Source organism: Cibotium barometz, chromosome 12 (genome assembly GCF_041138505.1).
Source record: "Cibotium barometz isolate CiBa-2024 chromosome 12, ASM4113850v1, whole genome shotgun sequence".
Classification (NCBI taxonomy): Eukaryota; Viridiplantae; Streptophyta; class Polypodiopsida; order Cyatheales; family Cibotiaceae; genus Cibotium; species Cibotium barometz.
This window is the reverse complement of record NC_141057.1, coordinates 30,403,037-30,475,125: the sequence shown is the minus strand read 5'-3', so window position 1 is coordinate 30,475,125 and position 72,089 is coordinate 30,403,037. Positions and strand designations below refer to the sequence as shown.

Below are 72,089 nucleotides of genomic sequence, written 5' to 3'. Positions count from 1 at the left end.
TTAGAAGGAAGCCCCCAACCAATCAATTGGTTTAGTATGTTGAGAAGAAAGCTCCAAGGATTATTGAAAAGAGAGAGAAGCTGCAATCTCTCCAAAAGTAGAGGATAGAAAATATAAGTATTTCAATGTAATACTGGCATGGTATAGTTCACATATGAGAATACAAAAGAATGAGGGTCTATTTATAGGTGAGAGAGGCCACTAACTGAGTCCAACTAAGTTCTAGAATTTTTTAGCTTCACTTTGGCTGAATTTGGACAAGATTTGGACCAGTTTAGCTCCCATTTTGATCTAGTTTGATCCAGGAGAGAGGAGAGATAAAAATATCTTAATATTTTTGAATTAAAAACCCTCCCACACATGTGAAGGAGGCGCCTACCTCAAAGGTTCCCCTCTCCTTATCAAGGTGTCAAAAATTCATCATTCCTCCAAAATATCTCATTTTTTTAGTAATATCTCTTAATTTTTAACTAATAATCCCTGTACTCAGTCAACTCTTCATCTTATGTGAGTATTTACTCATTTTTGGGTATTTTCTTTTATTCATTGAATTTATCTCATCCCAACACTTAGATTAATCATATTGGCCCATTGGAACCTTAATTGGACCATAATCCAAAAATTTCTGAAAATCTTAATCCTTAGGCTAAGGTCTTTTATATCATTTTTAAATGATTCTTAATGCACCTTGGAGAATTTATTTTGAACTTCTGTTTCAGGAAAATATATTTTTGATATTTAAATTTTTATATCCAAAAATATTTCAATATTGAATTACCTCTCTCTAGAATTTTTCCTCTCTAGATAAAAACAAAGAAAAATAATATTTTCTTGTATTCAGAAATAGAGAATGATTACAAGGAATTGAGGTAAAAGCTTATTCATTATTCAGGCTGAGGAGAAATCTTACAATGTTTATTTTCAACTCTTTTTCTTTAATACTAGTCTTGTGATTGAGCCACAAAATTTATAGTAAAGTGGCTCAAGGTTAAGTAATGAATTTTGAAGAAATAAAAAAGGCCAGTAAACTTATAATAATTACATGGGAAAAAAATTTCATGTATCTAGTAAATGTATAATTTTTAAAATGACCAAAATAGCAATAAAGAAAAAAATATGTATTTGCCTTATCTTTAGGAGACATATAAAATGTGTCTTTAGTTAATAGAAGTTACACATGGCCAATGACATAAATACATATAGAATATTTTTTTATGTATGATTGAATGTATTTTTAATGTAAAGAAAAAAATGTTTCTAAAAAATGATTGAATGTATTTTTAATGTAAAGTAAAAAAAATGTTTCTAAAAAAAGTGCCTAGATTATGACTATGAAGACTATGCCTTTTGCGGCACATTATATTAAAAAAAAACTTGTATTATGTGTTAGTAAGAGGACTTTCTTTGAGACAATATACTTTTTAAAAGAAATGATTTTTTTAAAATAAAATTCTCTAAAAGCCACAACAGTGGCTTTTCTTCTACAGACTGGTGTTTAAAAAAACTCAGTTATGAAAAAACTAGTGTTTACAAGCTACTGTTTTTCTGTACAAGACTCGTGCTTAAAAAAACTTATAGTTATGAAAAAACTCATGCATGTATGTGTGTGTGCACACTAGTTATGATGAAGTATGCAAATTGCTCAAGAGGTCAAGCATGATTTCGTTGTTGAGTGTGAAGATCAAGGTTTGTGCATAGCTTTTGTCTATTGTTGTGGGGGCCAGTGGCTTCTATGTCTTCCAAGGGGAACCCATAGTTCTATGCTAAACCCCCTAGTCTAGGCAATGGGTTTGTGTCTACCCAGGAGCTTTAAGCTTCAAAGATGAGAGAGAAATGAAATGATATATTAACATCTCTAAGAGGCCATAATGGCCTATGAGACCAAAATTGAGAGTACATCTGAAGTTGGTGTCTCATCAAAGAGAACAACCAAATGAAACTGAAAAGTACAATAAACTGACTGTCTTACAATTATAAGAACTGTAAGTAAGACTCCTAGATGATATTAAGTAGAAAATACTAGAAAATGTATATCAAGTAGGTCCATGTATGCTGATCAGTGGAAGTGATGCCCTCTCCTCAGATCAAATATCTCCGCCATGGGGCTGTCTAGAGAATGGAGAGGTTGTAGATACGAGGGAGGCGCCTTCGATGCTGCCGCCGAGAAATAATAGCTCTGATTGGTGATGGTGGTGAGGATGTCATGGTCGGGATCCTGGTAAGCATGGCCGATGAGCATGACATAAGACGACTACTCTATCAGTGTGGTGACTCCCTGGGAGCATGGCTGGTGCCCTGATGACCTGATGCAGGAGGTATCAGGAGGTGTGTTGTGGTAGCTGAGCTGCTAGTGCTGGTGTTGGCGCTGGTACCGAAGAAATCTGTCAGGATCCTCTATCTAGGTACATCATGGCTCGGTCTCTTGTCTACCAAGAGGGTCTCATTGTGTCTCCTGAGCTCAAGTAGGAACAATCCTAGGCATCTCTGATCCTCAAACTCCATGACCCTGCGTAACGACCCAAAACCCTCTTGGAAGAGGCAGTGATATCTCCCTCGGATCTCATAATAGACTGTACATCGACAAATGTAGTGCTCCTCTGTCTCTGCCTCCTGGTAGCATAGATGACAAATGTGGTCATCCGAGATCTGATGCACATATCGCCATGTCTCAATCCACAATTGGTGTGATGAGGTCCGGATCTGTCCAATGGCACAACGTATCTCATGTGATAGCTGTACACCCATGTACATCGGGCGAGTGATAAAATCATCTGGTGAGAGGTGTAGAAAATGACTCTTGTAATGAGCCATTTTCCTGCCTAAGGACTCGAGGGGACTAGTCCATGTCCTCTTTGTGTCCACTCTAACGATATCCATCCTAATCACATGGTTTTGCTCTGAGAAGGTGAGATCCAAAAATGGACAATCCAGGCTATACTAAAAGGGTGGTAGTGCCTCTATCCACAAACCATGTAGGTCAAACCATGTAGGTCAAACCATGATCTCATATGAGCATACCAGCAATGAGTATCTCCATCTTCTGCCAACTATATGGATGAGGTCAATGCCAATCAGGAGAGTACCTCTGCTGAGGGAGCTCCCATAGCTGATGTAAAAAGATAACTGCCTAGAATACGACCTCAGTCACTACTAGTGTGGCACCCAGCTCAGCCCGAACAATTTCATGTGGTACCAATGATTTGCTCCGAATATTGTGGGCAATCACATCATAATCAGTGATCTCTCCATTTGCCTCCATCCCTCATCCGTCCCTCTCTGAGATTTGTGATGTATGCTGGGGCCCCAAATTGGAGCTCTGTACAGGAGGGTCGGTGTGACAAGTGTATCAAATAGCCACAATTTGGTGCGCGGCTCCTGAAACTGTATGTGTACACACTTCCTCTCAACAAGTGCCCCCAAGGCTACATACCCTCGAGCTAATCTAGCTGTTGTGCTGCCTCCTTTAGGGAGAAACGCAATCCTATGAAAGTAACTCCCAAGTAGACATATGACGTGACGTACTCAACCGACTCCCCTTGGAAAGTGAACTGAGGCTCTGATCTCGTCACCCATGCATGTGCGATGTTAAACACCATAACCTTGGTTTTCCCAAGGTTTGCTGTGAGATCTCTATCTGCACAGAATGCCTGTAATGCATCCAGATGTCTCTGTAATCCCTCCGGAGAGTCTGAGATGTTTAGAACAATATCATCCGCATATAACAAGATGGGTATCAACACCCCTGCCAAATGGGTATCAACACCCTGCCAGGCATGCCCCTGGGCCTCCCAATCTGTCTACATAATCGGAGACCACATCAAGGTACAATCCAAAGAGGGTGGGTGATAGCGGGCATCCCTGCTTAACCCCTATCATGTTGGTCACCATATCGGATAGTCCGCCGCCTGGAGCTCTGACTTTGCCTATCATAGACTTATACAAAACATATATCCCCCACTGGATATCCTCAGATACCTCAATGTCATGCAAATTGTGCATAAGCCTGAAACGTTGTACAATATCGAAGGCTTTGCAGAAGTCCACAAAGCAATAATATATTCTTCCTTCTGTGCCCTATGCTCTTCAATAAGTGCCGGAAGTGTCAGTATGTGACCCAAGGTAGTAAATCCTCTCCTGAAGTTGGTATGTCCTTGTGCTCGATGACCAAGCCTCTCTGCCCAGCGGCTCAGCGCTCTGACTCTAATATAGAGCCATATAGTTTGGCCAAGTAATGACCAATCATGATCGTCCTATAGTTGCCCACCGGTACCATGGGGTCCCCACTCTTAAAGAGTTGTACAATGATATGCTCTATCTAGCTCGCCGAGAAACCCTCACAAATGGCACGATTAAACAAATGTACGATCAGCGGAGCCAAAGTATCACATGCACATGTGAAGTTCTCTCCAACTAGCCCATCATGATCATTTGCCTTTCCATTCTATAACCTGTCTATCGCATCTAGCACCATCCACCGCATAGTAAAAAAGGTGCTGCTAGTTGGTCTAGCTCCCACTAGAGGGGTGGTGGGGGGTTGTCCTGGTGCATCATACAGCTCTCTAGCATAAGCATGCCATGCCTCAGGTGTAGTAATCAGAGTACCAAGCTATCTCTCCTGTAACATCTTCCATGCCCTCTTGCTGTCCTTCCCTAAGAAGAGTTGGTAGATCTCCTCCTTTAACTTAGCCAGGTAGGCTCATTTCTTCCTCCGCACAAGGTACCGAAAGATCATCCTAGCCTGTCTATGCATGTGAATCCTAATGGCAATCTCATGCTGTAGTAGCTGTGCCTATGTCTCACGACACTCATCATCATACCAACTATTATGTGGTGCAGGGAAATGCATATGAGGCGGATACATGTAGTACACTTGCCAATCCTCTCGTAATGTTATCCAGAGAGAGGGCTATGCGGGTCTAAAGCAAACAAGCCATTAGATACTGCATCTCGGTAAACCCCAGCTATCTCACATGTAAACTTATATCTCGAGTACCTAGGTAGATGAGTGGCTGGCCCATTTCTCAGGGGTTTACCTACTAGTGTGAAACTCAAGTATGCATGATCAGCTTCTATGCCAATGGGCCGACTAGAAATTGTGAAACCCCACACATTAGGTATCAATGAAGGAGATCCCATCCAGTAGTCCACTGTGCTTGCCCCCCCCTTTAGAGTTCTAGTGTGTTAGAGCATCTGATCCCAGCCATCTCGATAGGCCATTGTATATGACCAACCCATGTGCACTCCCGAATGTGAGAAAATGCCTGCCATAATCTATAATCTCCCCCTCATCCTGTGCTGGTCTCTGCAACCCTACATCCTCTGCCGTGATCTCCCGATACATAGCCTCCTGAGTATCATACAGCTCTGTATGCTCTGTGCCTGTACGTGAATTAAAGTCTCCCAATAGTAATATGTCTCCCATGCTGGCAAAGGGTAAAATCCCCCTTGAATGCTATTTGACCTTTTCTATCCCTCAACATGTGCCTTTTAATGCACTGGTGGGTATTATTAGAGAAAAGTCATCCTTTGATGTATTTTTCACCACTCACTTTGGAGAAACCAATTGATATTAAAGTTGACCTTGAAATTAACTCTGAAGATTTTGAGAATTTTAGCCATAAATTAACCAATTCATGTGTAGTTTTTTGAAGGAGAAGAAAATTTGATGTAAAAATCTCTTTATTTTGACAGGTTTAAAAAATATGTTTTTCTAACACTGGTACTACTAGGTGTGCTTTCATATACACAAAAACTTGGTGTCCATCTCTAAGAAAAAAAAATAAAGGTACCTTTTAGAGATACTATTTTAAATATTTTACTGTTTGTTTTGCATGCATTAGAACCTTGTAGTGGACTAAATGCTCTATAACGATCATAACGATCTCATATATGAGATTTAATTCAATGTATTCACTTTAATATTTACTTTTCTTGATAAGTGGATATCACATGGTTCCCTTACAAATAATGTTGACACATTTTTTCATCACAGTAATGATCTCGTATATGAGATTTAATTCAATGTATATCACATGTGATTCCCTTACAAATAATACTGAAACATTTGTGACATGACAATCTCCTTCTTTAGTATCATGTGTATATCTTCATTTTGTGACATGACTATCAAAGGATTCATACATATCGTTCCTTGGTTTATTCATTCTATGTTAGAAAAATGATGAGTAAAATGTAACATATATACCCTTGATATGGATATAATTGGGTAATGCTTATAAAGCTTGAATTTTATACATATCATTCCTTGGTTTATTCATTCTATGTTAGAAAAATGATGAGTAAAATGTAACATATATACCCTTGATATGGATATAATTGGGTAATGCTTATAAAGCTTGAATTTTTATTTTTTATAATTTGATGGGCTGATGCACATGTAGATAAGGTGTTGCTATAGGTAATCTTACTTAAAATTTGTTGATCTTAATAATACACATGGCAAGGTATGGTATGGATATTTTCTATATCAATATATTTTTTACAAAGTACTTATTTGGATCTATAGTACGACCATAAAACTTGTTATGTCCCAAAATTTTGAATTCTAAACTATAATGTAGTTTAGTTGAATGGTTGTAATGTGTGTATATATACATACATACATACATATATATATCATGTAGCAATGTGTGGAATATTTTTGCTCAACTTCACACATATTTGTGTGTGTGTGTGTGTGTGTGTGTGCACGTGATTGTGCGCGTGTGCGCACGCACATTGGTTGTGATGAAGTATGCGAACTCCCCTAAGGAGGTTAAGCATGCTTGCGTTGTTGATGAGGATCAAGTTTTGTGCATAGTTTTTATCTTATTGCTGTGGGGGCCAAGGGTTGGTTCCATCTTCCAAGGGGAACCATAGTTCTATGCTTAACCCCCTAGTCTAGGAAATGGGGCTACGTCTAGCTTAGAGCTTAGAGAGAGAGAGAGAGAGAGAGAGAGAGAGAGAGAGAGAGAGAGAGAGAGACCAAGAGAGAGAGACCATATTCAAAGTTTCATTGAGTAGTCCCATGAACTAATAAGGTTTAGATTAAAGACCAATGAGTGTGTAGCCTAGTGGTGTGGGCTTGTGACATGTGGGGAGGGGGGGGCACATGCCAAGTCCAAATCCTTGAAGGCCTTGTTGGTATTATGGCCGCTTTTCAAGACCACAAGTTGTAATGCCTTCAGGCATGAAAAAGGCACCAAATTACGACTATGAAGAATTATGCATAGAAAAAGAAAAAGAGAACTTATAGGATACTGGATGTGAGATTTGTCTTATTATGCATAGAAAAAAAAGGAGAACTTATAATATAGTGGATGTGAAATTGTCTTGTTTAAGAAAACTTTGAATAAGAATTTATTTGTAAAAAATGTATTTTAACTTAATATGACGACCTTATGCTCTTCCCAATTTTCGAGACCAACTGTCAAAATTATTTACCCAAAGTTTTTGAATTTGTGCTTAAAATAGGTGATGATAAGATTTGTGAGTGACCTCGTGAGAGAGAGAGAGAGAGAGAGAGAGAGAGAGAGAGAGAAGAGAAGAAGAAGAACAACAACAATAACTGAGGTTTATTTTTTAAGGTTGTTGAGCTCTTCTATAGGTATTTTCAACTTGACACACGTGGGAGAGAAATAGAACCTTTTTTCAGAGGAGCATGCAAAAAACTTTTCTCTTCATAACAATCAAATCTTCACATGAAGGGGGGCACTTGTATGATTTTCTTAAAAAAATACACTAGTATTATCTTCATGAAGATATCTTTTCATAACATGTATTCTTTTTTTAATGTTTCATGATTTTAGGCATTCTTTGATATATAATCATTATTTCTATTTTGAGATCTATGGAGCCTACTCCTTTTTTTTTCTATTGCTCTGTGTTTACTATAGATCACTAATCACATTCATCAACATCATTATCATAATAGTCACTCCATTTAACCAGAGTGGCAACGCTAAAGAGGAGGATCATTAACGCCAGAGATTTAAGTGAATCAAGGTAAGCCAAGCACACTTAACATGGTGATTTAGTACTAACAGTACATGTTTAATGACAAAAGCAAAAACTAGTTTAAAGATTAAGAGGATAATCAAGGCAAAACATTGAAGTGAAGACCTTAAGGCAGTCAGCCAGACCCAAATTTACAAGGGATTGAATGCATGTATGCCTGTGTCAAAATACAATGTACACATATTACCATATTTACTGTTAATGTGAAGCCAACACCAACTCAAATAGCAAGTTGATAGGGCAGGGGGACATGCCAAGGAGTGTGCTTAGGTAGTGGTCTTTTGTAAGACAAAATTTGAAGCTAAGGGTTGGTTGGCAACAATATAAAATATGATGAGAATTGAAGATTACACAAGTCCTATCTAACCATGCATATATATAACCATGTAAGAGGCTTCAAAAGTTGTGAACCATAGTAGAACAAGAGGAAGTTGCTATTTGTATGTAAAATTTTCCCGCTTCCATAGGTTTTTCAAGAAGGTGCATCATTGGAGTATATCAAGAGGAAGTTGCTATTTGTGTGTAAAAGCTTCCCTCTTCTATGGATTTTTCAAGAAGGTGCATCATTGGAGTACAGGAAGAGAGGTGCATTTGTATCCTCTTATAACCGCGTTGATCCCATTAGCCAGCTCTTGATTTTTAGTGATGACCATTAATTTATGGGTTTGGTCTTTATCATCAATGTATGATGATAAGCATGAGTTAGTATAGTAGAAAGATGTAGCTTTAGTGATCATACACTATAGGTAGTGATGATAAGCATGACCTAGTATAGTGGAAAGATGTAGCTCTAGTGATCATACACTAAAGGTGGTGATGGAGATTTGAGAAACCTCACTACCTGTGAGCTCTTGGGTATGGTGACTTGCAAATCTTTTCCATCATATGTATGATTCACACTATTGACCTACCATTATATGCTATTGTAGGAGAGTACTTTCCCTTATAGTATATACTCTTATCTTTTAGTTATATGGTTATAGAGAAGAGAAGAATATAGAAAAAAGTTTAGTCATCCATCTCTCTGTTGTGTCTTGCTCTCTCTTTTGTGTGTATGTGTTTTCTTGTAAACAACTCAAGCTCTCCCTCTCCCCCACACTCTCTTTATCTCTCTCTCTCTCTCGCATGCCTCATAGACAAGAAAGACAGCAAGGAGATAAGACTAGACTCAATTGGCACAAAGGGGGATTATGTCGTCTTACATTATGAGAACAATCTAAGTTATACAATTGGCCCTTATTCACACTTGGGCAACCAAAACTTAATGAAAGATGAAGTAAATATTTCCAAATTACATGGTTTTGTTGCATAGCCAGATATTCTCATAATTACAACATTTAGAGTGTCGTTTCATGACACTTATTGTGCTCTCTCTCATATGTAATGGAGAGATGCTAAGTTTATTCCAAAATGGGGTTTAACTTGTTGTGGGGTACTTGCGGATCTCTAAGCTTGTATCTCAGGGGATTCCACGCCTTGCTAGTGGTAGCTAGCACCACTCTCTTACCTCCTCCTCAAGCTGTCACCATGAGCTTGCCATTCTCTGTACATGGGCACTCACTCTTCTCAACTCTCACACTCCATAGACAAGCATGGAAGAAACATGTACCAAGAATGTAACTCTCTCCTCTCAACTCCTCAAAGTTGGAAACTCAATTGACGCACATGCATAGATGAAGGAGAGAAAGAGAGAAAGAAAGGTGGAGAGGAGGGGGGCAGGGGGTAGTTCAATGCTTATAGGAAGGGGTAAAGTCTCCCTCCTCTACAGCAAGAGAAAATGTTTCTTGTACAACATAGCTAGATGAACTTACCCATAGGAGAAGGGATCTATTTCTTGTACAACATAGCTAGATGAACTTACCCATAGGAGAAGGATCTATTTGACCAAACCACAAAAAGAATCTTGTTATTTAGAACAATCCAAAGCCTAACTACAATGCTACTTAACCCTTAAACATACCAAAATGCCTTGTATAGAGTGTTTGTTTTCTTTTTGCTTATCTTCTATTGTAGGATCATTTTTCTCTTAGCTCAATGAAACCATATAGCATACATCTTCCAACTTCACACTCAAAAACCAAACAAACGTAAGCCTTCAAACGACAACATGACAAAGAATCAATATACAAACTCTTATGACACGATACATTTTCAACCGGATTGTATGTCTTCTCATAGTCAATGCCATATGCCTACGCATAATCCTTGGCAAACCAGTCTTGCCTTTTACCTATTCACAGATTCATTTGAGTTATACTTGACCTTGTCCAGCCACTTACATCCCTTACACTCTTTCTTTTATTGAATCCTTGCATAGATTGATGGTGCTTGAAGGGATACTTGCAGGGATAGGATCGACTATAGTCTTCTTCTCTCATGAGCTTCTATTCTATCCACCTCTCATGATATTGAACCAATAGAGCTCTCCCTCCACACCCATATCCATGGAAGCATCTGGTGGGACAATAGAGTGAGGATGCAAAGGACGACGGGCTAGCACACCTACATTGGGAACTTACATTTTGTGGCTCTACAACAAAGCTTCCAATGACACGTTTCGGAATAAGTAAGGTAAGCTCTTGACTTGAAGATATTTCTTGCTACCCACGTGGACTAGCTTAAGGGCCTAGCTCTAATATCCATCCATCCTAGCTATTGGGTTTATCGCCGCCCGGTGTTGACAAGGAGGTTATACTCTTAAAAACACACGGCTTTGTAAGCTTGGAAGTGTTGGATATGTTGTTTATAATCTTGTTTTTTATTCTTGTTATGCAATAGGTTAGTTAGGAAATTCTATTTATAGGTTTTAAAAAAACATTCTTAAACCTACCTAGAGTTAGGTTCCATGGAACTATATATATGTGTCTGTACATACATACATGTATTTACATGTATATACATATACATGTATTTATATGTGTATGATTCCATGGAACTATATATATGTGTGTACATACATATACATATATATGTGTATGATTCCTTGGAAAAAGTATCCCAATAAGTGAGTCTTATGCCCCCTCCACCAACCAAGCAAGCCCACACGAATTAGCATGTTAGTATAGCATTTAGCTAACACTATAAGGCACTTCCTGTGCAATTCCAATCCTTTGTATAGTGCGTCGTCTCGTTGATGATTGGACGATGATGATGTCCTTGGTGTTATTCTTAGAAGTTAATAGCTCTTATTACACAGCCGAAAGAGAACCACAACCTAGACACACATGATAAACTTGAAGCTTCTATTTCAAAAACCTTGGTATACATCTATATAAGATACATGAACCTTGTTGGGTAACCTAAACCACATACAAGAAGAGTAATTTGAAGTGCTTAGATGTGTAGTGCTTACATACATAACCATCTCTCCATTCCTAACATAATGTCAACACACACATGGAGAGAAAAAGCTTCAATTGAAATCTACAACACACAAAGCATAGTTGATGAGTTACATGAGAAGGACATGGTAGGACCCTTCATAAATTTGGGGATAAAAATGAATACAGTGTAATTTTAAATGCAAAATAACCTTGTGTGTGCTATCAAAGAGCAGCGCATCACCGCTATGTAGGACATTGTTTTTAAGCCCATCTTAACATGCAGTCAAACATGAGATCATTATGAACTTACCAAACACATTAACAGAATAACAAGAAAAAATAGAGATCACATGTAATTGTCTTTATAATCTCCCTTGTTATGGACATGTGTCTTTATAAACTCCCTTGTTATGGGCAAGGGGACGTGAGAATCCCTGCCATGCTCTACCATTTTCGGCAAAAATCATCTAATTTTATCAAAACTAGCAAGTCAAGATACTAGGCTGATCATTAGGAAAAGGAAAGATTACCAAACCATGCAAAGTTAGCAATCACTGGCTGAAACTCCATATATCAGCCATAACTACCAACCTTTTAAATCATTGAGCCACAATTGATTTCCTTCTCTTAGACAAATATGATGACCAAATATAATATGAGAGGGAATGTTATGAATGTAGTAATAGATTTTGGTCCAGCATATACAAAAACAATGACCTCCATGCAGGGATGAATACACAACAATGATGAATATTCAATGCTTAGGGAACGAGTACACTCTCAAAAAATATGACATTCATACCTTTTCAATTGCAGCAGTAACAACAAGAAACTGTAACTCTGAAATTGCATGAGAAATATGAACTACAATCAAGAGATTTCTCTTGTAGGTGGCAATGTCCAGTCAATCAAAAACATGATCACACTTAGCACTTGGAAGGTATTCTTTGCAAATACTTTTTCCAACCAATTCCAATAGGAGATAGGGGTGCGTCAAGAGACAATCCTTGCAATATCCTCTTCCTACTAGCACATGAAATTTAAGCTCACCAAACAATTTGAATCTATTACAGTACCTTCAACAAGAATCAAACATGTTCAACAAATCATAAATGAGCACATCTTACATGCAGCCATAGGAAACACTCAACATGCCAACCCCACTTGATTTTCCAGGAAGAAAAGTCAAAATTCTATCTTAAAATACCCTTCCTTCCCCGAGGACCCCAGAAAACACGCTTCGTGATTTCTCGAAGTCCACTCCCTCCTGGAGTTTGCAGAGAGAAAATTAGCTTTTGGGCTGGAATGGGTAGAGATCAAAAGCACAACCAAAAGGGAGCTTGCAAGGATGAGCTTCCCTAACATCCCTTGGTAACCTCATTTAAGGCCCACAAATCAGGGTCATTTTCAACAAAACATACTCACCAACCCCATTAAATATCGATCCCCAGCTTTCTTAACACAAGCCGCGGGAAGTTTATCCAACCCAGAACATCTAGAAGAAAAAGAATTTTAGCTTTGCTTCTTGGAAAATCAAGTGGCGTTGGCATGTTGTTTCCTATTGCTGCATGTAAGATGTGCTTATTGTCTTATGATTTGTTGGTTTGTGTTGTGTAGATTCTTGTTCAAAAGGTATGTAAAAGAGAGGTGGTAGGTTGAAATTGTTTGGTGGTGATTTGTCTCATTTGTTATGTGAGCTCGACACAAACAACTTTAATTTGCATGCAAGAAACAAAGCCCAAAAAACCCCCCCAAAAAAAAAAAAGTTAAAATTATAAACAATATTTGGGAGTTTTATTTGTTCTTTGCGTTTACTGTCTAGCAAGACACCTATACTCCTTTGTTTATTTGTTTTTGATTGATGATTTGAAGGCTGAATTCTTCATTCCACTTCTTACATGGAGTCTTACATTCCTCATCATACCATCTATAAAAAGGGATGGTGTCTCTTTGGGCTTTTTTTGTGGACTCGGGGAAAGTTTCGATTGGTTGCGGTGTGTGTGGAGTACATGGTTTCGAAGGGAGGCTCTCTACAAATGTGGATATGGTGTTGATTGGAGCAGGCAGGGTAGGCATATTGAGGTTCTAGAGTGGATCTTGTTCTGAGAAAAGTAGTGATAGTAATTGACAAATCGAGTAGGGATTAGTAGCACGTATAAGAGCCCAAATAGCAATTGGCCTTCACAAGACTCTTCACCGTGCGCCAGAATGCTCATCAAGCTTTATGGTGGAAATCTGGACATCGTCCAAAGTCTTGTAACATATTCAAGCAATTGAACATACTACATACAACCAACAATATGGATAAGTTTTCTACAATGAAGGTTGGCACACATCAAGATGTTTGACAAAATCAAACAACACCCATCCACCAGATCTCTAAAGATTTCCAAGTTACCAAAAATACCTATGATCACAAGAAACAATTCCCAGCCTGCAACAAGGTTCACTATTCAAAGATCCCACCGTCTAACAAGGGAGCATCTAGCACTGAATCCAGTTAGCATCAACAAGCATGAACTTCTCTTTATTCCACTATCTCATATCAAAGATCCAAATGAATCATACTCGCTCAATGACATTTCGATTGAGCATATCAAAGTGACCACAAAGTCCCACTCCAGGCAAAATGCCAACAACAAGTAAAAGAACCATGGGTATGCATTATCAAGGAATTGAACACACTCAATCCCAACCACTTCACTGTTACAAGCTTACACATTGCTTCACTCAAACAGCATTGTACTAACATTGATGCAAACAAGTTACAAATATTGACATTCTATGCTTGCCAGAAACTCAATAAAAAATAACAGAGTATCCCCTTCAGAACGACAAGCATGTCAACAATTTCAACAACTATGACACATCTTTTTTAGTGTAAGAGCAAGCCAACAATATCAAATCCCTTCAAACTTTACAACCATAAAGAATAAGTTTGAAGAATAATATGGATAATTATATGCTTTGCAGATTTCAATAGGCTTAATCTTACCTCATAGAGTTAGTAATCTTTCTAGGGTTGCTCAAAAAAACTACTGGCACTTACCGTATATAGTTCTCCTCTTGAAAGCATTCATGAGAGCTTACGCTCTCACATAAACAGTACTTTAAACGATCCAAAATATGTATATAAATCATTATAATGATAACTCAACTAAATATAGCATCCCAATACATGTCACATTAGTCGGCCTACAAACTCACATCGAGGATACTTCTCTTGTAATTGAGTCCATTGAACATAAATCTTGTCAGCAAGCTTGAGTTTGTATAAAATAAGCCCTGAAAGAGAGAGACGTCTCACCCTTGCTATGCTCTCCACATACACAATTACAACCCAATTAACACCCACGACCTGCAAGGTTACAAATAATACAAGGGTTAACATCTACGGTCTTCACACAATTGTCCGTGGATTGCGGACACAGACTATGAACGAGCTTGATTGTTCCCCGTCCATGAGCAACCACCATCCGCCATCCATTGTCAGAGGGCCTTTATTAATCAGTTTCATCCATACGCAACATTTATAATGCACCTTGATTAGAAAAAGTTGTGTATGTAAAAATCAAACCTTTAAAAGAAACCCTGCCAAGCATATAGGTATACATGTACCCGGCCCATTGCACAAGATCTGTAAAGAAAAACACTACTGATCAAACCACAAGCTTCTGGCATTAGAGAAACCTGTCATAGATAAGAAAATACCCCCTTGTGGACACTTCCAAAACCAGTAGAATACCAAATCGTGACTTCAGTATATTCTTGACAAACATATAATGGCAGAGCCTCTCCAGACCAAAGATGATTCTGGATCGGACAATTGAACTGCTCCTGCATAGCCCCATGACCTAACCCCAGCCCTTCGCCCTCTCTCGTCCCCCTTAGGTGCAGCCATCCCCTCCACCTCCTTCCCTCTGTGCCACATCCCCTGCAACCCCCCCGCGGCAACAACTACCTCTTCTTCGCTCCCTTCCCTCCTTTCTGGGTCTCTTCCCCCCCTTTCCCACCTGCTGTTTTTATCTTCTGCCTTCTTCTCTTCACCTCTCCCTCCTGTAACCGACCTGCTCCCAGGCTTCGTTGATTCCTCATTTGGTTGTGGTGGACTCTTTCTGGTTCTTCCCCTCGGAACTCCATGGCAGCCCCTCCATCTTCTCTTTGAGAGACTGCCCTCCAGGCTCCATTGCCAACTTATCCACAGCAGATCTCCAGCTCTTATCAACCCATGTTGCCTCTTTGCAAGCCTACTCCCTGGTCTGCAAGCTCATCAGTAGCCGACTGGCCAGGGGCTCAATTCGGGACCTCCAGCAAGCCGCGTTAACTGGCAAGCAGGAACAGATTTCCGACATACAGTTCCTGCGAAAAGGCTACATTCAGGTGGAGTTTGACTCTGCTGCCTTGCTGGACCGTGTCAAGCCCCATCGCGTTACACATTGCTCAGGCATATTTTTCTTGATGGCACCACTGCTTCTCGCCCAACTGATCCCCCGTTGCTGCCCCCCACCTCGCATCTTCACTCCCACCAGTCTCCCACAGCACCCAATCCTTCGCTCTCATGTCTGATCCAACGACTAGTCCAGCGCTACTATGACCTGGTTGACATAATCATTGCTGCTTTGCCGATAGCAACCCTCGCACCGGGCCCCCCTCAGATCATGGGGCACCTGGTGGACTACTGCTAGTGCCTTCTGGTTGAGTAGAGCTCCTTCTCTGAGATGGTGGCCCCTCTCCATATTTGTGTGATGGTTCACCACTCTTGCCCCACCTTCTCTGAGATGGTGGCCCCTCTCCATATTTGTGATGGTTCACCACTCTGGCCCCACCTTCTCGGATGTGGGAGCCGTGGTCTTGTCATTCCCATTGAGTGTCACCCCTGGCCGCGACTGTGATTGGGACTGTGACTCAGATGCCTCGGCCATCCAAGATCAGGCCATCGATTTGTCTCACCATTTCGGCGACCTTCGTCTGACTAGCACCATTAGCCAATGCTGGCTGCTGGCTAAGATGGAGCTAGACGGCTCTGGCCACAAGTTGGAGGACAGATCCTTTGAGGCAGAATGGGTTGAGGCACATCTCTCTATCTTCTGCCACGTCAGCTTTTCCGTGACTCAGGATTACAAGTACGTACACTGTGAGGAGGTGCACCCCCAATCCTCTCAGCTGGGCCAGGGCAGACTCCAGAGCGGGCCTATCTGGATGGTCAGATTCACGCCCACTTGGAGCCACTGTGCTCTTGGCCCTCCAGCAGAGTCCATCAGCAGCATTTAAACAAACATTATCCACACCCTGCGAGGACATTGGGATCAATTGGCAGGTGACTCAAATTGCATGATGCCACAACACTGCACGGCCTTCCGTCCTTGCCAGCAGATGGTGACATCACTTGGCACTATAAGCCCCCAATGCGGCTTTTCGCCCTCCCCCAAGATGTAGTCTCTCTCCGAGACCAGCCAGCCATGGAGGGAGCACCCCCTTCTTTTCTTTGAGCACTTTATCTCTACAGAGAGTTGTAGTCCCCACGTGTGGACATATATTTCTAACTAATAGAAGGAATTTTTTCTGGAAGGAAAAAAAACATACGATGGCAGATCAAAAAGGAACCATCACAAAGGCTCGCTCTCATGATATACACGTAACTTACAATGTCAGGCCTGATGCCGAAAACAAGCCACAACCCATGAATGGTTGCAAGGATAGTTGTCACCACAGATGTTATGTAGGATTGCCCTACTTCTCGACTTCTATATATTTGTACATAGCGGATACCATCCTGCAGCATTAGTAAGAAGATTTCAACCTCATATCTGCAGTAGTTTTAGCAAGCAAGAATGTTTAAGTCTCTTTACAGACAAGATGAGCACCCAGGCTTGGGGCGCCATCCTGACAGATGTCAGAAGCTTTGGACAGGGAATCCACCCCGTCCAAGCCCCTGCACCATCCAACAGGAAGGGGTTTGTCTGTAAAGAGACTAAGCAACACCTACCTCTGAAGAAGAGGAATATAACAAGACAAAGAGGTACTGGACCCAATTCCTACCTTATGAACCAAAGAGCTTTTTTTCGTAACTGTTTCTTCCATTGATCTAGCTCTGGAGAGGCTCATAGTATCGGTACGAGCAGCAATGTATACTCGAGGGTAAAACCTTTGCTTGTCTAGGACAGTAATAACATTGAGCATCTCTGCAGTATGTCCACCTGAAGTAAAACCAATGATTAAGAGCCTTGAATGCACAATTCACAGAATTCAACTATGTGCCCTATTTATGACCAAACATATTCATACTTAGACACCTAGCATTAAACAACAAGCATTGTAGCTCTTATCCACCCATTCCTAATCCAAGGTTCTATAAACCGACATGGGTGTAATTCATGGAAGAAAAGAGGTCAACTCTGGAGCTCTCCACCCGGTCCTACATCTCCGTCACGTGCATCCCACACTTGGATGCCACACGGACATATCTAATACCAAGGTGCAAGACCTGGAGTGGAAATTGGTCCCATGTGAGCCCAGTCTCGGACGAGTCAGCTAGAGTTCCACTCTAAACATCCAAGGTCGAGTGTACAAGTCCCGTACATGGTCTTGGTCAAGTGTGCATTGTCCTACACATGAAGCAGTGCCACTCCGTACTGAGAGTCTCCCTCTAGAATGATGATAGGTGTCTTGAGTGTTTGGTTTGCAAACAGATGTCAGGCATATGTCTAGAAGCATGTAGGTTCCATGTAGAAAGGGGGCAGCCCTTAGGGCTACCCCAGGAAGGGGTGCTGCATCCCTTGAATGGGCAAGGGGTAGGCCTTATGCCACCCCAAGCGGCCCAAGATGGCCCATAGCCTTGCCCACCAGCCAAGAGAGGCTGTGGCCCTGTCAGCCAGCCCATTGAAGCGCTTGGCAGGCTGTTGGCCAGCCAGCCGACACGCCTTAAAGGCCAGCCCAGCCAGGCGGCCAGGGCTTAGGGGCTGCCCAGCAGCCATGCGCAGGCCTAGATGTGGCCTGGAAAGCAAGCGCAAAGGGCCAGCCAAACAAAGGTGTGAAAAGCGTTGAATAAAGGGACATCTGGTTGTGGGATTTTCAGAACAGGCCGATCCCTGTACGAGCCAGCCGACCAGCACCTTTGGGGGCTATAAATAGCCAAGCCTAGATTCCATTCAAGCATCTCATAATTCACAAAGGGTTTCTGTGTTCCAAGGGCCAGGACAGCCAAGGGGAGCTCTCAGCCAAGGTGAAGAGTGCAGGTCAAGAACCAGATTTTTATTTGCAGAATTTGCATCATTCTAAAAAAGCAAATACACCATTCGTGGTGGGGACCCTACACAAGGTATTCGGGACCCAATACTGTGTCTAACTCCCTCTCTCTCTATGTTGTGTGTTATCTTTGTTCCTAAATTCTGAACTTGAAGTTACCGATTCTATCCACCAAGCTTCCGCATGTTACATTGGTATCAGAGCCTTCTTGAAGTGTGAAGATTCAGCCAAAAAACCAGAAAAAAAGAGAAAAAAAAATTCGCCTATGTGGTTGGTTTCTAGACTACGGAGGACCACCCCTTCGATGTGACTCCTGTCCCTAGAAGGACAGTTGGTTTTTAGCCTCCAAAAAACCTCCCACACTCATAGTGGATGGTTTTATTGTGTTTCGGAAAGGAAGTGCATATTCCCACTATGGCGAGCTTTGACGAAGAGAGAACAAAGAGCTTCGGAACAAGGAGCACCAGGCAATCCTTCGAGGGCGGTAGACATGAGTGTGCATGGCATGTTCTAGCCGATGATGCGAGCAATCGCAAACCAAAGCACCAAATTGGAAGAACAGAAGGCGCAGATCTTAGCCCTAGAAGAAAGAACCTGTGTTCCAGCCCCTTTTTCTACATCTCCTCCTCTCTCTCCTTCTCTTTCCCACATCCCAATAGCAAATCCTCTTTCTGACAACCCTTTTGAAGGGATACTACCGCAACCGAGTTCGACACTCGAGTTACAAATACGAGCATTGGAGATTCAATTGATGGAAGACCATGCGGTAGCATTCTGTGCTACTTCACAAGAAGATGCCAAGCAACGCGTGGAGCACGAAAGATTTCCTACGGCTTTAGATGCAAGAGCGAAACCAGCTACTTTCTCGAGTCGTCCTCCCGAGAGGATGAACTTCAATAAGTATAATGGTAAACTTGACCCCACAATCCTTTATTCATGGTTGCATCAATTTGAAGCTTATTTTGCTGCTGTAAGGAAAAATGATGCTGACAGAGTGATCTTGGCTAGTTGGTATTTGGAAGGTGAGGCTATTCCATGGTGGAACAAGTGGGCTCATGCCCACACAAAATTAGGTATGGTAGCTTATGTCTGGGACTAGTTTGTCCTCGATCTTAAGCGGCGATTTCTACCACCCCATTACCTTGAGACGAGTTCAGGGAGGCGTATCAAAACGCCCAACTAGTCCTGCAATTGGCCAATAAAATTTTGAGCTTATGTTTGCAATTAGGCATTTCTGACAAGGACAAGAAAGGGCAGTTTTTTTATAGCCTTGACACACAAATCCAGTGGGAAGTGCGTATGTTTCAACCAGCCACCTTCGAGAATGCACTCTCACTTGCGCAAAGCGCTAAAATGAAGTAAAATGGCAGAAAGCCCAAGACTTCCTAGCTTTCCACTCAAGACACCCGCCTTGGGAGGGAAAGGCCAGAACCAGACGGGGTCTTCCCCATGACAAAGCACGAGAGCCTTTCGCTCCAAGAACTCGACAAATGCACCCAAGCTTACTCCAGACCAGAAAGCTCAAGCAAGCAAGACTAGTGGGAAACTCAGTCAAGAAGAGACAGCTCAGTACAAGGAGGGTAGGTGTTTCTTTTGTCACACAAAAAGAACACACTCACCCGAGCCTCCATGGCTTCCGTGGTGAGCCCCGCTCCCACACAAACCCCAGCGGTTGTCCCTAGTTCTTCGGACCCTAGTTGTTCACTTGGTGCAATCGTTACCCGGGAGCTCGAAGATAAGGAGAAGGGCGCCCAAGACCAAGAGTATGAGCGCAATAAATTGCTCAAGGCCTTTGGCTACATAGGTGGCCAGAGAGTTGATGTCTTGTTTGACAGTGGCAACACGAAGGATGTGGTCACGGAACAGGCCATTCGGCGTGTCCAATTCCTGCTGACTTCGGTAGACAAGAAGGTGAAGGGTTTTAGCACAGGCATGATGACGAACATCAAGTTTGAAGCTCAAGATGCCAAGCTAGCGATTCAAGGCATAGAGTTTGTGCGAGACTTTATGGCTGCCCCTCTTGTAGGAGAAGACATAATTTTTGGAATTCGATGCTTTCACAAGTTCCAGCCAGACATTAATTGGGACAGGAACACTTTTAGGATTATCCAAAATGTGTTCAAAGCTCCACTGACCATTAAGTGTGAGCCAGGAATCCTGAACTTTCCTCTCATAAGCCACTTCCAGGCTAAACGAGAAATATTGAAAGGCACACAATATGCAATGATTTATATGCAAACTACCCAAGCGATGGCCAGTGCTTCCGAGAGGTACTAGGCTCTCCATGATAAGTTCCAAAAGATATTTCTTCGGGAAAATCTCCCTCCCCATCGCCCCACCACACCCCCCCTCCCCCAACACCCCCGTCTAGACCAGAGGACCACAAGATAGACCTCCTCCCAGGCTCGGATCCGTTGAGCAAGTTTCCATATCGCCTATCCAGGGCATTGGAATCGGAGTTGGACCGCCAACTCCAAGAACTGTTGCAATCTGGCTTCATATGTCCTAGTGTGTCGCCATTTGCAGCCTCGATCCTGTTCGTCAAGATAAAAGATGGTTTTTCCCGATTGTGTCGATTATGGTGCACTCAATAAGCTGACTATCAAGAGTAAGTTCCCGATGCCTCGAATAGATTACATTCTTGAAAGGCTAAATGGAGCCAAGGTGTTCTTGAAACTGGATTTGAAGAGTGGGCACCACCAGGTTAGGATTGTTGAGGGAGACATCCCCAAGACAACCTTCTGTACGGAACGGGCTCACTATGAATTTGTGGTCATGCGGATATTCAAGGACTTGATTGGCAAGTGTGTGTTCATATTTTTCGACAAGGTATTTTTGAGGAGACAATGGCTCCCATTCGTATGTGTGGTTTTACATCACTCTAGGCCCTCCACCCTAGAGAGCGGCATGATGAGCTTCTCCTTTCCCCTAAGTGCAGCACCAGGGATGGATTGGAGCATGGAGTCGGTATCTACCGCTATTCACAAGCAGGCCATAGAGCTCTCACACCATTTACATGAGCTATGTATCACCGACATACTCACTCACTTCTCGCCATTGGCACGGACGGAGTTGGGTGGCTCTGGCTACAGAGATCCGGAAGGGGAGATGGTGTCCTCCAGCCTCAAGGTGCTCCTTTTGTGTTTCAGTGGAAGTACCCCTTTCTCCTACAAATACCTACATTGTAACAGGTGGAGCCTAGGGTATGCATATTCCAAGGCTTGGATAGATAGGCTGCATATGGAGGGCAAGATTCGTGCCCATCTTCGCCCCAGGACAAACAGTGACTCCTCTCCATTCAAACCCACAACTCTTCCAATGGAGGATAGTTCCACCAGTTCCACCTCCCACATATCTTAGTTATGCGGATTGTCTCATGGAACAATCAAGGTTTGGGAGGACCAAAGTGCTTTGAGAGGTGTGGGGTCCTTAGAGAGGAGCTTCATAGAGCAATAGTCGGTGGGCGCATCGACATTCTCCTCCTCTAGGAGTAACATCTTTCGGAGGGGCATACCGGCTGCTATGGGAAGATCCTGCAGGGCAAGAGTCACACCTTTTGGTCCAACGCATTTGGCCCCTCCGGGACACAAGGTGGGGTATGCATTTTCGTCAGTGAGCAACTATTACCTATAGTGGTCAACTCAAGCACCATTGTCACTAGGAGAGCTCAGTGGGTGACCATCAGTATTGGAGAGGATAGAGTGGGCTTTCGAAATGTATATGTGCCAAATGCCACAGTAGACAAAGCCACTTTCTGGAGTACAATTCGCCTTCCGCTCCACCACACCGTTCTCTGAAGGAGTACCTGTGTTGGCAAACTCCCGTTGAATGCCATGTAGCTCACAATCCTGGTTAAACCGGCGAGAAGTAAACTCGCCTCCTTTGTCGGCTCGTAATGTCAAGACAGAGTGTCCCGACTGTTTCTCCACCAAGGCTCTCCATGTTTGGAATCTGTCGAAAGTTTCATCTTTGGATTTGAGAAAATAGGCCCAGGTATACCGGCTAAAATCATCAACCGAAAGAAAAACATAACCGGCAGAACCAGGAGACAGTGCGCATTAGGCCACACAAATCCGCATGAACCAACTCCAGAGGTGCTGTAGCTCGCCATATAGCCTTCTTTGGAAAGGCCTCTCGATGTTATTTCCCTTTGAGACAAGAGTGACAAGGGCCCAACATTTGGCAATCCATCCACCAGTTTCTCCCGAAAAGCCTTCCGCAAGGCCTCCAAATGAAGATGTCCAAATCTAGCACGCCAAAGATTGTCTATGTGAGTACTAGTAAAGAGCCGTGAGTTTGTAGAGGCCATGGTCCTCGATGCCTTGCCAAAGGATCTTGTCAATGAGAGGGTCTCGAATGATAACAGAGTCCTCCATAAATTTCATCTTAGTGCCCAATTTGCAAATCTCATGTATAGAAAGGAGATGAAATCCTAAATCTGGCACTCTTGAGGTGTACTTCTCTCCATTGCCATCCGGAATGAGTGGCATTGTCCCTTCGCCAAGAATGGGGACAATATTTGCAATAACTCCAGTTTGTTGATGTGATCCCACATGGAAGTAGAATCAGTGTGGTGAAAACTTCAACATTTGAAGCCCCAGGCAAACTCTCTTCATGGGTGTCTACCAGTCGTAGATGTCGGAGAGTCTATTGCAAGCAACATGTGCATGGGTATCCCGTTTTATGTGAGCGATGACTGAGGGTTGAGAGTTGAGAAGAAATGAATGATCGAGCACGGGCATTAAGCCGATCCCATAGAGCAACTTCATGCGTAAGAGCCCTAGTATCCTCATCCTCTGCGGTGTCCAAGTTGGGCCGGAGGACTGGTCGAGTGATGAACTCCAAAAGATCATATGTCTCCAAGACTACTTCCACCATGACTTTCCACATGTCATAGTTTGTGCCATCCAACTCGGCATCTGAAGGAAAAGTCGGAAGAGTGGGTATCTAAACCGCCTGAGGTTGGATGAGTGCCATGATGTACCTCCTCTAAAAAACACAGCCACCAAAACAGCCCAAGAGCTACTCTCTGCAATCATAGGGAGGTTTGGCGGGATAGAAAGAGAGTAGAGAGGAGAAAAAAACGCAAAAAATGTAGATCTTCCCCTCCGGAGAAGAAAATGCAGGTATGAACAACTACAGACAGCCACCGAGTTTGCATGAAAACGCAGAAAATCAGCACCAATCAGCCTCCAATCAGCAATTCCAGGTCTAGACATCTCTAGGCTCTAATACCATGTCCACCAAAGTGATCAAGAATGATCAAGGAACGATGGAAAGCGAGGAGGAGGGCAGCACATATATATACTACTATATGAGCTGGGGCTGACTGCCTCCTAGTCCCTCACACAACAGGTAAAATCTCCATAAAAGGGTAGGCAACCCACATCAAAGGCTCACGGAAAAATATGGGAAAATATGGGGAATGCCTGAGCATAGAAATGGCCCCTGTAAACACCAGAAAAGCCACCAACGGGAGATGATATATGCTAACATGGGAGTGTTCACCAGGCATGACATACCTCTCGCAGTCCATGGCGCAAATGAGAGCTTCGCCTTACTTGCACCTTGCAGAGGGTGAGGGTGACTGGTTTCCATGCACATGAATGCCACATAGACCCTCCACCGGCAAGGTAGCCAGAGAGATTCTAGCGTTTGTGGATTTGGGAGGGCCGTTCTCTCATGCGCCTTCGATGGGACCCGGGGGAGTGGACATGGCATAATCCAGATGACAAGGAGGAGACTCCTAGTACCGCCTGCCTACACCGCACGGCTGCACCATAAGATCCAGATGCCAGAGGTTGAGACAATCCAGCAACACCAGGACATTGGCAGTCCCAAGGCTCTCTCCTTAGTTTCTCTCAAATTTCTGAAAGAGGTTGTGGGATAGTTTTCGTCCGCAAAAGATCACTCCCTTTCTACGGCAGTTGGCACATCAAAGCTTGGCAATTGGCAGTTGGCTGGCCATTGGAGGTAGGCCAACAATCTATTCGAGGTATGGTCATTCCCAAGAGTCCCAACATCATTGTCTCTGGGATTGCTTGAAGGCTTAACACGTGTGGCAGCGGATTCTCCTGTCACATGCAGAAGCTTTGGGAGTCTTCTTTCAACCCTAAACACCATCCTGGAACACACTGATGCAAAACGCATGCAGAAGATAGAGAGAAGAGAGAGAGATAGCTGAGTTTCAATATATTCATATGGTACAAAAAGATATACAAATCATGGCTAGCCAATTGGCTGCCCCATCAAAAGGTGGAAAACGTAATCTTATTCCTATTCTATGACTCAGCTTGTGGGAGGGCTGAATGATCTACACTTTTCCTTGGCATAGCCTTTTATAGGCTCTCTTGGTACAAGAGACTTGGCCGACCTGTTGTCGGCCAGCAGAATATTCCACTTGACCTGAATATCATGTCAGCCAGCTCTGTAGCTGTAGCCGACAAGCTCCTATTCCACTCCGGGGTTCTCCTGCTCACCAAAACCTATCTTTTTTCTCCTGCCTATCAGAGCTCAGCTCCTGGAATGAGCATGGACATGACATCCCCCCAGAATTTCATCTTCTCTTCTTGGATGACTGTCATCATCCCATTGTCTATTCACGGAGTCCCAAGCCTATCATCCTTCCCTTCTTGGCAACCTTATTCACTGAAAACCCGGCCCATTCTCCAAATCCAACTCCAAATCTGCTGAAGATCCATGCATCTGTTCCATCCTGTCTCCTATTCCTTCATGCCCTATCCCTGAACACTTTCTCTAGTCTTCTTTTCCTAAGTATTGAGTCTGGCACTCTCATTCCACCCCTTGGAGGATCATCCTCCCTTGGAATCGTTGCCTGAAAGCCTTTCCCGGTGTGCCCCAAGTGGCACTCGACTCATAGGACTACCATTCCCCTTGGGTCTAGTGGAACACCACCAACTAACCTCCTCATAACTTCTTCCATGTCTTGTGTTCCTTTCCTTGGACTGTGCACCGTCGTCTGGGACTGCATCAGTGTTAAGCCTTGCTGAGCCTGATGCTCTGATACCAATGTCACATGCAGAAGCTCTGGGAGTCTTCTTTCAACCCTAAACACCATCCTAAAACATGCTGATGCAAAACGCATACAGAAGAGCGAGAGAAGAGAGAAAGAGAGAGAGAGAGAGAGAGAGAGAGAGAGAGAGAGCTGAGTTTCAGTATACTCATTTAGTACAAAAAGGTGTACAAATCATGGCTAGCCAATTGGCTGCCCCATCAAAAGGTGGAAAACCTAATCTAATTCCTATTGTATGACTCAACCAGTGGGAGGGCTGAATGATCTACGCTTTTCCTTGGCATAGTCTTTTATAGGCTCTCTTGGTACAAGAGACTTGGCCAACTTGGTGTCGGCCAACAGAATATTCCACCCGACTTGAATATCATGTCAACCAGCTCTATAGCTGCAACCAACAGGCTCCTATTCAACTCCAAGGTTCTCTTGCACAACAAAGCGACTGGCTCATGCCCAAAACCTGTCTTTTTCCTACTGCCTATCAGAGTTCAGCTCCTGGAATGAGCATCCACATGTCTTGCACATGACATCTCCTGGAATATGCAGTGGAAGTCTTCGTATTGGAGGATCCTGTCACACAAATGCTTACACCGTCTTCTGTATCCTGAGTTTCGTGAGTTTAGCAATCTACTTTAATACTTCAAACTTTAAAGAGATATGAGAGAGAGATATGAGAACTGTACACCAGATTGGGTCCCAAATTACCCACTGAAGGGCCCCCTATCCCGTTACCGAGATAGTATTTGCTTTATTACTTTAGAGAGAATGTCTGTGGACTGCAGATAAGCCAAACGCAAGATCTCGGAGGATCGGAAGCGGCAAGCCTGGCTGAACTGTACACGGCTGTAGAAACACCACAATGAACTAATTTCGAGCCTATGCACTCTTCCCAAGGGTATGAGGAAGGGCTGCACACCTGAGGCTGAGAAGGGACTAAAGTGGACTGTTCTAAGCTATGAAAGTATGCTGAAAATGCTTATGAATGCTGTGTTACCTTCACCACATGGCTGGAGCATGTGTGGATGATGCATAGAAGGATGTAGACTGCTGTAGGACTGCTGTAGGACTGAAAACGCAGAGCTGTAGTGAACTGTACACAGGCCGGCTGTGATATATGCAGAGAACGCAGAGGTGTTTGCTGATTTGGGGCCTGTGGAGGTACTGAATGGCTGCGCCTGATGGCTGTAGGGACTGTACTGCTGTAGGGCACTGCTGAACTGCTGCGTTGGAGAAACTAGGGCTGGCTGAAGCAAAACGCAAGTGCTCCAAGGGCAGGACGAGACTATGGCTGCAGGGCTGAGGATATGAGGCGCCTGGATTCTGATGGCTGAATGGGCTTCTAAGCACAATGCATAGGCATTTATACTAGTTGGGAATTGGTCAAGTTGGCTGGCTGGTCATAAATTTAATAAACTTTATGTTTATAAAATGGCATTAAATGCTAATAATACTATAAAATATTGGAAAAATACTAGATAAATCCTAGTAAATTTCCTAAGGCTTCTGTGAAGTTCTAAATGATACACAGGCATATGAATGCATGTTATGCAAAATGCAGAGTGCTTTCTGATGCAAACCCTAAGGCTTCTATTGACTCTACATGCATGAATGATTCTCTCCAAGTGGGTTAAGGGACTTGCCTGATTGAGTGACCCGCTAAGGCTGAGGAATGACCTACGTAGCTCGTGCCTGGCTTATCCTGGACTGAGGATATACAATGGGGTCACGGCATACGACAAATATCATCCTACTGGGTTCTAATAATGTACAGATGTTGCACTGCTGATGATGAGCCATCTTGTCACCATGCACTGAGCGCAGAGTGCATGTGGCATTCCCTCCTGCTTACCTTGGCGGCAGGTTCATGGCTTCCAAGTAGTCCATCAACTGGAGGTACTCCTGGAAGAACTCCTCGTCTAGCCATATGGCTTCGTGGGTACCTCGATCTCAGAATTTCGTATAGAACTGACGTATCCGTCGACCGAAACCATGCTTCCAACGATGAAGAAGGATCTGCTTGGGCTCGATGACTTCTACTTCGTCTACCACGTCTGGCTGCTGTTCATCTGAAACTTCGTAACTATTGGAAAAGGGCCAAAACTACGGAATGAAAGCTGGGGACAATGTTTGCCCACTTGTTTCAATCTTTGTTTCATGATGCACTGATAGACCCAATCCCCTTCCTGGAAGTGGATATCTCGTCTAAACTTACTTGCCTATTTGTGAACCAGGGTTGCAGCCGTACGTACGTACGGATCGATCCGTACCGTACGGATCGTACTGTACGGATCCGTACGCGTACGGATCGATCCGTACGTTTATTTTTTTTAAAAACCCCTTTTTGACCTTCAACGTGCGAATTTGGCCTTATTTTGGAATTTCGCCTGTTTCGCCTACAGTGCTCTGTTTCGCTCCGTCTCTGCACACTGTGCACATTGCAACCAGGTAATTCTCACGCTCTCTCGCTCATGGCCTTGGTCCCTCATGATGCATCTCTGTCTCGTACTGTACTCTCTCTCTCTCTCTCAACCGCGAGCGGCCAATGTACTACATGATTAATCTCGTCTCTCTCTCACTCCCTCCCGAGTCCGGGGTCCCTCTCCCTCTCTCTCTCTCTCTCTTTCCTCCTTTGGAGTATGCTCTAAGCTCTCCCTCTCTCTCTCTCTCTCTCTTTCTTCCTTTGGAGTATGTACTATGCTCTAAGCTCTCTCTCTCTCTTTGTTTGTGTCACAGAGCTTCCAGGATCCAATATGCTGAAGCCATGCAACCCCTACTGGCAGGAGCACACCAATGTCATCCGTGTTATTAATACGCCGATCCAAGCTGGTTCTGGCACGCGTAGATGGCAGTGCAAGTATTGCAACTTCGAGCTCACGAGCACAATTTCTCATGTCGTGATACACTTGACAGGTATTGGCACCACCGGCAATTGTGGTGGGTGCAAGCAGGTGCCACAGGATATCAGAGACAAGCTCATTGCTGAGAATTCATCAACAGCAAAGGGTTCAAAGAAGGTAAGGGGCAGCCAGCACACTCAAGATGCACTTCATGATGCGCTTGTGGGGGAGATGGGTGATTCTTCCACACAGGATAGCCAGTCTACAGGGGGCAGAAAGAGGGCCCGTGTCATGCAGGAGGGTGATGAGGATGATGATGCACATGTGCTGAGACAGAGTACTTTGCCTTCACATGTGTCATCTCTTTCGTGGGTGAAAGAGAGACAAAAAGTGGCTGAGATGGAGATTGCTTGCACTCTTGTGGAGTGCAACATCTCCTTCAATGTACTGAGGACTGATCAATGGAAGAGAATGGTGAGGGCCATAGCAAAGGTTGGCCACACAGACTCGTGGTCCGGGGTGGAGTATAACAAAATGCGTACCACGATGCTTGAAGAGCAAAAAGCCTTGATAGACAAGGCATTGGTACCTGTCAAGGCAGGATGGCAGTCTTTTGGGTGCACCATCATATCTGATGGCTGGAGTGATATGCGTAGACGACACATTATCAATATTTTGGTGTCCTCATGTCTTGGCACATACTTCTTGCGGGCTGTGGATGCAGGAAAGGCAGGAGAATCCATCAGTGCTGAGTTTATTTATCACCACATCAGACAGGCAATTTTGGATGTTGGGCCAGAGAATGTGGTCCAAGTGGTGACAGACAATGCTTCAAATTGCAAGCGTATGGGTGAATTGGTCGAGGCAGAGTTTCCTCGCATTGCTTGGACTCCTTGTGCTGCACATTGCTTGGACCTGCTGATGGAGGATATTGGAAAGTTGCCATGGGTGCAACCTAATGTTGCAGATGCCATGAAGATTACTACATTTTTCCGAAAAAAACATCAGGCTTTGGCCATCTTCAGGAGCCATAGTGCACTTGATATGGTGCAACCCTCGAAGACCAGGTTTTCTTATATGTTCCTGGTCTTGCAGAGGCTTTTTAGATTGCGGGACCCACTACTACAGACTGTGGTGGACCCGAAATGGAGGTTTATGCACCATGCACAGACAGAGGCCACTAGATACATTCAGCGGAAAGTGCCTGACGAGGCCTTTTGGACAGAGGTACAGAGCTTGACGGTGGCATTGCAGCCTATCCATGTCCTCCTCCGAATCACAGATATGGAGGGCTCTACCCTTGGACTGGTCTATCATCTCTTCATGGAGATGAAGCGCCATATTGCCACCTGTACGACATTGACGGAGTCTCAGTGAGTGTACACTTGGATATTGTTCTTGGTTGATTATATTAATATTAAATAATATGCACATTGCAACAATATGTTTAAAGTTATATTATATAATGACTGTTGGAATGTTGGCTTGTCAATTTGTAGCCGTGGTGACATCCTGGCTATTGTAGAGCGGCGATGGACATTTATGAGCCGTCCCATTCATGGGATGGCTGCATTGCTTCATCCCTTCTACAAGAAGCCAGAGCTGTTTAGTGAGAGCACTCTGCTCACGCAGAAAGACCAGTACATCAACATAATGTACGACGAGGATGAGCAACTTGAGGTTGATGCAGAGATGGTGAGTTTTATGAACAATCTAGGACCATCCTTTGCTAGAGCGGTGGTTTTGAGAGAGGAGGCGACGACGAAATTTCCTCACGTGGTGGCAGAGCTATGGAAGACAAGGTCTTCCAAAGCTGACTCATCTTGCTCTCCGAATCCTCTCGCAGGTACTCTTGACTCTTTCACAATTGCATCCATCTTTAAAGTTTGATTCATTAAGGGTTTTGACTCCGAAATCGTATCGTGATTCGTGATCGTAGGATTGTTCTGCTGGTGCTTGTGAGCGCAATTGGAGTGCCTACTCCTTGGTTCACACGAAGATCCGCAATCGACTTAGTACCGCTCAGCTGGAGCGATTAGTGTATTGCCGAGCTAACATGAAGCTCGTGCGAGATTATCATGCTTTGGGGGCACCCAAGCAGGTATATTTAACTTTCGTACGTCTTTTGACACATTTCAATATAAGTCATTTCTTGTGGTTCTGACTTGTCGGATTTTGCTTTTCCACAGGCAGATCCGACCCGTGTGAAGATAGTGCCAACCTCTACTGAGGGCGACGTGGAGCAGCGTGTCAGAGACGAGCAGGCAGATATTATACGACTCCTTCATAGAGAGTTGGAGAGCATCGATCGTCGTGTCACAAGGTCACGCGCACGGGCTTTGGCGATACCTTTGCGTGAGGAGGCTGCAGATTCAGAGAGCGCTAGACGGAGGAGCATTCGTCGGGGGAAGCTGCCTGTTCGTACGCAACGGACTCGGGCGAATGAGGCTGTCACTCTCATTCATACTCAGAGTGAGCCAGGAGATGATGATGTAGCACATGGATCTCATGATACATCTTTCACATCATCACATGTGCCCGTGATGGCAGAGCCTGAGTATGACGACGAGGGCAATGTCTTGACAGATGGGGACTTGCTCTCTTCTGGTGCATCGTCATCATCATCATCTGATGAGGAGTTTTGACTCTTAGATCACGTTTCATTGTGGAGTCTAGACTCTGGACTAGCCCTTATGGGCCTTTTGAGGACATTTCTATGATGCAGTGTTGCAGCTTGCTATGTAGTATGTGCATTGTATTCAGTTTGTTTTGATGCATTTGCAGCCTTTTGACATGGATGAGAGTCGAGACTTTTGTTGTGTGAACACTGATTCATCAGTTTATATAGAGCTAACTTCTAAGAGTGGTGATTGGTGATTGAAGATTGATCTCTGTCATCTGATTGAAAAATGGTTTTGGTATCTGATGTTTGATTTCTGAAGTAACAAGTTTTACAACATGCGGCAAGGGTTTTGTGATTACTAATCAAATGCGTATTAGCAAAGACCTTATTAGATTGTCTTGTAGGTCTCTCTCACAATTTAAAATGTATTTGGATCTTTTTATGTTTATTTTGATATGAAATGCCATATAGATTGATATTTTTTACAATGGTACGTATTTTTACGTACACAAAAATTTTATCTGTACGGAACAACGTACAAATACGTACCGTACATTACGTACAGTACGTACACATCAACCTTGTTGTGAACTGAATAATGGCCAGGCTCAAAAATGAGGGCCAAACTGGGTTGAGTACCAAACTCTGCGGAATCGACAAACTGATCTTCTATTCGTAATCTGTAAACCATCCCTTCTGATCCTGGAACAACAAAGCCTAGAGGGGCGGCTGCAGCAAGACAAGCTACGCCTCCTCCTCCACAAGAAGGCGGCTGTGTCCTGCACAGCAAGTGGTTGTGCCTCCTTTCCATAGGCGGCATCTTCCTTCTTCAAGTGGCTACATCTTCTACATAGGCAGCTCCTCCTCCTCTTCGACAGGCTGTTGTGTCTTGGTGTCCTCCACTAGTAGCTGCACACAAACAAACACATCTGGGTATTGGTCTTCCATCTGCAAGCTACAAGTAAGTGAATTTCAGATTTAAGTAAAGAACTTTGTGATAAATCTGATAAGGAATTCTCTCCATGGCAACACCCGTTCGGTGCCGGGTAGTCCAAGCTCTTGGAGAACCACGGTCCAAAGGTGCTGAGATCGGGAGAGCCAGGCTGAAGGCAACAGAGATGTTAGGGTTAGAGTTTGGAGATGCTGCAAACAAGCGCGGAGAGCAAGAGAGAGAGAGAGAGAACACGTGTATATGCTAAAAATGAAAAGTGAAGTACAATAGCCACATAATAGTGACCTAAAGATATGTGTTCACATGTCCGGCCATAAAATGTGTTGGGTGGACCAAAACACCTATAAACTGAATATAAGTGAAACTAAGCTAAACTGGGGGAAAAAACCTCCACTAACTGAAGTAAAAAGTGCCCCAGTAATCTACTGATGATCACTAGCACTCCTCTGGGTGCATACACAGCATAAAACCCAACAAACCCCCCTGGAGTGATATGTGATCACTGTACATCATCCACCAAAAGGAAACAAATTCAAAGCACTGCGGAATGCTTCAAATTTCGGACGTGGTAATGCCTTGGTGAAGATGTCTGCAACATTCTGATCTGTAGGACAGTAGATCAGACTGATATCTCCTGCCTGGAGTCTCTCCCGAACAAAATGATAGTGAATCTCAATGTGTTTCGTGCGAGCATGAAACACAGGATTCCTGGCCACAGCAATGGCACTCTGACTATCAGTATAGATAGGTGTAGGCTCCTCCACTGAAATATCCATATCAGTCATGAGACGACGCAGCCAAACACACTCAACAGTAGTAGTGTAGGCTGCTCTGTACTCTGCCTCACAAGACGAAGTGGCCACTGTGGTCTGTTTCTTGCTTAGCCAAGAAATGCATGAAGAGCCAAGAAAGAAACAATTTCCACTAGTGGAATGTCTGGTATCAAAATCACCAGCCCAATCTGAATCACTGTAAGCGTATAACTGCATGTCACCCCCCTCAGGATAAAGCAATCCAAGAGACAAGGTACCCTGCAAATAACGGAATACACGCTTCACAGCTTGCCAATGCGACAACCGCGGGCTGTGCATGAATCTGCTCAACTGACAGACTGCATACTGAATATCTGGCCTTGTATTACACAAGTAAATGAGGCACCCAACAGCTTGAGCATATGTAGTGGCATCAAAGGAAATACTGTCATCTTGTAGTGACAGTTTCATCCCACGCTCCATAGGAGTACTAATAGGTTTGCAATCCTGAAATTTAAACTTCTCCAGAAGTTTAGCAACATAGCGTGATTGCAACAACCCAATGCCTCTGTTATCCTGCACAAACTGTATGCCCAAATAGTAATGTACAAGCCCCAAGTCAGACATGTCAAATGTCTGTTGCAGTATCTCCTTAAAAGCTGCAATTTTGTCATCATTTGATCCCATGAGCAAGAGATCATCCACATAAAGACTGATGACCAGCAAATCTGTCTCTTCTTTCTTTACATACAGAGTGGCTTCTGATGGACTGTTCACAAATCCCTGAGTGAGTAGAAAAGCATCTATTTTTGCATACCAAGCTCGTGGAGCTTGTTTCAAACCATACAAGGCCTTTTTCAGCCTGCATACTTTCCCCTCATGACCATGTTCTACAAATCCCATGGGCTGAAATACATAAACTTCCTCCTCGAGGTCCCCATGTAGGAATGCAGTCTTTATGTCCAACTGGTGAACAACCCAACCACGATGTGCAGCCAATGCAATGACACACCTAAGTGTCGACATACGGGATGTAGGAGCAAATGTCTCCTCATAATCAATGCCCTTCTTCTGTGCATAGCCCTTTGCAACTAGACGGGCTTTGTACCTGTCAATGGATCCATCTGCATGTCTTTTCAACTTATAGACCCATTTAGTACCAATTGCTTTCTTGCCTTTGGGCAGATCAACCAAATCCCATGTTTGATTCCTTTTAATAGAATCAAGCTCATCCTGCATGGCTTTGTTCCAATGCACATTATCTCTTGCATCCACAAATGAATCAGGCTCATCATCATCCTGTAAACTGGCTACCATAACCAGATTCAAATCCATGATGTGTGCATGCTCATTGGTCCTTGTCTCCCTACGAGTACGACCAACAAGAGGACCCTCTAAATGGCTGTCCTGTAATGTCCTCAAATACCATCTAGGTATACGTCTGACCTGTGGTGCCTGCTGCCCTATATTTGGCTCAGCTCCTGGCTCATTTTGTTGCTGAATTTCTGCACCACCTACATCATTTGCTGGCTGTCTTGTACCCTCATTAGTTGGATCACCAACTGTGGAATGAAATTCCATAGGTAGTAGACCTTCAAACACATCATTTTCAGCCTGATTTGCCTCATAACCAGCCATGGATATTTCTGATTTTTCATCAAAAATCAAATCCCGACTAGTGAATATCTTCCTGGATAGTGGGTCATATAACCTGTAGCCCTTGCTCTCACGGCTATACCCAACAAAAATGCATTTTGTGGCTTTATCATCCAGCTTCCTCCTCAACTCTTTGGGTATGTGTGCATATGCAAGACACCCAAAGATACGAAAATGCGATACAGAAGGCTTGCGGCCAGCCTCAAAAGGAGTAATAGAAACCAATGCCTTTGTGGGACATCGATTCAAAATATGACAAGCACACATGACAGCTTCCACCCAAAAGATATGTGGTAGCCTTTTTGCCTTTAGCATACATCTGGCCATCTCCATGAGTGACCGATTCTTCCTTTCTGCAACCCCATTCTGCTGCGGAGTGTAAGGAGTAGTATACTGATGTTTTATACCTCTACTCCCAAGAAAGGAATTCAACATATGTGACATATATTCCCCCCTCGGTCAGAACGGAGAGTCTTGACCTTGCATCCTGACTCTGTCTCAGCAAGTGCTACAAAGGCCAAAAATGCATCATATACCTCTGATTTCTGTGTCAAAGGATAGACCCAACATATACGAGAGAAGTCATCAATAAATGTTGCAAAATAAAAGCAACCACCTAATGACTTCGTTTGCATGGGACCACAAAGATCACTGTGTATAAGCTGCAACTTTGCAGTTGCTCTTAGAGCCTGATCACGTGGGAAGGAAAACCTATGCATTTTTCCCAAAATACATCCTTCACAAATGTGATCTGGAGGCTTCTCCATGAGAGGTAGATCTGTAAACATGTTATGTCGCTGCATAAGCATAAGACTACCAAAATTTACATGCCCCATGCGAGCATGCCATAACTCCGCATCAACCATAGCTGGAGTGAGAGTGAATGCATTATAAGCAGACTGATCCACTGGTTGAAATGCATCCAACTGATAAAGTCCATGACATAATGTACCAGTAAGCATCAAGGTCAAGGCATTAGCTTTGTCTCTGACCATGCATTTATCATCATCAAAGTGGACTTGCATACCACAATGTGCTAAAGAAGAAATGGACAACAAATTCTTCTTTATCCCTGGTACATATAAGGCATCTGTAAGGCGGAGAATGGAGCCATCAATGGCTGTAAGCTGAATCTCCCCAATGCCACGAACTGGATATGAAGCATTGTTGGCACACTGAACAGTTTTACCAACAGGGGCAGGGCCAACATGACTAAACAAATCCCTGCGAGATGTGATATGCTTTGAGGCACCACTATCAAAATACCAAGTACATGCATGCTCTGTCATACTAAGTGCCCGTGAAGACCAAGAGGCATCATAGCTGCATGTATAAAAACAGTAATCCCTGTCCTCTACAAAAGAAGCAGTCTCTGGAGGAGCTTTAGAAGCATCATTAACAGACATCCCAGCTTCCTTTGCCTTCTCTTTGGCAATCCTCTTCCTACATTCAGTGATGTAGTGACCTGGCTTCTTACAGTAATGACATTTGCCCTTCTTCTTGGGCTGTCCATCACCTTTCTTGGTATCCTGTGAAGAACCACCATCAGCTGAATTTTGATTTGAACTCTTTGGCTGAGTTTTTCCTTTCCCCTTTTGACTTGTAGTAAATGCTTGTTCAGCATTTGTGGTCATATTCATATTCTTCCTCATTTGCTCCTCTTGTAGTAAGAGAGCAACAAGTTCCTGATACTTGAGGGGTTCAACAGCATTCCTCATGCTGAGGTTCAAAGAGGTATGAAAAGCCAAGTAAGATCTTGGCAAAGAGTGCAAGATGGTGGACACAAGCTGTGTCTCAGGAATGATCTCATCCACATTGATGAGTTGCTCTCTCAAATTCTGCAGCTTGTTTAAGTGGCTAGACATATCATCTCCTTCATTCATTTTCTGATTTTCCAGCTCTCTTTTCAAAAATGAGATCCTAGCCTCATTACGAGCAGCATACATCTGCTCCAAAGTCACCCATGCATTCTGTGAAGAGCCAGCTGAACGAATATGAGGTATAATGGACCTCTGTACTGACAATGCAATGAGTGACAAAGCTTGTGCATCCCTGGCATCCCATGTCTTTTGAGCATTTGTTCTTTGAACAGGCAATGGCAGCCCTGGAGCCTGTACCTGTTGTCCTCGTCCACGAGCACCCCCTTGGGGAGGAGTCTCTGGAGCCAATGGACCTCGACGTGGTTCATCACCACTAACAAAATCCCAAAGACCTTTTGCCACAAGCACATTTTTCAGCATAAAACTCCACAAGGAGTAGTTCGTGCCGTCCAATTTGTCTTCCTTAGACAAATACGTGAATACATCACTCTGCTGTTGATTTGCCATTATGCCTACGCACAATGTTGTACCTGTTTATCAAAAAACCCAATAGCAAAAACCCTGAAAATAACTGTACTCCACTGAATACAGTTCACCCAAATATGCCTGCACTCTCAATCCTCTGAATGTGCAGCTCAAAGCACCAATGACTGAGTAGAGCAGCAAATGGCGTACACAATGCCAAAATGCCCCAAAAATGCCCAAATTTGCTCCACGCAAAACTGAACCTGTAGACTTCTTTGCTAGAAAGTCTGTTTGTTGTGCCTGTATATTTTCACAGAGAAAATAATATTGCCCAAAAACTGAATTTTTAATGCTTACCACAGATTGTCTGAGTAGCTTGTGGTACTTATGCAGGTACAGTCCACCAAAGAGCAAGTACAGTTGACTGTACTGTGCAGGTACACTCGACTTGTACTACACAGTACTGATGGCGACTGCAGGCAGATTCTGTGCAGGTACTGTGCAGGTACTGTGGTCGGCTCTGACAGGTACGGAAGCTGCACAGTGTTGAGCAAGGCGACTAGGTACTGTAAACAGGCTGGCAGGTACAGTACGGTGCTGCAGCGTTGAGGCGACCAGGTACTGAAGGCGGCGCTGACAGGTGCAGTACAAAACTGAAGGCGGCGCAGTCTGTGTACGGGCAGGTACAGTACCTGAAGGTGGCGCAGTCTATGTACGGGCAGGTACAGTACCTGAAGGCGGCGCTGACTGTACGGAAGCACCTGTCTTGCTGCGCAGAGATGGAACAGTACGGGTAGGCAGAATTGTACGGGGTTGTACGGGCAGCAGCAATAATAACCTGGCAGTGTACGGGCAGGGCAAGGCAAGCCTTCAAAGCTCTGATACCAAATGAAGGCAACAGAGATGTTAGGGTTAGGGTTTGGAGATGCTGCAAACAAGCGTGGAGAGCAAGAGAGAGAGAGAACACGACTTTTGTGTATATGCTAAAAATGAAAAGTGAAGTACAATAGCCACATAATAGTGACCTAAAGATATGTGTTCACATGTCCGGCCATAAAATGTGTTGGGTGGACCAAAACACCTATAAACTGAATATAAGTGAAACTAAGCTAAACTGGGGGAAAAAACCTCCACTAACTGAAGTAAAAAGTGCCCCAGTAATCTACTGATGATCACTAGCACTCCTCTGGGTGCATACACAGCATAAAACCCAACACAAGCGTGAGTACGGGAGCGCCTGTTTGTGCGTGGTCCTGGAACACCAGTGGGGTGCTCTCCGCGGAGTCCAATGAAAGCACAGGACCGTAGAGACTGGAGCACTCCAGTGGTCGCTCTGCTTCGAACATCTACCTCGAGCCTTTTGTTTGGTACTGTATTCATTTGTACATGGACATCATCTGGTTCTTTAAACCCATGGAGCATTGTATTTGTTAAATACTCCCAATAAATATATCATATATTGAGGGGGGAGTCGGCCCGTTCCGGCCCCAGTGCTGGTGTCCATCTATTTCATTTCATTTCATTTCAAATTCCAGTTGTTATTAAGTTGTCCATTTCAAATTGTGATATTAAGTTGTGCTATTACGCGTGTGGGTGTCCAACGGAGTCTGTCCTAGACAAGCCATAATGGCTAAGTACAAACTTGGTTCCGCATGGGGAGTAAGAGTCTAGAAACAAAAAAGGGGGGAGGATGCTCTTCTTCTCCAGTTGGCCACTCTAGGAGGAGAAGGCTATCTCATACAATGGGGGGAGGGGGAAACAACCACACAGATGGTCTATAGTGCAAATTGGGCTCACCACCATTGTCGATGAGAACGGGATTGTGACGCTAGATCTTCAGGAAGGCGTTCTGGTGCTTCCGCATGCGGTTTGAACCACCCTGAAGCTTCCCCCACTATCCACAAAGGGTATGTGTTAGACATCATCCCCTTCTTGCTGGCTTCCTGTTTGGTGTCCTATTTTAGCCTCTAGGGCTGACCATGTTAGCTAGAGGGGTTGGTCACCCCTCACATATGTTTTCCCATATTATTCCCCATTTTATGGAGTCTTGGGTATTTTTCCCAGTTGTGGAGGATTTATTCCCTAGTTGACTGCCTTCATTTGGGCATATATATAGCTGGCTTGCCTCCCTCATTCTTCATTGCTTGCTTAGCATTGTTTGCTGCAGTTCCTCACATACAAGGTTTTCTCCCCTCCCTCTTGCTCAGGACATGTATTCCTTTTGGATGATGATATTGAGACAAGGTTCTCACCTGTGTTTCCTCTCCATCTCTCTCTCTCACTCTCTCTCCTGTGTTTCCACTTTCCCTTCTTCCGCTGCACATTCTATCATGGTATCAGAGCGCCGGTGATCTTCAGTGTTGGATGCTCCCTCCTCTCCCTCCTCCATTTTTTGCGTTTTCAGCAGGGTGGACAGATTTGCGTTTTTTTTCTCAGAAGTGCTGCTGGTCGCCTTCCTCTTCCAGGCGTTTCTTCTCAGCAGCCTGTGGTCATCCATAGCCGGTTTGACCTTCTGAGACTTCCTTCACACCTGTTTTTTGCACATGGATCATTTATTTGTTGCTGATTCTTGGGATCTGATTCTACTTATGGAACAGTCTTCTGCTATCAGTGATGCTTTTGAGGACTTTGTTACCACTGCAGTTTATATTCCTACTTCCCTTCCTCATTGTGAGGAGTCTACCTCTGCCTCTCTTTGTGATGCTTTTGAGGATGCCCCTCCCCCTGCCAGTTCTGCAAGTTTTGGAGGATGGTTTTTTGGACCCAGTGGGATGTTTTGGATCTGAGTGGGATGTTTTGGATCTGTGGTTGCTAACCGTGCCTGGGGCACAGTGGTACTTCTAGAGTTTTTTGGATTTGGATCAAAATCAGGTTGGGCTTGTACCAGTCCGACGACATCTTTTTCCAGAGCGGGATGTGGAGTCCTTTCATCTTGCGATGCCCACCTTAGTGGCGTGTACTTATGTACAGCATTTGGTAACTCATGGTACAGAGCTTGAGCAGATGGACCCCATTTTTTCTACAAAGTCTTTACATCTTGCGATGCCGACCTTTTCAAAGGATGCTTTCGTATAGCATTTTGAATTTTGGCTACCCTTGATACAGAGTTGGAGCATATTGACTCTTATTTCTTTTGAGGGTTCCAGTGAGGAGCAGCTTGCTTCTCCCAAGATTGGTTATATACATGATTTGATCTTGGTTGGTTATGAGGTTTTTCATACCTTCTCTAGGCTGGATACACGACATTCGACTTCGGGGAGTGTTCTTACACTTGGGTTTGGAACCATTATTTGGAGCAGCATGTCGCAACCTACTTGGTTATTTTCTTCCAGAGGAGCGGTGTACCTGGCAGCTTGTTCTGTTGCTTTTGTAGCTGAGTTGCTGAGGAGATTGCTTGTGGAGCTTTCTTGGTACCTTTTTCTGCAGTCTTTCATCTTTGATCGAGGACGGCGTCTCCGGCTTCTTGGAGTTCACTCAGCATCCGGTGCTGAGAGGGGGTGTTAGACATCATCCCCTTCTTGTTGGCTTCCTGTTTGGTGTCCTATTTTAGCCTCTAGGGCTGACCATGTTAGCTAGAGGGGCTAGTCACCCCTCACATATGTTTTCCCATATTATATCCCATTTTATGGAGTCTTGGGTATTTTTCCCAGTCGTGGAGGATTTATTCCCTAGTCAGTTGCCTTCATATGGACATATATATAGCTGGCTTGCCTCCCTCATTCTTCAGTGCTTACTTAGCATTGTTTGCTGCAGTCCCTCACATACGAGGTTTTCTCCCCTCTTGCTCGGAACATGTATTCCTTTTGGATGATGATATTGAGAGCAGGTTCTCACCTGTGTTTCCTCTCCATCTCTCTCTTTCACTCTCTTGTGTTTCCACTTTCCCTTCTTTCGCTGCACATTCTATCAGTATGAATGATATCAAGCGAGATGCTTCAGATGGACTCTATTGGTGGGGTGAGGGTTCCTTCGATGGCTTCATTACATCGAGCCCTCGAGATATGCTATGCAACAATCTTGCTACAAATCTCCCATCCCTGGCTAGAACCTAGAGTCCAGTGACGAGTAGATGGAGCTGGGACTGGCATTGCAGAAATACGAAGGTGAGAGACCTAAAGGGCCAGTCCCCCACCTTCTTTCTCATATGACATGATGGCCTCAGCCTCAATGGCCCAAGCAATTGTGCCCCGTGTAACAATGCGGGAGGGGGCGTGGTCCATAGAAGATGCGGATATGTCACATGCACTTTGCACTCAGTGCATGGTGACAAGATGGCTCATCATCAGCAGTGCAACATCTGTACATTATTAGAACCCAGTAGGATGATATTTGTCGTATGCTATGACCCCATTGTATATCCTCAGTCCAGGATAAGTCAGGCACGAGCTACGTAGGTCATTCCTCAGCCTTAGCAGGTCAGTCAGTCAGTCGAGTCCCTTAACCCACTTGGAGAGAATCATTCATGCATGTAGAGTCGGTAGAAGCCTTAGGGTTTGCATCAGAAAGCACTCCGCATTTTGCATAACATGCATTCATATGCCTGTGCATCATTTAGAACATCACAGAAGCCTTAGGAAATTTACTAGGATTTATCTAGTATTTTTCCAATATTTTATAGTATTATTAGCATTTAATGCCATTTTATAAACATAAAGTTTATTAAATTTATGACCAGCCAGCCAACTTGACCAACTCCCAACTAGTATAAATAGGCATGTATTGTGCTTAGAAGCCCATTCAGCCATCAGAATCCAGGCGCCTCATATCCTCAGCCCTAGGAGCATCCCCGCCTGCAGCCATAGTCTCATCCAGCCCTTGGAGTACTTGCGTTTTGCTTCAGCCAGCCCTAGTTTCTCCAACGCAGCAATGCCATACAGGAGTATAGTCCCTACAGCCACGAGGCGCAGCCATGCAGTACCTCCACAGGCCCCAAATCAGCAAACACCTCTGCGTTTTCTGCATATATCACAGCCGGCCTGTGTACAGTTCACTACAGCTCTGCGTTTCAGTCCTACAGCAGTCTACATCCTTCTACGCATCATCCACACATGCTTCAGCCATCTGGTGAAGGTAACACAGCATTCATAAGCATTTTCAGCATACTCTCATAGCTTAGAACAGTCCACTACAGTCCCTTCTCAGCCTCAGGTGTGCAGCCCTTCCTCATACCCTTGGGAAGAGTGCAATCGAGATCAGTTCATTGTGGTGTTTCTACAGCCGTGTACAGTTCAACCAGGCTTCTGATCCTCCGAGATCTTGCGTTTGGCTTATCTACAGTTAAAGTAATAAAGCAAATACTATCTCGGTAACGGGATAGGGGGCCCTTCAGTGGGTAATTTAAGACCCAATCTGGTGTACAGTTCTCATATCTCTCTCTCATATCTCTTTAAAGCTTGAAGTATTAAAGTGGATTGCTAAACTCACGAAACTCAGGATACAGAAGACGGTGTGAGCATTTGTGTGACAGGATCCTCCAATACGAAGACTTCCGCTGCATATTACATTGGTATCAGATTCAGCTTGTCCACACACACTGTATCCTAGCTTGGGGGCATCCTTGGATGGTCAGATTGCGTTCCGGCACGACTGTGCTCCTCCAGACCCGCTTGCTACCGTCAATGCGGTTCAGATCTTACCTTCTATGCATCCCATGCCATCCATGGTACTTGATGCTAAGCAAGAGGGTGAGGCAACAACCACACAGAAAAGCCTGATCCGAGCTTATGGCTCTGCCAAGGGCCGACAGTTCATAATCCTTTTTGACATGGGCAGTTCTGAGGATGCCATCTCTCCCTAGTTGGCTACCAACATGAGTTGTATTTTAGTGCCCTATCATTTGGAGGTAGACGGGTTTACACCTGGTCTCCGCACCCACATATCTCAACAGGCACAACAGTTTTCTTTTCAAGTTCAAAAGGCCTCATTCCAGCGAGATTTCATTCTCTTCACTTTTGTGATGTGACATGATCTTAGGAATCCAGTGGTTTTGTCGGTATGAACCTATTCCCAATTGGGGGGAGGACACCTTTATCATCTCTAAAGGTTTTCCTGAGCCTGTCATGATTCGGGGGGGATAGGAGCATTCTTGGCATTCCTATGATTTCTCATCTCCAGGCCAAACGAGCTATCCGCAAGGAAGCAAAAGGAGCATTGATTTATGCTCAGATAGCTTCTATCTCATTCGATAACCGCTGTCTCATCTTCTTCAATCCCTCAGTTGACAGATCTCCTTTCTCATTCGGACATTTCCAGGATGATCTCCCACCTAGTATCCCACAGTTAGCAGAACCTCCTAGCAAGTTTCCCTCGTCTTTCCAAGACTTTCAAGGGCTAACTAGAACAGTAGTCAGTTCTTAAACATTTGAAACCTGTTTCTTATGGACGCTGGACTCTTTTACACAGGAGGGGGTGGAGTCAGACTCCAAGATTGGAGTGACTCAGATTGGGGAGGAGATCCAAACACGAGGAGATCTACTTCAGGTTATAGTTTTACCCTCGGCTCAGGAGCAATAAGAGACAGCCAACTATTGCCTTATCTTCGACATCAGCACCTGAGAAGGTACATGGCATTGATCATGCACATGACATCCCCCTCTGCTAAACTTGATGACTGGATTCCAACCTGCTCTTGGATGACTGTCATCATCCCAATCCTTTCCCGAAGTCCCTCTATCATCCATCCATCCCTGGCAACCCTTTTCTCTGAAAGCCCGGCCCGCTCTCCAAACCACTCTATCTCATACGAAGATCTATGCATCTGTTCCATCTAGTCCACAATCCATTCCTGCCCTGACTCTAAACACTGTCTTGGTCTTCATTCCTGAGAAATGAGTCTGGCACTCCCACATCACCCTTGGAGGATAAACCTCCCTTGGGACCGTTGCCCGAGAACCTATCTGGCTCACAGGACTACCATCCCCTTTGGCTTTGTGGAAGACCACCAACAAACCTCCTGGGAGCTCTTCCCGATTCTGTGTTCCTTGCCTTGGGCTTTGAATCCGTGTACTTTCCTGTACCTTGGACCTGTACACCATCATATGGGACTGAATCAGTGTTTAGCTTTGCTGAGCCTGATGCTCTGATACCAATGTAACACGCGGAAGCTCTGGGGGTCTTCTTTCAGCCCTAAACACTCTTGGCAACATGCTGATGCAAAACGCACTTATAGAGAGAGAGAGAGATATGCTGAAAATTCAGTATATTGCTATAGTACAAAAAGGTACTCTTACACACAGCCCTAGGCTGCCTTGAATAAAAGGTGAATAACACCCAAAACTGTCCCCCTATGGGACTCCTACTGACCCAAACCCCTAGAGGATTGAATGGCAAGAACTATGAGCATCTTGGCCTATTTATAGGCTCTTGAACCAACAGTCGGCCGACTGGCATTAATATCCTTAAAGGTGATGCGCCTCTGCAGCCGCCTCAGTCTGGTCCAGCCGACAGCCATTTTTAGCAGCCGACAGTCCCCTCTTGCAGCCTGCCTTGTCATCCTGGTCCCCTACAGCCAATTCAGCACTTGATGCTCCAAAATCTGGTCTTTTTCCGGTTCATAGTCTTTATTTGGTTGCCCCCTTCTCGAATTAGCCTTGAGAAGGTACATAGCATTGATCATGCACATGACAAAGGGGGGGGGGGGGGGTCAGCCCATCTTTTGGCCCCTAGTGTGGTGTACTGTGCAGATTTGTCATCTCTTTTTGTCTGGCATGCTTATATGTATTTTCAGTTTTCATGATTGATAAGATTTTCCGTGTGCTGTTTCCCTTCCGTTTATAAAAATTCTTCTCGAATCGGTCATGTTGTCATGTGCATAAACATGAACATGCTAATCCCAGGGCTAATCTCTGAGGCAGCAGATAAACAGAAGAATTAGGGAACAGAAGAATTAGGGCATAAGCCAGGCACTAAAGAGAATGCATAGGCGGAAGCATAAATTGAACAAGAGAGAGAGTAGAGAGAGCTTGTGGACAAAATCACCTTTTATATTAGCATGAAGGCTTTACAATGGCAACTAGCCACCAAGGAGTGTTGAACTTGTGCAAAGGAATGGATGAATAAAGTGTACAATGGGAGGCCCTTTATATAGGGAGACCAGAAGCTGGCCGACTACATGATGAAGCTGGCCGACTGGCACAAGACCAATAATCATAAGAAAAGTAGGTAAAATCCCATAAAAAAGATACTGGCCAAATACACTAAGATGCATTGATTCTAACACCCCCTCTGCAGCTCATAGTGTGCAAGAGTCTGAAGAAGATAAGCTGATGAAGATGCAACCATGGACCCTCCAGCACTGCGAATATTGGAATCACCTCGCAAAGAGCACCACCAACCTGTTTCCTCAAAACAAAATGCCACCACGAACAACGAGTGTGTAGTGAACTCCAAGAATAGATGATGAGCTGCTAGACACACCGCGCCCATAATCCCCAACAATGGATGGAAAACACATCACGTCCCAAAAGCCTCGAACAATGAACTCGGAACAGACCCAATTCATAATCTCTGCTACACAAAAGATAACCATGTCCTGCCAGATGTCTAATGCTCGGAACTCCGAATCATGGTTCCCATGCACTAGTAAGTGGAACTGCAATCAGCCCCCTCCTGCCCACAAGCCTCCTCTCGCTAGAAGCACATGGGGGAAAACTGCATGTATACTAGAGAAGTACACCATCTGGGTCCTCTTGAGCCAAAAGCGCCCTGGAAGCTCTAGAAGTGGTACTAGAACAATCTGTATCACTGTTGTTTGTCGTGTCTTTGCCCTTTCTCTGAGATGAAGACTTGCCCTTGGTCTTGTCCTTCTTCTTGGACAAACAATCCTTGGATAGATGTCCTCTCTTCCCACAAGAGAAGCAACGACTCCGACCTTTCTTTTAAACTAAGAAAAGTGCCTACTCAAAACTGTTGAGAGACACCTTCAACTTACCCTGTGAAACGAGGACGGACTCTTTCTCCAAGAGTAGGGAGCTAAGATCATCAAAATCCAACTGAGTGGATGTGACCTGGCACTGCAAAGATCAAGAAATCACATCATAGTCCGAGGGAAGCTTGGTGAGGATAAGTGCAGCCAGCTGAGGAGAGGACAAAGGAGCACCCATAGCCAGTAACTAGTCATGGATAACCTTAGCCTTCATGAGGAACGACTGCATGGAACTGCCTGCAAGGAATAACAAACCATAGAGTTGCCCTTGCAAGGTAACTGCCCTCATCGACGAATCTCGAGCAAAGAGATCCTCCAATTTAGACCATACATGATGAGCATTGGTGAGAGTTTGCACGGCCGCTAAGACCTCCTCTGTGATGGTCCGCACAAGCACTGAATGCGCCTTCGAATCCCGATTCTCCCAGTCTTATAATTCCACACCGAATTCATCCTCTTGATCCTGAGTCCACCTCCTAGAGTTCTGAGGACGCTTGAGCTTCCTCTGAGTGCCCTGAACAATATCCCACAAACCCTTGTGGATGAACCAGATCCGCATTTGAAGCTTCCAATGGGCATAGTTGGGTCCTTTCAACTTGTCATCATTGTTCGTACAAGGGGCAACCATATCCACAGCAACAAAGAACACAAATCTCAGCTCTCCAAGACTCCTCTCAAGTGCTTTCCAACGAAGCGAGGCTCCAAAACCAATCAGCTCCCTCTCAAATCTGAGAGAGACAGAGGCTGGTCAGCAGCAAAACATTCCTAGAAACCACCGAGAACCTCCTACTGGAAGGGTAGGGACTCATGGAGGAAGAAGAAGATGTACAGCCACTTGTCTGGCAACACCACATGCAAGAAGCTGACCACAACTAATGCTGGACCAGGAAACGCAGCCAATAACTCCAGAACCTACCTCTGAAGAGCAAAACGCAGCCTGTAGAGCTGGTCGACAGCAGCAAGAGGACTGGCTGGACCAGAAAACGCAGCCACTATATATATTGATCTGCAGCCAGAGAAGCTATGGAAGCAAAACGCACAGCAGAATAGAAGACGGTGAGCAGTTTGCACAAGGATGGAGCAACTTGAACCTAAGCGAATGATACCATGTTCGAGAATGCATAGGCGGAAGCATAAATTGAACAAGAGAGAGAGTAGAGAGAGCTTGTGGACAAAATCACCTTTTATATTAGCATGAAGTCTTTACAATGGCAATTAGGCAGCAAGGAGTGTTGAACCTGTGCAAAGGAATGGATGAATAAAGTGTACAAAGGGAGGCCCTTTATATAAGGAGACCAGAAGCTGGCCGACTGGCCCAAGACCAATAATCATGTGTAAAATAGGTAAAATCCCATAAAAAAGGTATTGGCCAAATACACTGAGATGCACTAATTCTAACAAAGTCCACCAGTTGGGGGATTCCTCATGGTGCCAAAGAACCTTTTGATTGATCTAATCCCCTATTGGGATAGATCATGGACTAGGTATTGTTGCTACCTTTTTAAGCATGCCTAGTGCTGCCAAGCCTTGTACCTTTTTGTACTATATGAATATACTGAAAATACCGTTATCTCTCTCTCTTCTCTCCATCTCTTCTTTGTGTTTTGCATCTATGTGTTCCAATGAAAGGTGTTTAGGGCTAAAAGAAGACACAAAGCTTCCGCGCATGTGACACATGTAGGGCTTCGTACTTTGCTGAAGCACTGGTAACGATCTAGGCTGTCTGAACACAGATCAACGCACCCTGTGCGCCTTTCCTCAGTTCTCCTTTAGCCTGCATGTGGCTCATGAGAGGAAAGTTAGGAATGCCTAGTTCACACTTGATGATGACCAGAGCCTGAGACACGTTCGGGAAAATCCGAAAGGTGTGCTGTTCCCAATCAATGACAGGGTGAAATTTGTGAAACCAACGAATCCCTAAGATTATGTCTGCTCCTACAAGAGGGCAACCATGAAATCTCGCACAAATTCTGTGCCCTAGATGACTAACTTAGCACTATGAGCCTCAAACTAATGCCAGATCCCTCAACCTGTTTGTCTACCGCAGTTGGTGAGAAACAGGCCCTCCGAGCGGCCTATTTCGTGATCACATCCTCCGTGCTGCCACTGTTCTGATCCAATCACATGATGCTAATGATGATGATGATAATACACACATGTACACATATTTATGTATGTGCATCCATTGGATGCATGTGCCTCCTTTCATGGACTCCATTAGCTCGAAACCCTCAGGACAAATGCATCAAGCACCATGCAAAGCCTTGCTGCAGTATCTGTTGAGGCATTCAGCGTTTGCACTTGAAACATGAGAAGTCAGTATCTTACTAGAACTCTTCTTTTGAGGTCGTCCTCTTGTAGCAGCCCCCTGTGCCCTACATTTCACTGCATGATGAGCAAGAAAATGGGGCATAATGCCTTCATGATCTTAAGTAGTTCATAATCCTATTAATTAGACTAGCTAAATTGGGCTGCGACAGATTGGCATGATCTCTGTCAAGCAGCACAATGTGGATTTGAGAATCCTTGTAGTTGAGTTAGCTTTATCATTATAGCATGGACTAATCGTGACACATTTGATTTTACGTGATTGCCAAATTTGCCCCATTTTGAGTTTTCTGATATTAAGAGCATGAATGCGTAGCCTCGCCTCCACAAATTGCAACTAAAGTATTTGAGATCCAAGGCTTTAAAAATGCAGAGAGAGATCTTACCAGAGCCAAGTACGATAAGGGTCTTCAAGGAGCGCCTGTTGGCAGGCAGGTGCTGGGGCTTGCATGTTTGCCAGAAGACGTAGACAACGCGACCGGCCAGCACTCCTAGCAGCACCACAACCACAACTAGCAGCAGCATCATTCCACAACTAGCAACAGCATCATTCCACAAGACTGTGTGTGTGTGTGTGTGTGTATATGAATGTGCTTTACCAAGCTTGGCTTCCCACTCATGCATATTATAATATGCTACATCCCACCTGGGACATGTACCTTTACATGAGACCTATACCAATCTCCATATCCCCTATTCACAAATATTGTGGAGTTCTCTTAACAAGGAGATATTCTCTTGTTCGGTGACTTCAATGCATAGATGGTTGACAAGCAACTACAATTATATGATGTCCATGCAGACTCGGTGAGGTAAGATTCTATCTTCATAACCACCTATGCCTCTTAGACATGGGAACTATGCACGAGTTACTTGTATTCAATGGCTTTCCCATTGGCCTCCCTCAAAAACAGTTTGACCTGCATCTATACGGAGGGGGAGCTAGCACAGTTGACTATTTGTTGATGGGGTCTCCATGACATATCCAAGACCACCACCCATTAGGGCTAACCATACATACCTCACTTTCACCATCTCTTGCACATCCCTAACCACCCCCACCCCTTCCCCCCCTACTCTCCCATATCCATCGTTACCCACATTCATTTTCATCATGATCTTTGTCTACAAGTGTCACCTATCTTGTCACCTAGCCAATCTAGACCTCACACCATCACATCCAAGCTCTCCTCCATCATTCACAAATCAGCCCAAGCAAGTTTTCCATACACTGTCTCTTTTATTGCCAAACCCCCATAGGGTCACAACCAAAAAATCTATGGTTCAATGAGGAATGCAAGAATACATACCTTCACCTTCTACGAGAATAGGCACATGGGATAGGATCTCTATACGTGAAATGTAGAGAGCCTGCCATTGCCTTACCTGCCGAAGAACCATTTGTTTCTCGCCAAACATGAGGCGAAGTTCTACCAGCTCTTTCTTAGTGAGGACAACTTAACATGTGGCACATTTTAAAGAAGAAGAAACCACCCACACCTATCACAGACACTCTCACTTGGCCTTTACATGATATCTCAATGATATAATGAAGCCCATACCGCAACCATATATGTTACGTCCCACACTAGCCATCCTCTTCAATTCCTTCAATGTCATTCCTTCCTTATTAAAGCTGCATAATGGTTGAACCAAAGCCAATGAAGACCTTTGTGCATAGCACTTTTCACATGGGGGCATAATGTCTTGGCCCCCATTCTTGCATCTATGTTTAATAGGGTCCTACGTAAAGACTTTTCCCCCTCCCGACCACTAACACCATTATCCCCACCAAAGACCCCAGTAACTACATGACCATATGATAGGCCACTCTATGGCGCTGAGAGTTATGAGATAGATTTGGAGGTCGATATCAACTTCATAGTACCGGCACACATCAAGAGGACTGTTATTGATCACATTTCAATTCTGTCCCTTGGCATCACCTACATGAGCTCCAATTCCCAACCGACATGATATGGGGGGTGATGAAGCTGTGATGACTAACAAGGTTTGAGCACCAAGAGGGCTCTCTAAAGAGACATCAGTAGCACCATTGGCATCAAATAGAGGGTCCCCCTCTCTCCCACCCTATTTGGATTATATATAGATGAGATCAAAACATTTATGAATAGGTTTGGGGGTACAATAGCTCAGATAGTGGTGCCCATGTTGCTAATTTTAGACTTGATAGAAGAGGCCACATCGGCATTCATATACACTATATAGGTTTTGTGACTAGACAAATCTCATAGCCAATCTCGGCAAAACCAAGATCATGGTCTTTCACACCTCCTACGAAGAGAGATCTAGCCACAAGTGAAGAAAGTTTCATCATATGTCTATCTGGGGTGGCTTTCATACAATCCATCTTCTCCATGAGATATGTTGCTACGACTCAATTGACCCTAAAGGGTACATAGACCTAGTTCACATGGATAGGAAATGTTTCCATGCCACTTCCAGGAGCCCACACCAAATGTTACACTTTATAGTGATGTAGGGGGATAGAGAAACTATTGGTCATGATGCTCTCATGTATGCTTTGGATTAAGCCATCAGTGTTGCATGAGATTATCTTGGCTGAGTTTGGAGCATATCCCTTGGTCATTGATGCACTTTTTCAAACCATCACTTACATACACCATTGATGCACTTTTTTAGACCATCACTTACATACACCATGTGTATACGTTTATGCAAATTGTCTATGCTTCGCTCTTGAGTCCTCCATGTAGCTTAACATCAGAGGAGCACCATAGGTCCTAGTAACCATCACTTACATACACCATTGATGCACTTTTGTAGACCATCACTTACATACACCATGTGTATACATTTATGCAAATTGTCTATGCTTCACTCTTGAGTCCTCCATGTAGCTTAACATCAGAGGAGCACCATAGGTCCTAGTATTCATGGGTGATTAGTTGGTTTGATCAATATGGTTTGACCTGAGAAAGTACCTCTTGTTGAGAAAACGTGGTGCTCATGCTAGATCAAGTGTGTGGAGGAAAAGAACTCACAAAATACAAGAACAATATCTTGCTTATTAAGTTGTTTATGAATACAACTAGGCCTTGCTCAATACAAAATGCCTCCTAGCTCCACCTTTAAATAGGTGAGCTAGTGGACCTTAAGTCCCTTCACACACACACCCTTCTCATCCCCTTCTACATAACCTTAGTCTCTTAATACCCCCCTCAATACCAACTATGAAAGAATGGAATAGGTGGTATTGGACATAGGATGCCTTTATAACATTAGGCATACAAGGTTTGGAATATAGGTGGTGTGATTATCTAGGACTTACAACCATGTTCCTAGCCTTAGAGGCAAAGACAATGATGCCATCTAAGTCTTTATTTGATGTCGATGAAGATGTACACCTCAATGATGGTGCACCCCACTCTTTGTGCTTGCTTGACCTCTTGTAGTTGACATGCTTTAGACGTACATGCCATTGCTTCCACATGCTTTCCACCTTGACCATTCTCACACAATGATCAAAACAAGACTGCCACCCTTGCTTAAGTGGTTTGCTTATAGATGTTCCTTCAACATGCTTGATGCTTCCTTTAATACCATACCTCCTCCATGGGCAATGAGGTAGATTTATATGGGAAAGGGAAAGGGAGGGTCTTACCACTTGCCTTATGAATTGGTCAAGAGCAGTGTCTACTCCACAATTACAACAACTTTTGTGCATGTTGGTTACATGATACCCATTAGGGTTTGAAGATACAAGCTTAATGAGAGTGAGTAAGTGGTTGAGGTAAATGCTCAAACCAATAAGGTACATCATCCTTGGCTCAAGAAGGAGAGGGCATGGCTCATAATGTTGCCAATGCCTCTCACAAAGACAATGCCAAGAGATGTTTAAAATCATGACAAACAACAAGGTAGAGCACTTAGTGATGCTATGCTCAACCTTACAACTCATCTTAGAAGATGAAAATGTTGAATACCCAGCAGAATAACATGCCTTGGGTTTAGAAAATGAGAGCATATGGCTTATGACATGCCTATGCCTCTTACAAACAAGAGCCTCAAGGGTGATACATATAAACATTGAAGATGAACACTTAGTGTACATGTGCCCAACTTTAAAACCACTCAAAATAATGAGTTTTATGATGAAAAACCAGAAATCTTCAACCTCTTTGGCCTATGGGATGAAGACAATGGTTCATGGTTGCACCATTTCTCTTTGGAAGAAACGGGTTGACGATGAAGACTTGTAATGTGGCACTTATGGTGTGTGCCCGGCCTCCAATGTTGATGAAGAAGAGCCTCCTTAGTGTTAAAGACCTCCTCCTTTGATGGTTAAGAAAAACCAAAAATCTTCAACCTCTTTGGCCTATGGGATGAAGACAATGGTTCATGGTTGCACCATTTCTCTTTGGAAGAAACGGGTTGACGATGAAGACTTGTAATGTGGCACTTATGGTGTGTGCCCGGCCTCCAATGTTGATGAAGAAGAGCCTCCTTAGTGTTAAAGACCTCCTCCTTTGATGGTTAAGATCAATTAGTGTTAAGCAACACTTTGTTTGGTGATTAAGATCACCATTAGTGTTTAAAAAACATAATTAGTGCTTAAAAGCACATTTTTAGTGTCTAATGACACTTATTTTGGTGATTAGATTCACCATTAGTATTTAATAACACTCTTAGTATTTAAAAACACTTTATAATAACTTTCCTTTGTTGGATTAACAGCTTCATTAGTGTTAATCAACACTAACTTTCCTTTGTTGGATTAACAGCTTCAATAGTGTTAATCAACACTATTAGTGCTCATAAGCACACTTTGAAAAACTTTGAAAGCTTGAAGGTGATGTTGATGATGGAGCTTGATGAGAATGAGGCTTATGGATACCTCATGTGGTTGGCACCGCTTCAAACTCAAGAGAAAGATCAGCAACAATCATTCACATCATCACTTGGATGATTAGAGCAAGGGAGAAGGTGATTAGAGCAAGGAAAACACAATTATGAAGCTTTAATGGAAAGCTTCATGGAGAAGGAGAAGAGGCGACTGGTTTTCTGTCTGTAGCCGACGCGTCAGTGCATCCAATGAGCTCAAATTTGAGCTGTGGAGTCCTCAAAGAGTGGGCTACCAAAGCCCTCAATTCCCATGGCTAATGATGGACTACAGCCGGCGTATGGCTGTACGGCCAGCATTGCAGCAGAAAAACGGCGCCGGGCTGCAACAACAGAGAGAATGCCGCCGCGTGGAGAGGTCTAATCAGCGAATTAGCCATATGAATGGAAGTGCCTAGACCTTCTCTACATCTCCCATGAAGAAATCTCTGAGAGTTATGCCCTCTACAAGCTGCTGGAAGGCCTCCACCAGTAGAGGGTTGAGCTCCACACAAGAAGAGATAAGAAAATGAAGCAAAAAGTGACCTAATCTACACCACAAGAGTCCTAATCAACCTAGGCTCTAGATACCATGTTGAGAAAACATGGTGTTCATGCTAGATCAAGTGTGTGGAGGAAAAGAACTCAGAAAATACAAGAACAGTATCTTGCTTATTAAGTTGTTTATGAATACAACTAGGCCTTGCTCAATACAAAATGCATCCTAGCTCCAGCTTTAAATAGGTGAGTTAATGGACCTTAAGTCCCTTCACACACACACCCTTCTCATCCCCTTCTACATAACCTTAGTCTCTTAATACCTCCCCCTCTTCCAGTATAGCCTTGATTGTTCTTTCCTTGATCTCTCTAGACAAGATACCAATCGCCTACTTGGTAGGGTTTCACACACCCCACACATGGCTAGCTCCACCTAAACTCCACAGAGAAAACTTCTTAAAGTACCTCCCACTCTTCCAATATAGCCTTGATTGTTCTTTACTTGAGATCTCTAGACAAGAGATCAATTACCTACTTGATAGGATTTCACACACCCCACACATGGCTAGCTCCACAAAGAACACTTCTTATGTCTTATGAGTTTCAGAGGATGGTTTTATTACAAGCCCTGAATACTGCCATAAGCACATGTCATCGCTCGTGTTATTTTTTATGAGGATTGCCATTAGTCAAATCAAGGTCTCATTACATTTCCACTGATTGAGTTGGGGAGAGTAGTGGGCATCCTAGGGGGGCATGCATATGTAGGGAATGTAGTACTAGGGAGGTGGAGACTAAGAAGCATTATATGTTTAAATGTCACCCTTGTACTATGAGATTAGCAAGAGATTTCATTACCTCTTTTGAGATGGGTTTGGCCCCTTATCATGGAATATATACAAATTAAAGATGCTTGGATATCTATTTATTAGAGCTTTGTTCAATGCAAGAGGCTAGAGCCAATAGGATTCCTCCCTAAAGAGAATGTGGGGGAGAGGGAGAGCTTGAGTTCCTTGCAAGCAAACACACACACACAACAGAGTGCAAGAAGACACAAAAGAGATGGATGGCTGAATTTACTTCTTTCTTCTTCTCTTCTCTACAACCATATATCTAAAACGTACTCCAAAGTGGCTATCACATAGCTTTTCATCCATTGGTGGCATATCAACCATAATCTCACCAACCATGCTAGTGGCATAAGTGTGGAAGCTATCACCTAGGCGGGTCATCAATGTCTGTCTTGTAGCACTAGTTGAGCTCCATATCTTAACACTCTCCCTTGAGCTCAACTCCACACACTACACTCCAAGTAAGCTCCTAAACTTGTGGAGCTTCTCTATGCCTAATGCCTTCGTGAAGATGTCAGCTACCTGATCCTTTGTGATATATACCAGATCTACATCTCCTGCTAGAACCTTCTCCCTAACAAAGTGATAATGCACCTCAATGTGCTTCTTTCTAGCATGGTATATTGGGTTACTGGCCAACTGTATGCTACTCATGTTGTCATAGTAAAAGAAGCACCTCAATGTGCTTCTTTCTAGCATGGTATATTGGGTTACTGGCCAACTGTATGCTACTCATGTTGTCATAGTAAATGACAACTTCCCTATCCATGGGCTCATCCATATCACCAAACAAGTAGCTTTTAAAACCAAGCTACCTCACAAGCTGCCATAACAACACCCCTGTACTCTGCCTCTATACTTGACAAGGCAGCTATTGGCTGCTTCTTACCACTCCAACTCACAACATCACTCCCAAATTAAAACATAAAACCACTGGTAGATCTCTTATATGCAACACTATCAGCCCAATCAGCATCTGTGTACCCATGTAGCTATATCTTTGTACCAGCCTCATAGAAAAGTCCATAATTAAGTGTAGAATCTATCTAGCTGCATCCAAGTGTGCCTTCCTAGGGGTGTGCATAAACTGACTCACAAGTCCAACAGCATAGCTCAAGTCTAGCCTAGTAACGGTCATGTAAATCAAGCTACCCACTATGCGCATGTACATAGTGGTCATGTACGTAGTGGGGTCCTCCAAAAGCTCACATGTATCCATGAAAATCTTTGTGTTCTGCTCCAATGGCACTAAAATAGGCTTACAGCCTGTCATACTATACTTGGACAACATGTCCAAGCCATACTACCTCTGCAATAATAAAATTCCATGAGTTGATCTCACCACCTCTATGCCCAAGAAATACCGCAGCTCACCCAAATCCTTCATCTCAAACTTTTGCTTCAAAATCTCCTAACATCATGTATGTCAGCATCACTATCACCAGTGATAATCAAGTCATCCACATAGATGACTAGTAGCATGATCCCTCTATCTGTCTTTTTCACATAAAGTAAAAAATCTGCATTAGATATCTGAAATCCAATGATAACAAAATACTCCCTAATCTTATTTGACCATGATATGGGTGCTTGCTTCAAGCCATGCAAGGCTTTGTGTAACCTAGTGGCTATATCATGTATACTTCACTCTCATAACCTAGTGGCTATATCATGTATACTTCTTCTTGCATATCACCATGCAAGAAGGCATTCATTACATCCATATGATGTAAAGACCAACGCTTTTCTACAACCATAATAATGACAGCTCTAATAGTTTCCATTCTTGTAACCGGGCTAAATGTCTCCTCATAGTCAATGCCATAAGTGTGCGCATAGACCTTGGCAACCAATCTTGCCTTATACCTAGGTGCTCACTGAACCATCAGCGTTATACCATCTCCTCATTCATGGCATCTTTCCATTTATTATTTTCAAGTGCCTACTTAAAACAAGTGGGCTCCAACTCCTGTAGTATTGCTTTAAGCATGTAAGCATAATGATGGACTGTATATCCATCATATCTCAACTTGTCAACATGGTACCTAATCCTCGTAGACCAGTGTACACCTAAATCACTGCTAGGTGTCCTCAAAACAGTCTTGGTTCTCCTTACACCAGGAGTAACCATAGATAGAATGCCAAGCTCATCATCAAGGTTTTGTTCAAAGCCACATCCACATATGAGTGACGTGTGCTGATAAATCATGCACAAAAGGTTGATCTACCTTTTCCTTCCCTTTGTGTGATACATGTATACCTACAACTATGCTCAACCTGCTTGACCATGGACTAAAATTGGGTCCACTACTAGAGGTCTCTCCAAGTCCACTAAGCACCTATGATTGGCTATTCTACATGTGGTGCAGCATCAACACTTCTTACATATGCATCTTCTTTTGCCTTCATTGTTGGTGCATACCAGCTACTCATGACGTCAAAGACAACATCTCTACTTACTTGCATCTCACGAGTGGTAGGGTTATAACGTTTATAACCTTTCTGCTTCATAGTATAACCAATAAAGATGCATTTCTCTGCCTTTTGGATCTAACTTTGTTCTTACTTCATTAGGAACATGCACATATGCAATACATCCAAACACTTTCAAGTGAGACACATCCAGTCTTATGCTTGTAAACTTCTATTCAAGTGTTATACTATGAACAGGTGTAGTGGGTGTCCTGTTCAGGCATCATACTATGAATAGCTGTAGTGGGTATCCTGTTCATAATGTACACAACAGTTGCTACTAATTATGTGGCATATTCTTTTCAGCCATATCAAGTCACGTGTCACTTCTGCAATGTGCCTATGTTTTTTTCTACAACACCATTCTATTGCGGAGTGTACCTGTAGGTAATCTATCTCTTGATTCCCTACTTTCTCGAAAAATCGCTAAACTCATTAGAGAAATACTCTCCCCCACCATTTGATCTTAGGCACTTTATCTACATGCCTTTTTCCTTCTCAACTAAGACTTTAAATCTCTGAAAGTGAGCAAACACCTCACTTTTTCTCCTTCATGAAGTAAACCCACACTTCCCTAGTGTGGTTGTCACACTGAATGTAACATAATACCTACAACCTACAATTGTTGTAGTCTTGGTCGTTCCCCATACATCTAATGGCCTTGCACCACTGACATGCTTTTCATATGGGACAGCACGTTTGACCTACTTACCAAGATGGTATGCTTCACATACTTTATGCATACCATCAACCTTAAGCTTTGGCAAACCTGCAACAATATTTTGGGCATACATAGTTGTATATTCACATGACTTATATGTTTGTGCCATATGTCAATATCTACCAATGACACATGTTCCATGCGTAACCATGGTTGCCTTTACCTCAAGCATGTTCACATCCAAAGTAAACATCCTGCCATTTCTATTACCCTTTGCAACCAAGTGACACTGATTTTTGAAGTCTTTCACAAAATACCCTTGAGGATTAAACCTCACGTGCAAACCCTACTCAACCATCTATCCAATAGAATCTAGGTTCTTTGTGATATTTAAAACATGAAGTACATCTTCCAAGAACTTCATTTTGCCATCTTGCATAGACAATGACACTTTACCAACACGCGCAATGGGATGCGCAGTATCATTATCTATTTCTACATAACCTGGTTTTTTCATTTTTTGCATCTCTAAACCACTCACCATGATTGGTCATGTGGTAAGAAGCACCAGAATCTACATACCATCTATCTTGAGATCCTAACACATCTCTTGTTGTGGAACTGAACATGTGATGCATCACAAATAGCTACTTCTATCATCACCAATATGTTTACTAGATGATACATAGTTGTCTTGTTGCAACTTTCCACTTTTAATGTCATTCTGCTTTTTATAGCAGTCCTTTGCCATGTGCCCTGGTTTGCGACAATAATAGCACTTTATGCTATTTGCACTCTGATTTCTTTGCCAACCACCTTGGCCTCTTTTCCTCCCCCTGGCTCTAGACTGGTCTCTTCTACCTGTGTATAATTATTATGTTGTGAATCATTGAACTTTTGCTGTCCAGAACTGTGGTTTCCTTGTCGACCACCACCTTGGTCTCGACCACGACCATGACCTCTACCTTTATCTGAATAAGAGTAGAAGGCATGTTCTGATGTGTTCTTGCTTTGTGAAGAAGAGTCCTCACCTAGAGACTTTTCTTCCATGATCAGCATAGACACCAAGTCTCGAAAGTTTGGAACATTCTCCTTCACTGCAATGGAGGTCTTGAATGGCTTGTACTCTTTGCCAAGCCCATTCAAATAGACACACACCAAATTATCATCTTTCATTGATACATTAATAGACCCAAGGGATTTAACATTGCCCTTGCTTTTTAAAGCATACTCATTGATCATTCGGTCTAGTTCTAGCTTTGATTCCAAGGATTTTCTTCAGATAAACATCTACTGAACTTCTAACTGTAAGGAAATTCCAACTTTGTGAATTTCTTCCTTCTTAGCCATAATAGATTAAGAATTGGTTTTATATGAGAATATCATATTTTAATGAAAATACTCTTCTTCCATTTAATCTAATTTTGGATAAATACCAATTTAGTGATTTAACCACATAAAATATCTAAAGATATTCTTTCTACCACTTAATTTATCAACCCTAATTCTCTAGGTGGAATTTTGGTGAAAATTTCTCTTTTGTCACCAAAAATTAATTAAATTCTTTCTTTACTTAAATACCATAAAAATTCTTCTTTTAACTAAATACCAATATCCATTTTTTTGAATAAGCTTAAAATTCTCTTTTCTCATTTAATGATTGGATTCCAATTGTCATGGAAATTTTTTTTTATCATAAAATAAATTTATCTAAAATTCTTTTTTAAATTAATAAAAATATCCATTAATTCAAATAAACTAAGAATTTCACTTTTACCATTTAAATGATTGAATTCCAAATGTAATGGGAATTCCTCTTTTATCATAAAATAAATTTTCTCATGCATAAATTTATCTAAAATTCTTCTTTAAAATTTAAATAAAAATATCCATTAATTCAATTATGCTAAGAATTTCACTTTTACCATTTAAATGATTGAATTCCAAATGGAAATTCCTCTTTTATCATTTGAATTTTCTCATGTATAAAAATAAATTTATCTTAAATTCTTCTAAAAATATTCATTATTTTAATATATCAAATTTTCTCTTTTTCCATTTAATTACATGGATCTCCATTATCATGGGAATTCCTCTTTTTGCATAAAAATAGAAATACCAAAAAGTTCTCATCTCTAATTAATTATTTACGCATAAATACTAAAAATTAGTTTTCCATGAATGTAATGAAAATTATTCTTTTAGCATAGGATGACTAATCCTAGAATATGGTAGGAAGTTCTCTTTTCACATTATGCGTAAAAATGAGTTATGTATTAATTTCTAAAAATTTTACCATAGCTCCGCTGCTCTATTACTGATAATTTTTAATATTTTTGGAAAGAATAAGACTTTATAATACAATTATGATATATTAACTATCATTGGACCTAAATCCAATTTATGGAGTTAAATCATAAGTTTACTATAATTTTATTAGCATAAAAGCATAAAAAAGCCATTTTCTAACCTCTAGCTTAACTAGCATAGAGTTTGATTTTTGAATTGAGAAGCATCCATTTGAATAAGAATTAGTCATAGGAATGACCATTCTTTTGGAGAGAGAGAGAGAGAGAGAGAGATACATAAAAAACATCCTAATTAAGCATAAATATAAACTTTTTATGATTAATCATAACAATTCTTATAGAGAGCTTAATTTGCATTGAAAAATAATTCATTTGAAACTTCTCAAGCTTGAGAGGGGTTGAGAAGTGAAATCATTGAGAATATTAAAGAAAACCGTGAAATTACATCTTACCTCTTGATTTGCTTGCTTCTTTCTCTTAGAAGGAAGCCCCCAACCAATCAATTTGTGTATTGAGAGGAAAGCTCTAAGGATTGTTGAAGAGAGAGAGAGAAACTCCAATCTCTCCAAAAGTAGAGGATTTTTAAGGGATAATAGAAAATATGCTTATTTTAATGTAATACTGACATGGTCTAGTTCACAAATGAGAATACAAAAGAATGAGGGTTTATTTATAGGTGAGGGAGGCTACTAACTGAGTCCAACTAAGTTCTAGAATTTTTCAGCTTCAGTTTGGCTGAAGCTGGATAAGATTTGGACGAGTTTAACTCCCATTTTGATCTAGTTTAATCCAGGAGAGAGGAGAGATAAAAATATCTTAATAGTTTTGAATTAAAACCCCTCCTACACATGTGAAGGAGGCACCTACCTCAAAGGTCTTCCCTTCCTTACCAAGGTAAAAATTCATCATTTCTCTAAAATATCTCATTTTTAAATAATATCTCATAATTTTTAACTAATAAACCTTGTACTCAGTTAACTCTTCATCTTATGTGAGCATTTACTCATTTTTAGGTATTTTCTTTTATTCATTGGATTTATCTCATCCCAACACTTGGATTAATCTTATTGACCCCATAGGAACCTTAATTGGACCATAATCCAAAAATTTTGAAAAATCTTGACTCTTAGGCTAAGGCCCTTTAAATCATTTTTGATTGATTTCTAATGCACTTTGGAGAATTTATTTTGAACTTCTGTTTCAAGAAAATATATTTTTGATATTAGGAGAACTTGTTTATCCAAAAATATCTCAATATTGAATTATCTCTCTCTAAAATTTTTCTTCTCTCTAGACAAAAACAAGGAAAAATAATATTTTCTTGTATTCAAAAATAGGGAATGATTACAGGAAATTGAAGTAAAGCTTATTCATTATTAAGGTTGAGGAGGAATCTTACACATAATTGTGAAGATTTCAATGCAAATTCATATTGGAGAAGATATTGTGTAAAATTTACTGAGCAGAGTAAAGCTTTGAAGAATTTTGATACAGATTTGTAAAGATTACAAATGCACTATGGAAATCAAGCTTTCTACATGGATTTGGAGTAAAGTTTTGCTACAAATCAAGTAAAGTTTCTGCATGGATTTGGAGTAAAGTTTCTGCATGGATTTCGAGTAAAGTTTTGCTACAAATCAAGTCTACAATAATTTCAGCAATAGAAAGCTTGATTAGATTTTAAATATTTGCCTAAAAGAGGTGTAAGCATCTAATCTTTATTGCTTATTACCATTTTTGTTAATCTTGAAGTCTTGATAAAGATCGAGATATAAAAGGTAATATAAGTAGTTTGTGATTAAAAAAAGTGATTACAATAGTAGATTAATATTAATCCTTGAAAGATTAGTGCTAAAGAGAACAGTGTAATCAAGATTGAGTTCTACAACACCATAATACAAGAGCCTTTTTATCATTGAGCTTTGGTTAATCTCTCATTGAAATAGGATAGACAGTTGGGCTGTAGACAACACTATTGTAGTGCATTTTTCATCTAGAAAGTGACTAATCTTGGTCTACCTAGTCAAATCTTGGCATTTTGCATTGACGGAAGACTCTTGTGAAGATACAAAAAAATAACAAAGGAAACTTTGATTCACAAACTTGCCTGGGTTTTCCTTTTAGTGGTCTCATCACTAAAGATACCATTGCAAGGGTTGTGGTTTGTATTTACAGGGGCCAATCTAGATAAAGAACTGACAAATAATTGTGCTTCATGGTACTTTGCTTAAACAACAAGCAAGCAACAGTTGCACATAAAGTGTAAAGGTTTAAGAACTGAGAGAAATAGAGGCATGGTACTTTGCTTAAACAACAAGCAAGCAACAGTTGCACAGAAAGTGTAAAGGTTTAAGAAGTGAGAGAAATAGAGTACAACCATGAAGTGGCACTATAGATTGCAGATTTGATCCAGCAAGGGATTATTGTTAATCCTCATTTCAAGAAAGAAAGGACAACAAATGAAGTTCCAGGGTTCCATTGCGTATACAAGAGTGTTTTAGTAGTAAATCATCGGGCGGTAGCTCAGTCGTTAAGGCGTTTCGTTGTCAAAACCCAGGTTGTGGGTTCGAACCCTGCTGGCTACCCCGATTGATGCCCTTGCCCTTGTGTTCCGATTGAAGCCTTGCCCTTGCTTTGTGGGATAAGGGAGGTCCCATGGGTACTAAGCCCGCTTCCTAACGCCAAACTTTAAAAAAAAAAAAAAAAGAGGATTGTGGTTTTTGTTTTGGCAGCTGCCCTTCATTTGTAGAGCTAGTCCACTTGTCCAAAAGAGTCATTATAGCGAGAGACTTGCTTCGAGGCATCTTCCGAGCTCATCCACATGGCGAGCATGAGAATCTCTAACCAGCCTCTAAAGTAGTATGTGTACTTGCGTCTCTCTCAGGACAATTGTGCAAGCTACAAGCGATCGTCAAGAACTTGACAAAATCTACCTCCCACCACTCGTGTTTTCTGCATTTTCTTTCTGAGCGTGCCATAGCCATCGCTTCAAGAAGGCATAGCCCAGCAGTAGCAGTGCAGCGCACTATATATAATAATAATGATAATAATAAATCCTTCTGAGCGATTTCTTTCTGAGCTCGCCATAGCCATCGCTCGGGTCAGGCATAGCCTACTAGCAGTAGGAATGCAACACATTATTACAAAAAAAATCTTAATGAGCACATCATTAAAAAAAAAAAAGGAGTGAAGAAGAAAAAAAAGCATCATAGCCTTGATAAAGGCTCAGCTCATCCTAGCTGCAGTAGCAGACATCATTAGGCATGCAAGGGTGCAAGCAAACATGACAGTGATGAAGAGAAGCAAAGAAAGTCTTGAACTTTAAATAAAATCCAAGAAGATTAAAACTTAGGGTTTTTTTAAGGCCTTTTACACTTCTTTAAAGTCTTGAACTTTAAATAAAATCCAAGAAGATTAAAACTTAGGGTTTTTTTAAGGCCTTTTACACTTCTTTTTTTTTCCTACACTTGAGCCAGCAGCCCACCTGCCCACCCAAGCCTTCCACACTCCACCATTTTCTCGAGGCCTTTATCTTCATCATTGATCCATCCCATTTTTATTTTTTTTGCTTCCACACCATCCCTACATTAGCCTTGAAAAAGGTTGTTTTCATGCAGTTTGTGCATCTGTACATCAGGAGAGCATGTGAGTGATTATTGGGCTTGTTTATGTATCATGTTTCATGCACCTTCATACATTTTGTGATTATTCACATGCTGTGAGTGTTCTTGGTGGTGATTCACACGTTTGGGAATTTGATGAGTTTGTTCACACATCGTGGGTCACACATCCTATACACCTTGTGTTTAGAGATGTGTTCACACTTGTTGTGCATTATGTTTTGGTGCGTACACTTTGACTAGTGTTCACACACAACCATGGGTTGTTCCTATTACTTTTATCCTTCATTTGATCGCCATGGCATGAATTCACATCATCATCGACATCATTTTGATAGCATTTCTGATTGTGATTGTAGGGGAGCCGCTCATGCACTATTATCATGGCTCTACGATTGCTATTGTGATTTGCCTTCTCATGTCATGTATTGCATATCTTTTGTTACATTTGCTCATGCCGTTGGCATTTCGAGGCTTAAACCTCTACATCTTCACTCGTCGACTTCTTGCTATCTCATGAGGCAGAATATTCATACCAGTATTGGATGGTTCGGTCTTGTTCATGTGGGATGGTTCTTCTTTTGGTGACTTGATTGAGTGTCCCACACTCTTGCTTCATCGTGATTATGTTTCTGATGAGGACGTGGAGTACACCGACATGGATACTTTTCAAGATGATGATGATGTTCGTGATGTGGCTATAGATGATTATATGGGTGATGATGATCATGGTAATCACATTCTTCATGGGATACATTTGGTAAGTTATGGCATGACAAGATTGCAGCAAGATTGGATCCTTGGAGGATGTGTATCGAGCATGCTTACACTTTCGCCCTCTGCTGTCACTATGGTGTTTACATTAGGCCTTGATAGCTTCTATGACTTACCCCCAACATCGACCATCCATTATCTCATTGATTCTCAGTTACTTAGACTCACTCATCCATTGTATTATGATGGGGATGATGTTGTATTGTACACATACATGATGACATTGATGTATCACCCACACCCACACATGCACATGATCATATTGATATATGTGCACATGATGTCACTGACACATATGCACATGATGATGATATATGTGATAGTGATGTGTGTGAGTTAGATCATGTGGGCACGATCTCGAGGGTAGAGATGGCAGTGAGCATACTGAGCATACCGAGCATTGACACTTCTATACCTATTATCTTTGGGTGAAAGCATGATAAGGAGGAGTGAAAACCTGTGTCCTGGACAATGGTTTATAACTTGTTGTAAGAGTTAGAGAATTAAAACATGATTGTTTAATCTTGTTTCACATTTATTATATCTAAAAGGCACTAGATAAATTGCTAAATACATCTTATGATGATATCCACTAATATTGGTTGTCTTTAAGTGTGGTAGCAACCAATGCAACTGGTAGAAAGTGTACCACCTTATCATGCTTTCACCCCTTTCCTATGGATCATGTGGACACTTTAGTTGATCATGTGGTGACATTTGATTAGTGATGTATCTATTAGCACACTTGAGGTTTATGATACTCCACATATGGGTGACAGAGACACCTATGAGCATAGACCTAAGTTCCTAGTGTTAGATGCATCAGACTATTCTTCTAGGATTTCTATTTGTGGATATATCACTGATACAATGACTACTCTTAGTATTCATAGCATTACTGGCAGTGTTCGTGTGGATAGAGTCCTTGTATTTGAGCATACCAGAATATTATATGAGAGTAGTGATGATTTTTCTCAGGTTAGACCTCATAGGAGAGGTAGGTTTGTGCATATGGATCTAGAGAACTTTATATTTAATTTCGACATTTTCTTAGATCCAGTGTTGATGGAGATAAAGCTTACCTATGAGGATGGCCTTAGTGATATTGGAGATTTTGGGGATAGTGATTTTATGGAGGATACCAATTATCTATCATGTGTAGATACTTTGTCAGTATTCAGTGTGATGATGCTTATGGTGATCCTATTGATCATGTCTTTGCTTTGGGGGACCACCCATATGCACAAAGTTTCACACATGAGATCATGTTACATATTTTGGATTGTGCCTATACACACATTGATATAGTGGATCATGCTCTAGATGATTCGAGCTATGTTATAGTCGATGACAACATTGATTCACATGAGTTCCTACATGATGCCGATTTTGAGATGTGTTTCTTGGGTGTCCATGATTATCTACATGACACTAGTTTCTTTGGAGCTGGGACATTCATCTTCGGGTGCATCATATGCCACTTAGGATGTATGGTAGTTGATTATATGGCATATCATTCCAATGCACTTGTGACATCTCTTGGTCTTAATCTACATGGGCCATTTCTGTTAGGAGTTTTGCTTCCATTTGGCGGGGCAAATACCCTGGATGTTAGTTCCATGTTTTAGTTGTGAGGATGGGTTTATGAGATATCCCTCGGGTTTAAGCTTTCTTTTTGACCCAAGAGCTATTGTCACATTGTATTTGAGGGTTCGTGATGTATACTTCATTTATCCATTTAACCTAGGAGGATTCATACCTAGCCTCGTCACATTGACATTGGCTTCTTGCACTATACTTTTGACCCCGAGGGATATTCGACTACTTTCATCTCATCGATAGTGGTCTCTCACACTTTCCCTTTGATCTAGGTGGAAGATTTCTTAGCTTCATTTTATCGATGGGAAGCCCTCATCCTTTTCATTTGACCTTGGGGGGGTCATACTCTTCATGTTATGGTATTTGGGTCCTCCATATGACAATGCCTTAGTTATGATTTTTGGCTTTCATATAGGCTTTTGTATATATTTGATTTTTGCATGACCACCCTTTTATTTCGAGGATGAATTCATTATAGGAAGGGATGGTTTGTAATGAAGCAATAACTTTAGATTAGGTTTAGGACCTTGGTCATGGGTTCAAGTAGCGTCGGATCATTTTATCTTTCAGTACATGGTTGCTACACTGTCGGAGGAGTGAACCAAGTAGGCTCATGGACTACTATTGAGACCTTTTGATACTTTTGATCATATGAGTCTTAGAATGTACAGAGGTACCATACCTTGGATTATGGAAGGCTATTTTCATCCTTTCTAATTGCATGTTAATCAACATAATGATTATATTGAAAGACTAAATCACTTAGGCATTGTGTGTGATTTCTTTCTAATTGCATGTTAATTAACATAATGATTATGTTGAAAGACTAAATCACTTAGGCATTGTGTATGATTTCTTTCTAATTGTAATGTTAATCAACATAATGATCATATGACTCTTGGAATGTACATTGGATCCTAGAGCTACCATACCTTGGATTATGGAAGGCTATTTCCATCCTTTGGTGAAAGACTAAATCACTTAGGCATTGTGTATGATTTCTTTCTAATTGCATGTTAATTAACATAATGATTGTTCCTAATCTCAGCTTTATGATCACTTCATTTCACTATATTTCTATAAATTCATAAGTTTGGAATAATAGAAAGAGCCATGGAAGGATTTCTTGCGATTAGGAAGAATTCATTCAAACCTTCTATTGCTTCTTGGTCAAATGTGGATGAACAAAGGCAAAAATGGTCTTGTTAGTGTAACTTTATTTTTTTAATCAATGTATCTCTATATTTTTTGTTATCTACACTACATCTTATTGAGGAGTATCCTTACAAAGACCCTGCACCAAATCCCTCGAGTGCTGTAATAAGCACTCCAAATCTCATGTAAAATACCAGTGTAATTCCTTATAGTGGCACATGTTATAAGTGCATATTTGACCATGCTTTCAAGGATTATCCCAATAGCGTGAAAATTGCCTCCATAGAAGCATTGCCAATTACATTGACTACCACTTCGCTCTAAGACAACTTGTTAAGTGTACAAGGAGGACTTATTCATATACAACTGTCTCCCGTCACATAGGGCTCTAAGCCAAGGTGAGGGCAAGAAGGCAAAGGAACATCCAAGGCTGGTAATAAGTAGAAAGCCCATGCTTTAACTTGAAAGCAAGGAGACAAAGAGCCTTAGACATAAGCCTTAAAGGCTGTAGTGGCCCTTGTTGAAAAGGATAATAAAATAGAACTAGAGGTCCAAAATAAGAAGACCTTGAAGAGCACACAGAAACACACAATGCATGAATAGTTGTCAACAATGTCGGAACCATTGAAAGTGGTACAGGCGAGAGCTATGAGATTGTCTCCCTTGTGAAGAGATAGCTAACAATCTCCCACATAACCCCGTTCTTCCCAAAGATAAGAAATCTTCTCTTCTCAAAGAAAAGAAACCCATAGATTACGAAAACCTTCTAAAGTGATACGGATGAGAGCTCTCAGCCTTGCAAATTGATAGCCAACGATCTCCTCCATAAACCCGCTCTTCTCAAAGAAAAGAAACCCATAGATTATGAAAACCTTCCAAAGAAACTCAAGATGTGCCCCAACCCCATGTTGGAGAAACAAAGAATGAAAGAAGCCCAAGAGCTTGTAAGGAAGGTTCAAGCTAAACTAGTGGTTAAGTATGAACCACTAACCCCACGTGAGCATATCATCCCGGAACCAATAAGGGAACCTGAGAGTTTGCCATATGCTTCAGATAGACCCATGACCATTCTTAAGAGGTCATAAATAAAATCAGTTCTAGAGCCTTTAAAACCAATCTAACCAAGCCTCACATTGCTTGATATGTAGTGATGGAGGACTCAGTGGTGGGAGGCCTTTCATGGGTCATCATAGTCATAGCATAACATTTTCTTCGAGGTTAGATTGATGATGACTTTATTTCGTCCCCTTTAGAGGCATCACCTCCTAGAGGGAACAATTAGTGGACATCCATTACACATTGGCAGGTCCTAGCTCACCTTAGCGCTAGTATAAACCAGCGAGTGAGTATCACCCACCACAAGACATAGTAGGCCTTCTTGTCTTCGAAAGTCCAAGTTTTGATAAGTTCTTTTTTGTAAGGAAATTCCCAACTTTGGAGAGACTTGTCTAGTTGGATTGATGAATGGGACTTAAGAGCCCACACAGCTAAACCTAAACTTGAAGAGAGGGAGGATGAGCCATGTCTCATTATTAAGAATGCTTCTCCCCATAACCAAACTAAAGGATAGCCGTGCCCACCATGAACAAGTTGGGACACTATTTTGAAAGCGACAAAATAAACACCATGTTACTTGTTATGTTTAAGGGCCTTACAGTCTACAGCGACCTTCAATGGTGGTGTTGGTGTCAACATATCATCTGTTTAAGGGCCTTATAGTCTCCGCGATCTTGGATGGTGGCGTTGGTGTCATGTTACATAATGCCCACCCTTTAGTTGAACATGGATGCTCAGACGCTAGTGTGCCATCCTAGTGAATTGGTATCGTGGTGGGTACTAGTTATACCTAATGTTATTGGTATAGGTTGAGACCATGCTCGATGAGTGTATGTTGTTGAGATATAACAAGTAGTGCCATTATGTGACGAGTGTATGTGGTCAAAGTGAAACAAGTGGACTATACCAGACAACTGCACATGGTCAAAGCGTAATTGATGTGCCATGCTAATTGAAGTGTAACAAGTGGTAATACATGCCATGCTAGATGATGTGTATAATGATACTCTCATTGTAGTGTAACAAGTTGTGAGTGTATGTTGTGTTTGTGCCTTTCATTTTGGGATTAATTATGGAGACAATAATTAATTAGAACAACTAACATGCTTACATTTGTGAGATAGGCGATGAGTAGTGTGTGTACTGCACATGGAGGATCTTGTCAATATTATCTCAGATTATTATTGTTTTGTATTATTTTGCTAGCCATATGCCAAATAATTGTATAAATTATTTATGCATGCTTATGCGTGGCGTTGCTATATTACTAGCACATATGTTAGAAGAGTTTTGGTTATTTACACTTAGTGTGTGAACAAGCTCTAGTGCTTAAGCTATTTTTGTAAAAGTGGAAAAGAAAGCCCTATTTTGTACGCAAAACTAATATTAGCTCCTTTCTCTATATATATTGAATACAAATCTGAAAGTACTCATGTCATGAAAGGAGGAGCTACACGCATGAGGGGGGATATTTCACCCAATAGTGTGTTGATGGTGATGTTTACTCTATCTCATGTTTTATTTTGCTATGTTCAATCTTGTCAATTTGATTCAAGTATATGGTTTAGTCCTTGATGTATAAGTGAGTTTGAATTCATTATTTAAGAAGTATTTGAGGGTCCATAACATGTGATAGTGGTATTAGAGCTATGGGTTCTTGCACTTGAAGAATAGCAAAAAGCTCACAAAATCTAAAGAATAAAGAAGACTTTGCTCAAGAACTCTTGGACTAAGCTTGAATGGTTCATGGGAATTTTATGGACCCTTAGATAGAGATTGGAATGAAGGGCATAGAGAGAGTGTCACACCCTTTCCCCCAAAATCAGTCTGCATAAGGGAAACCAATCTTCTCTTCACAAGATCACCTTTTGATTTCTGCACCCTCTCCAACAACATCCAACCGCATTGATGAAGTGTGCAGGTTCAATCCACCTATATCGGACAGTGGGGGAGTATTCCTTCAAAGAAATTATCACACAAACGGGAGAGTTGAAAGTTTCATTTTAATTTTCTCTCTATTTTCTTGTTGTATCCAACTTTTATTCTTTCTTTTATACTAAATTTTGTCTCCCTCCTTTTCTTACGTGACTGCTGGCCATCGCCATCTCATGATTTTTTTTCTTTGCACCAAACGATGGCGCCCAAGCTTCTTTATTTATTTTTCTCTTTGCTGGCCACGCCAAAAGCTAAATTAAAAAGTTTTATATTAAAGCTCTATAGTATAAATATTATATTATAAGGTTTTATAAATAACCTACAAGCGCTTATAATTCTTTTTTTCCCTCCCCTCTTTACACAGCTACCTCTTCAAGCTTTAGCTTTCCCATTGTTAAAAGCCTTACTATTAAAAGCTTAGCTAGTAAAGTTTTTAATGTTTGTAATCTTTACTATTAAAGGCTTCATACTTGAACACAAAAAAAACTACAAGTTTCTCTTATTTTCAGTATAGGCCTTTACATCTCAAAGGCTTATTTCAAACTTTCCAAAAGGTATCCTCCAAAGTCTTTTCAAAGGTTTTTGTTAGAGATTTCAAAGGCAAGACCTCTTAACTCATTGTGTTTCGAGGGTTCATTTGCTTTCCGTAGTGATATGCTTAATGCATGTAAGTCGAACATTTTCTCTCTGCAAACTCCAGAAGGGAGTGGACCCCATTCGGAGCCAGATGCAATGATGGCGTATCCTGGAAGAGCTGGATTACTGCCAACAAAGTCCCACGTGTTCTAGTCAGGGCAACAACTCGTCGAGTTTTTTTATGGCTAGTATGTGCCCGCTTTGTTCTTACTCAACGGTCTCATGACACTTGTTGAATTTTTCTTCTCATAGTACGACTTGAACAAGCTTCCGACTTCTTACAAATTGTAGCTAAAAGCTAATTATTATTATTATTTCAGTAATTTTCATTTCTACATTTAAAATCTGCATCCTTTGTCTTTCCACATCTTTATTTCATCATGAATCCTTTACCCCCAACCATTCAAGAGAAAATTCAATCACTCCAAAATCAGATTCTAGTTGAGAAGGAGTTGTGAATCGATGATTATCCTGCAAGAAGAGACATATACATGTTAGTGATGCGTCTTCAGACTCCGATGGTGACCAAATTTAAAAAATCGTGCAAGCTACTCTTAGTGCTCAGGAGTCTAGGAAAGAGAAGAAAATTAGCTGCAAAGCTTTTACCTTTCAAAATTTTTGATGGCAAAAAAGATACTTGCATAATAATTTCTTGGCTTAGTTAACTTGATGATTATTTTTCGGGAGAAAAATTCTCTGAGAAGGATAAAATCAAGTGTTCTACCAAACATTTGGTGCACAATGTAGTATTATGGTGGACATGATTAGAACTAGCAACAAGCACAATGTATTACGGTGGACATGATTAGAACTAGCAACAAGCACAAACCAAAATTTTGGAAGAGATTTCAGAAGCTCATCAAGAAAGATTTCTTACCCTCATAATTCAAAGCTAGGGCTAGACAACGATGGTCTATCTTTAGACAGCTTGAGAAAGAGAATATATCCGCTTATGTGGATAGATTTTGGCAAACTTTGTTACAAATATAGGCAATAGTGTTTTGCACTATTACCATGCCTCTCCCAAGTGCAAAAAACTGTGAATTTTACTCATAATTCATTAGTTTTTGACCTTCCCTCTTCTAAAAGATTGGTGGCCACTCTTGTTTCAAACAAGAGTAGAACCCTCAAACCAATTCCTTTTTAAATGCCCTCTGCTTAATTTAATGTAGTATATGTTGGAAGATATACTTGAGGGAGTGGAACGGGCTTACTCTCTTAGCTTGGCTATTTTCTTAGCCTTGAATTGTGAAAAGAAAAATGGCTTTCCAAATAAGCAATGACACCCTAACCACGACATCAAAGTTTTTGAAACCTAAAAACTTTCCAAAATCATTAAAAAAACCCCTTAATGGCAATAACACAGGTACTGTTACCGAGGTTGATGATTCAAATTGTACATGTGCAATGAGATGGGACATATTGTATCGAATTATCCATGGAAGTCAAAGTTTATTTCACTTGGAAATAAACATGATCGATGATGATGATGAAGAATACCCCTATTACAATGAGTATTCTGACTTTTAAGGTAACATATTTATTTCATTTGATTATTTTTACAACAACAAATTTTATTTAAGACTTTTTGTAAATTTTAGGAGTTTTTATACATCAAAAGTAGAACTTCTTGAAGGAACCGGCCCTTCTATCTTGAACTATGCTTTATGAATTTTTTTATTACGTATTA

The 72,089-nt window shown here is 42.1% G+C and overlaps 2 protein-coding genes across 2 annotated transcripts; one reads left to right on the top strand and one right to left on the bottom strand.

Moving 5' to 3' along the window:
• Nucleotides 1–14,276: 14,276 nt before the first annotated feature.
• LOC147633272 (UDP-N-acetylglucosamine transferase subunit ALG14-like protein) lies at nt 14,277–48,662 on the bottom strand. The gene is made up of 5 exons (XM_086806305.1): nt 48,357–48,662; nt 17,379–17,536; nt 16,984–17,112; nt 14,917–14,976; nt 14,277–14,697 (listed from the first exon to the last, which is right to left on the bottom strand). The coding sequence occupies exons 1-5, from the start codon at nt 48,592–48,594 to the stop codon at nt 14,521–14,523; spliced, it is 762 nt and encodes a 253-aa protein (XP_086662431.1). The 5' UTR covers nt 48,595–48,662; the 3' UTR covers nt 14,277–14,520.
• On the top strand, nt 27,849–31,336 carry LOC147633273 (uncharacterized). Its single transcript, XM_086806304.1, has 4 exons — nt 27,849–29,824; nt 29,951–30,297; nt 30,391–30,552; nt 30,641–31,336. The coding sequence occupies exons 1-3, from the start codon at nt 28,302–28,304 to the stop codon at nt 30,411–30,413; spliced, it is 1,893 nt and encodes a 630-aa protein (XP_086662430.1). The 5' UTR covers nt 27,849–28,301; the 3' UTR covers nt 30,414–30,552; nt 30,641–31,336.
• Nucleotides 48,663–72,089: the final 23,427 nt, after the last annotated feature.

Coding starts and splice junctions, on each gene's coding strand:
- LOC147633273 (XM_086806304.1), top strand. CDS start 28,302: ATGTACTATGCTCTAAGCTCTCTCTCTCTCTTTGTTTGTGTCACAGAG. Junction 29,825..29,950: donor ACGACATTGACGGAGTCTCA/GTGAGTGTACAC, acceptor GTCAATTTGTAG/CCGTGGTGACATCCTGGCTA. Junction 30,298..30,390: donor CTCTCCGAATCCTCTCGCAG/GTACTCTTGACT, acceptor TCGTGATCGTAG/GATTGTTCTGCTGGTGCTTG.
- LOC147633272 (XM_086806305.1), bottom strand. CDS start 48,594: ATGCATGAGTGGGAAGCCAAGCTTGGTAAAGCACATTCATATACACAC. Junction 17,113..17,378: donor AAAGCTCTTTGGTTCATAAG/GTAGGAATTGGG, acceptor CTAATGCTGCAG/GATGGTATCCGCTATGTACA. Junction 14,977..16,983: donor TCGGCATCAGGCCTGACATT/GTAAGTTACGTG, acceptor TTTTCTTTACAG/ATCTTGTGCAATGGGCCGGG.